Below are 63751 nucleotides of genomic sequence, written 5' to 3'. Positions count from 1 at the left end.
TGACTCGAGAACCTTTGAGGCACTTATTTGTACTCCAAATTGGTAAAGACATCCATCAACACTAATTGATATTCGAGAGTATAGATAATGTGGAGAGCTTCATGGTAGAATCGGGTAATGTTTTGATCATTAAATATTCATTTGCTTTTATAATTTAATTTTAGTATTTTTCATCATCCAAATTCGTTAATAATTGGTATTTTATTCTTATTAATGTTTCTATATAGAGTTGGGCACACAATCAAACATCACAAGTATTGAAGATTGAAGGTTGAAGTAACAAGCTTAAAGATTACAAATGACAAGAATTGCTGCCATTTATTTATCTTATGTTTTTTAGTTACATTGTTATTTAGGATAATTTATTTTTATTTGTAATGTGTATAAAACATCTAGAAGAGTTGTTTTTATTTATTTATAGTTATCTAGTAATTAGTGTAGTAGTATATATTTACACCATCGCTATTTTACTATTGCTAATATAATTTTTTCAAACTTAACATTACAAATGACATTAAAATTAAACTTGAATATTTAAAATGAGGTTTAAAAACTCACTACAACAAATTAAGATTTTAAAGCAACCCCAAAAGTCCAAAATGATATGAAAATAAGGTAAAAAAAACTCCAAAACAAGGCTCAAAAGGGCCCAAACCGACCTTCAAACCGATGAACCGGCTCGAACCAGTCTGGCCAGTTTTCCTCTTCTCTTTCGGCCAGGTGAGTCGATTTTAGAGTATAAAACAGTCGATTGGTTTTGATTTAAGGCCGAAGCCACCCCAAATAATAAATTTGTATATTTTATTCATATATGATCATGATCATGGATGAGCTACCCTCAATTTATTCTTTCTTGGCCCATTTTCGTTTTTGCTCTTGGTGTTTGGTATTTTGTCAAAATCTACCCAATCTCCTCCTTGTCGTGTATAGATAGGTATTGATTATTCTGATATTAGTGGTGTACGTGTTCTTTGTTTAGCAATCTCAGCCTCAACGTCAGTCAGTGGCCTCAGTCACGTGTTGCTTACAATCCTTTTGATTTATTAAATGGTTAGCTTTTTATGTTGACTTATATCTTGTTTGGTTTTGTTGATAAAGTTTTGTAACTCTTTTTTCTAAAAAAGAAATTTAGATTATGAGACATATTTCTTAATGAGTAATATTATATGTAGTCGTAGAGTATATAAATATCATACAGTTATTTTAAAAAAGAATAAGATCTACTATTAAAAAATTATTATTTTTCATGTAGGTCCTATATATATTTATTTTTTTAAAAATAATTACGCGACATTTACGTATTCATAATTTACAGACTGTAACTATCATTTCTCTTTTTTAATAAATACTACAGTTGGAAGAAATAATTTTTTATACTATTACCTCTAAGAAGAGATAAAAAGTTCTATAATTTCTTAAATATCACCATTAAGAAAATATGAATAGTTGAGAGTCGAGCGAGAATGCCATCCAACTCAGGGAGAATGCTATCCAACTCAGCTTCGACTAGCCGACTAGGCTTAGAATGCTATTCTAATGCTTTTATAAATGATACACGTATTTATATTACATAATTTAATTTAAAAAATAAATTTTATAAATTAAATCTTATCATTTAATTTAAGTGAATGTAATGTAGATGTTGTGTAATATAGAGGCCTTAAAATAACATTATTTTTTTAATCTTTAAAAAAGGATCTTCTTTCCCCTCTAATAAAGGTGTAATACTTCCACGGCAGCTTTTAAATAGGTTATTTATTTATTTATTTATTTTATTCTTGAGTCCATAATGTTTTTTTTTTATTTTTATTTTTTTTAATAGAACCACCAGAAGTAGGTGATGATATACAAATATATAAAAGAGGCCCTCGACAGTGGATGATGGCATTATAAGTGTGGCCTTCCACTTATAAGAATGCCAAGGGTGGGTATATAAGGCATACAAAATTTGTAACGAGTTCTCTCGACTTCATTTGTTTTCAGAAAATTTTTCAATTCATTTAATTATTACAATTTTTTTAATTTTTTTAAAAATAATATTAAAAAAATATATTCTAATAATATTTTATTCAATTTTTAACTTTTATCTCAATTCATCTTATCTCATCTGTGAAAACAAGCGAGGCAATATAGCAAGTAAATTCAGTGTATGGTGCTGTTGTTTGGCTTTTTGTTTTTATTTTTTATTTTTATTTATTTTTATAGTTGTTGGTTCTTCCATGATCTACTCTGAATTTGTATGTAGCATTACTATTAATGAAATATGACTTTGTTTTTCATTTTGTATAATATCCTACAATGAGCAAAATCTCAAAACTTGGAATCAAGTAAGTTTTTTTAAAAAATAAGTTTTAAAAATTGGATGATTCAAAAAACTTAATATTGAGCAATTCAAAATGTCTAAGTTTAAAAGTAAAAGAGAAATGATTTGTATAAGTTCTAAATAGACAAGTCTCATATAAAATTTTGTAAAAAAGTAGATCCCGTCTAAAAAAGTGTAAAAAAACTATTATTTATTACTGAAACCTATTTTTTTTACAAAAAACTTATATATAACATGTCTATTTGAAGTTTGTACCAATCATTATTTTACACTTTTTCTACCCTAAATATCGTCAGTTATAGAAAAAAGATAAATGTTCTTCAGTTTTAATTTCATGATGGCGGTACATATAGTCATAAATGTAATACAAAGATACATATTTTACTTCTAATTTTTCCCTTCAACCAAAAAAAAAAAAAATATGTTAAGATATGTACATCGCTCTAATATTTTCGCACAAGGAAAAAAAGTGAAAAATACCACATCAAAACACATAATGTGAGAAAGAAATAAGTTTTTATGAGGAAATTTTGATGAGCCACCTATTGCAAGTCTGTGCGTAGCATATGTCATCCACATTATTGAAATAGTAAAATTTGATTTATAAAACTCAAAATTTAAAATTTATCTTTCCATTAAATTGAGGGTTGCTAGAGACACAAAGAGATTCTATACATTGATGTCGCAGTATGCCACCATGTCTACTTTCTTTTGTTTTCTCTCTCTTTCTCCCCCTCTCCCCTTACCTTCTCTCCTCCCCCTTTCCCTCCTCGCCGACGTTGTCTGCCCTCCTGGGGTTGTTCTCGACCACCAAATACGGTTAAAGGACAAGTCATCAGCTCAGATCCTGCCACTCCAGCCACCTAGGGACAAGCGGTCGACCACGCACACAGTGTGAGAAATGTGGTCCCCGACCACCAATGTGCATAACGAGCTGCCGTGAGCTCCATGCTGGCGGTGTCGCTTAGATAGTTGGTGTCTTCTGCCCACCCTGAGGTGGTCCCTGACCACCATGGCCAACACACAGAGAGGGCACGGGGAGAGGGCAGGGGTGGCGACACAAGGGAGGGGAGAAAGAAAGAGAAAAAAGATGAGACGTGACGCACTAACAATATGCCACATCTGTGTGTGAGATCTCTTTGAAAGATTTCTTTGTGTCTCCATGTTTTCCAATTAAATTATGTGGGTAAAAGCTTTAATAACAATAGTGTTTTAATAATAGCCTTGTTATTGAAAACAGGACCAGGACCCTTCCCTATTTTCTGTCTATACACGTGAAGAGAAACCACGTGGGCCAATTAGAGACAACAATGTGGCAAATTAATTTATTTAAAAGCAAAATTAATTAAATAATGAAGAACTGACTTTTAAAATAATTAAAAAATTAATTAAAACCACTCCAGCCAGAAGTGAATAAAATCATTTTCCAAATCTAATATCCAGAGTGGAATCCTCAATCAAACTCTTGCACTGTTTTGCACTCTCACTGTCACATGTGCGCTCAGCAATCTGTGTATGCGTGTCTATATTATATATACATATATATAATGCGCCACATTCCCATGCACAGAATGTTGGGTGCAATATCGACACGGCCGCAGGCCATATACAAAAGAGAGATGTTATGGCCTTATGGAGGCTGACACACAAAGCCACCATCATTTTTCTATTAGACATATTCTGCATTTCTCTTTCTCAAGTAGATCAAACCAAAAATCATTGAATATGTTCTGTTAAACGAATAGACAATATCGATTAAAAAAAAAGCACAAGACGTTCGAATTCATACCACCCGAGAAAGTTTGCAAATTCTCTCTGCCCATATTCATCTTATATTAATCCACCTCTAGTCTCTCTCTCTCTCTCTCTCTCTCTAAGGGTGAGCAAAGGGTCACTTTCCTAACCAGAAAGACCCCTGCTTTCTCTGGAACACTTCTTATATGTGGAATAGTAGCCGTGCTTCGCACTTTCTCTCATCAATGTTCACATTGTAGAGAAACGTATCTGGTTTGGTGGGTTTTGTTTACTCTACTATACTTACTACTGACATGAAGAGAGAGCCGGAGCTTGGGTCCTTGGGAATGGACAATATGGGTTGAATTCAGCAGTTTGAAGAAGGGGAGTGGAGAGGTTGCTTGTTTCCTGGGAATTTAATTTCCCTCTGACTACAGTTTCTTTGGATATGGAGAGAATTTATTGGGCGCATTTAGTGGTGGTGCTTTGCTTGGGGATGTTTGTGAGCAGTTTGTGTCAGGATGATTCAGATGCAGATTTCTCAGCCGTGTATATTGTCACTTTGAGGCAAGCTCCTGCTGCTCATCACTTTGGTGAGTTGACTACGGACAGGGCTGGTTTCAAACATCGTTCTCCTGGAAGGTTTAATTTCCACAAACCGAGATACTCATTTTTTTGTTATTATTAGTTTTTTATGTAGACATGTGGGTAATTATTTGTAGTATTCAGCAGACGGTGTTAAAATTACTTCCGTCTTCATATATCCCAATCCATTTCTTTTTTAGAATTTTCTACCTTAGAATGGTTGCTAAGAAGTGGGCTCTTTAAAACTGGTTGTTTGTATTAGGTTGTTCAATGATTGGGTCTAATATTTTTGTCTTTTTTTTCGGCAGAAATATGAAATCTGATGTAAGCATTTGGCTAGTTTTGACTGGTAATGTCAGGGGTATCGATGGAGTCCTCTCATAGCGCACCCAACCCCCCCCCCCTCCCACTTCGTGGTGTTTGGGAATTGTCTTTTATGAATGTGTGGAATCTTGTATACATCATATATTTCTGTCCTCGTCTTCATCTGCTTATTTATTTTTCTCCCCAAACATGGTGTCGCAATTACCAAGCTATAGTTGTTTTACCACAATTCATAACATGGATGACCAAGTTTATACCACACGCAAGCTTTACTTTTCTGTATTTCTGTGTCTTTCTGTATGTACTTCTTATTCTATTGCATTTTTGAAGCAGTCGTTAAATTGAGATCCTTGAGTTGACTAATGATGCTTTTAATTGTATTCTTTCCCAATTTAGAAATATTTCAAGAAAAAATCGAAGGTATAGATCCAATATTGCTCGAGCTCAAGATTCATTATTGAGGCGGGCACTAAGGGGGGAGCAATATCTCAAGCTGTACAGCTACCACTACTTGATTAATGGATTCGCTGTATTTATTACCCCACTGCAGGTATTGTATAAGTTAAATATCTTCATCATTGTTGTGCCATAATCATACTTGAAGGTCATAATAATGCCATGGTGAGATATGGTTACTTTAGTTGTTTTTGAGTTTGTGAATGATGTTTTGGGGATTTGCATGTTAGAAGAAACTTTTTATATTTTGTGACAATAATGTGTTAATCTGTTCTTTAAATGATGATATTGGTGAATGTTGAAGGCGGAGAAGCTTTCAAAGAGAAGAGAAGTGGCGAATGTGGTTTTGGATTTCTCTGTCAGAACTGCAACCAGTCATACTCCACAGTTCTTGGGCCTACCAGATGGGGCATGGATTGAAGTTGGTGGTTTTGAATCTGCTGGAGAAGGAATCATAATAGGGTTTGTCGATACCGGCATTGATCCAAAACACCCCAGTTTTGCTGATGACATTTCTAAATATCCGTTTCCAGTTCCAGCTCACTTTTCTGGCATCTGCGAGGTTACTCTGGACTTTCCATCTGGTTCATGCAATAGGAAGCTTATTGGGGCCCGCCATTTTGCAGCATCAGCCATTACCAGAGGACTTTTTAATGCAACTCAACACTATGCCTCACCATCTGATGATGATGGCCATGGCACGTGAGTTTTTCTCTTATTCCCTGTTTGAATTCACCTAGCTTATATGTTAGGTCTTGATATTGGAATCCAGATCTGAGTACTCATCTTAGATATGTTCAAGTGCAGTCAGATGAACTGGCATTGCATTATTGCAGTCATGTACCACTTGAGGTCCTCTCATCATGTGATTCCTGATAAAATAAGTGAAGGTAGCAGAAAAAAGAGTTCTGTTATATACCCGGTTATTGTTCTTTTACTTATTTTGGCTCCACCATGTCTATTATATGGGATATGCATCATGCCAATTATCATAACGTACAAACTATATGCCTCTCTATTGTCAGTCGCTATAAATGTACAAGCTTGTTTTTGCTACCCTCCTCCCTGTGAGTTCCAGACATTTACATGGGCTAGAGTATACGCCACACATGGATTTCCTCTTCTGCTCTTTCTCTATTATTTTGCCTGGTTTCAGCAAACTGAATGGCTGTTATCCGTAAGAAAGAATGTGTTATTTGTTTTTAATTTCCAAAGACTTCAGATGCACCAGTCCATCAACATTGCAATGATCTAGATGTTTCTTTGTATGTAATAATCCTTACAAATGACCTCAATTTTGCTGGTGAGAAAACTAACATCTTTGTTTCAACATAATTGAAAAAGGTGTATAATCCTTTCAAATGCAATGGGATTATAAGGTTGTCTATTTCCACTTCTATGTTTATCACAGATCCATACTAAAATCTCCAAAGAGGTAATGAGTCTAATCTTGATATACAGGCACACAGCTTCTGTTGCTGCAGGAAACCATGAGATTCCTGTTGTAGTTGCTGGGCATCACTTTGGAAATGCGAGTGGGATGGCTCCTCATTCACAGTAATTAGTCCATATCTGACTTTTTTTGTTGTTGTTGTTAATATGAAAATACTCCACATTCTGAAATCAGCTTTTCATTGCAAATGCATTAAATGTAGTACACATATCCTGTATATAAAAAATTCTAATTAGCTTAAGTAGCAAATGCATTAAATGCAGCTCTGCATTCTCTGTATTTTCCCCATTCCATTACTTGTGAGATGCCACCAAAATCAACCCGAATTGTTGCATAACACATATACTGCTCTTTCCAATTAATATATGTTTTTAATGCTTAACAAGCAAAAGGCAAAAAAAGAAAAAACTGTAGTTGAAAGCTTATCCTGAACACAGCAGAACTTGTGATTAGCAGTCTTGTTTCAGCTATAGTTATTGAAAACTCTTGAAACCTGCTTATTAAAGATCACATTCATGTGGGACATGTTTTGTAGGTCTTTAGGGAGGGAGCAAGGTGACACCTTTTTGTTAATGTATTTCAAACTCTTTGTAAAACTGTCTGACTTTTCAGATAAGCTGCCTAGTAAAGATAATTAAGAACACCTTTGAAGTGTTTTCTCTCAATTTTTTCTCCCCATTATGCCTTTTCTGGTGGAACAGGTTTCTATATTTCCTCCCCGGTATCTCCTGTTCAATTGGTTTCTTATTGTTTCTCTTCCTAGGACTACGAAACTATTCACTTTATCATTCTCCATTTTCTGGATGTATTTCATTTCCTATGTTCCCATGTCATATTCAGTTCTAATTTCCATCACTAAAACAATTGTGGTATCAGCTGTCCAGTTGGTTAGGTCTTCAATCTATGTTCTATTGATGAAGTGACTACAACAATTAAGACATTTAGTGGTGCAAATTCATCAATTCCTATGCCATATATTAATGTTTTTATTAACTAAATCCTTTAAGATAAAAAGAGCTGGTGAATATCCATTGTTTACTGGGGTGAGGAATATCCGAGTTTAAAATTTGAGTAATGTTGACTATATTGCTGGCAATGTTGGTAAAAGTGTAGAGAGCCAAGGTTGAAGTGCTTTGTTTATGACAAGTGGTGCATTTACAAAAGAGCTCATTTTTGGTGCTTTTTTATGAGCAAAAGCGCAAAAAGCGAGCTGTTGTAGTTTTTTAAAAACAATATAATATATGAATTTTAACTATCACTGTTTGTCCTGACCATTTTATTATAAGTAAGAAATTTTTATTAAAAAGAGCAAAAGATCAACCGAAATACATAGGAGGTATACATGAGAGATGCCTACCTAGAAGGAGAAAAAGATAATAATCTATAGTTTTTCTGAACCATTAATTTAGATTAAATACATGAGGAATATACAAGGATTGCAAATCTTTTGAGGAAGATAGTGATGGTCTTACGCTTAATGATGAGGATGATTGTATACTTCAGATTGCATTATATTGCTTATGTTAGCATAGAAGTCGATGCCTACAATTCTTCTGTTTTTTGGTCCTCGCCTTTAGATATATTTTGATTCAACTGTGTACTTTATTGTGATTATGGTTGTGTATATTTTGTCGAGCACAAGTGTATATAAAATGCTATGGTAACTTTTATGAAACTAATTGATCTCTTGATTGTCATGGTTCATAATACTTTGACAAATTGAGTTAATAGGCTAAATATATTACTATCTTTCCCTTTTAAACTTGTTTTATTATGTAATCTATGCATATTTTGTTACTATAAATTATTTATAAAATGAGTGCTTTACTTTAAGCGCATTGTGCCTAGGCTCTATAGACAGCGCATGAGCCAAGTGTGCCTGACACTTTCACCAACATTGATTGGCCAGATTGAAGCAATAGTTTGTCTCTAAGTAGCAAATCTTTATTAAAGAGCGCAAAAGGCGCAACGCAAGTACAGAGGAGAACCAAAGTAAGGTGGTATACATGAATGATAACAGGATAGGCTACTTATTAACTTTAAAAAATTACTTATCAAAAAAATAACTTTAGATGATTAGGAGGAGATGAGTGGGTTACATTACTCTACCTTTGATTGCTATCCGGAGTTGTTGAATGGGCTAAAAATGTTGGTTTCATCATGTAGGATGAAGAAAGTGCAAGAAAATTAGATGGTTCTTTACCTTGAAAGCCTGTAGATGTATGATCATAGGATTCAGATTTCGTGAACAAAGGTGGCAACTTTTTAAATTTTAAAAACTATGGTTTTGAGCAAAATCCAGTTCCATCAGCCAATTCGTCGAAGTCAGACCACGGAATGGGAGATTTATAAGCAAACCCTGCTCTATACTCCTTTTGTAATTCCAGAGCTAAAGGATATGTGAACGGAATTATTCAAGCCACTGATGTGGTGGATTACCAAATGCTAACCTCAGACCACGTAATTCAAGCTTCTATTGAGTTGTGGAGTCTTTTAAGTTTTAACAGTAAATCTCAACTTAGTAGAAGTACATGTATATACTCCACCAGGAAATTAAGAAGGCATGAATGCGTTGATGCTTAGGCTTTTTGAAAGATATGGATGTTATTTGGAATGAAGAGGAAAGGAATGCAAGAAATAATTTTGGGCAGAGGATACAACAGCCTGTGAGCTTCTGTTTCAGGGCAGCCAGGACTCCTTCCTGTACCTCTTATAAAGAACTTCTTAGACCGTCTTGTTTCAAAGTGATAATGCAATTTTCTTTTTGGCCCTTTGACTTTATTTGACTACTTGACAGTCTTGACTCGGCGGTTAGCATTCCTGCTTTGTTGTGGTCCAAGACACTCTCTATGTATCACCAACTCTAAGTAGGAATATGTGTTTTTTTTTTCCATTTCTTTTGATTCTGGCATGTGTTACTCATTGCATAATTTTCACATACCCCTGGAGAAATGCTCGAGGCTGCCTTGTTCAAAACATCTGATCCTATGACTTGTGATTCTCCTTCATTCAAGCCTTGGGTAAGAGCTTCACCCTAGTGCTCCATCTAATGCAGTGACTTGTGATGGAAAAGAAAACAATGTAAAGGGCAGGAAGGAAATGATATATGTATGGAATGAATTGTGACTCCCATTTCCTCTTAGATGTGATAAAACCGCTCAGGGTAATATTGAGAGGAAATGGGATGTAAAGAAATGATCCTGAGATAGAGGTAGTTATCATTTTAGTCTTACCTACTCTTTGCCTTCCATGGACAACCAATTTCATGGAGGTAAATGTAGTTTCCATTGCTCTCTTCCCTTTTTCTCCTATTACCTCTTTCTCCCTCTCCTTCTATTCCTCTCATTTTGTGCAGGCTGGTCATCCTCAAAAGATACAATCGGAAATAACTTCTCACTTGGACTGAAACAAGCAATTTAATAAACTTTCTTCATATGTAATTTTTTTGGATCAGTAAGTAAGAGCAAAAGGCATATGTAATTGAACCCCCCCCCCCCCCCCCAAAAAAAAAAAAAAAAAAAAAACAAGGTAATGATTTTACATTCATCAGAAAAATAAACATTAACTCTTCTGTACTGATTCAACTTATTTTTTTCAAGAAAAAGGTATTCTGCACTGATTCCGAATAATATATATAAATTTCCCATTTTTATAGTTTATAGACATTTATGTTTTTTATGTATTAACTAGATGCCAATCTTTCCAGCATTGCTGTTTACAAGGCATTGTACAAGAGCTTTGGAGGCTTTGCTGCAGATGTAGTCGCTGCCATAGACCAGGTATATTCCTGGTCTTTCATTGCAAATGGGCTTCTTTTGTCACTCATGATGTACCTACAAGGAGCTTTTGAATCAAGATTAGTTTCTTTTTCTCTTTTGTCCTGATTTAGTAGTGAATTAACTCAAATTTGGAGAAATTCTGGATTTGTTTTATATTTTTCGCTCCATATAGCCACTGTTGGTTGCATAGTGTTATCTGTAGCCATTTGCATTTCATTATCAGCTTTTTTCAGTCCATAAGATCTTCAATAGAATACTTGTTGGACAGTGGTGTCAACCAACCCATTTATGTTGCCTAGAAGCGTTTTCATACATGAATACACATTCATCCTATTTATGAATTTATTTTATGTCACTAAACCTATTTGTGAATTTTTTTAACCTTCTATGTAAAATATATTCATAGATGAATACACATTCAACCATGTATGTAACTAAACTTAAAAATATTCATTTGCAGGCAGCTCAGGATGGGGTTGGCATAATCAACTTAGCAATCACCCCCAATCGGCGTCCTCCTGGTATTGCAACTTTTTTTAACCCCATAGACATGGCTTTGCTGTCTGCTGTGAAGGCTGGTATTTTTGTAGTGCACGCAGCAGGCAATACTGGACCGTCACCTAAGAGCATGTCTTCCTTCAGTCCATGGATATTTACTGTTGGTGCTGCATCACATGACAGAACCTATAGTAACTCCATAATCCTTGGCAACAATTTAACCATTCCTGGAGTTGGGCTTGCACGTACGTTTATCTTCCAATTAACTAGTTCATCTATTTTCCCCTTGGTATTAAAAAGCTCAAGAGGCAAGTACTGGAAAAGAGCCATTTTCAGAATTTTTATTTGCTTAATATTGAAATGAGAAATCACAATAAAGGTTAGGAATAAATGGCTTCTGCTTCCCTACACCAGTATTCAGTTCCCACCTTCAATCCTCTTACATAGCTCACACTTAAGGCCTCGTTTGTTTTCAGGAAATTTCTCAACTCATCTCATCTAATTATTACAACTTTTCTAAATTCCCATACAAAATAAAATAAACAATTCAACTTTTTCAAATTCCAAAACAAAAATAATATTAAAAAAATATATTATAATAATATTTTATTCAATTTTTAACTTTAATCTCAACTCATCTCATCTCATCTGCCAAAACAAACGAGGCAGTGTTTATGCCAGATGGGATCTTCATTTCATTGTGTGGGATGCCAAATATGACATTATTCTATGGGTTTGAGTCTTGACCTAAAATTCTATTCCACCTGAACACATGATAGAGCTGAAGGAGGGCAGTAAACCTGGGTTGTAGCCCATTTTTGTTTGAAAATCAAGGATTTACAGGGGTAATCTATTCTAAAGGAAGGCAGGGTTTGAAAACTGTGATATGAGTAGTTTTAAAATGCACTGTATATATACAATCCCATTGTTATCATTTCTTAACTTTGGAATGATCAGTTCAATTATATGGGTATGAGGTCATATAAGATTTTCTACTTTCATTTGTTAAGTGGCAATTTATGTTTAAGTTTGATTTTATATTTAAATACTATGAAGTTGCTGCCTCTTTTTTTTTTTTTATAAGTAAGACAAACATTTTATTAATAGAAGTAAATAGGCATAGCCCAAGTGCACAGGAGGTATACAAACAGCATACACCTAGTTACATAAAATGGAGCTGGAAAGGGATACAAGAAAGTCATTGAAGCAAGCTCCATTAAGTACACATGAAGATGCCCAAAGAAATAATGTATGGAAGAAGTAACTTCCTAGCTTATCCGGAGAACGCTCTTTGTTTTCAAAACTTTGACCATTCCTTTCAATCCATAAGCACCACATGATACATAGAGGAATCATCCTCCATACTTCCTCAATGTGTGAATTGGCGCTGCATCTTTGCCAAAATGCAAATAAATCAGCCACCCTCTTGGGCATTTCCCAAGCAATGCCAGCTCTATAAAATATCTCTGCCCATAACATTCTTACCATCTCACTATGAAGTAAAAGATGATTTGCCGATTCTCCATTTTTCTTACACATATAGCACCATTTGACTACGACAAGACCCCTTTTACTCAAATTATCCAATGCCAAAACTTTCCCAAGAGCTGCTGTCCACCTAAAGAAGGCAATCTTAGGTGGCACCTTACTTTTCCAAATAGGCTTCCAAGGGAACGAAATGTGATTTTGGCTTGACAAAGCCTTGTACAATGACCGGCAGAAAATTTCCGATTCCTAGTCTTCATCCACAACAGTATTCTGTCCACCTCATAATTACCTACAAGATGAAGTAATTTGATCTATAATTCCACAACATTTTTTGGATTAGAATCACACGAGTGTTCTTCTATAGAGTAAAGTGGTAAGATGTAAATGCTCAAGAAAAAAGTGCTCAAGAGATTTATATGCGAAATTTCAACTTTTTTGCTCGATTTGACCACGGTAGATGGTAGTACCTGTACAATATGCCGTCCATAATCTGAATAGTACCATCAAAATTAGTTTTAGATTAGAGGATCATGAGCAGATATCGGAATAGCTCAAAACTTTATCTTTTGTTACTCTCTTCCTTTGGACATCCTTTATGGTCCTTAAATGGGGTATCTTTTCATGATTTTTTTGTTTCAACTTAATATTCTCATCCCTTGGACTGCCTCTATAGACTGTGTACCAGGATGCGCCTTTTGCATTGTTTATTGAAGTTTGTTACTTGTAAAAAAAAAAGAGTATTTGGAGTCCAACCTGTTCTCATTTCTGTTTTATTGACACATTGCTTTCCTCATTATAAGTTATTTCAATATTTGGCTGAAGCTGATCCTTGCATAATGGACATTATGGATATTTCTTGATGCATGTGGTTGCGACTGTTATACAATGTAAACACACCTGATTGAACTTGAAAGATAAGCTGAATAGTTTCTTGTTTGTTCAGCGGGGACAGATACAATGTATGCACTGATATCTGCAATTCATGCTTTAAACAATGAGACAACGGTTGCCAATGATATGTACGTGGGTGAATGCCAAGACTCAAGTAGCTTCAATCTCAATCTTGTCCAAGGGAACCTCTTGATCTGTAGCTATTCAATACGATTTGTGCTTGGGCTCTCAACCATTGAACAGGCCTTACAAACAGCCAAAAACCTCAGTGCAGCTGGTGTTGTGTTCTATATGGATCCTTTAGTACAAGGTTTTCAGCTTAATCCATTTCCATTGGGAATGCCTAGCATCATAATCCCTTCCACAGATGATTCCAAGGTGCGGGGTCTCTTTTGTAGTGTGTGTGGGTGCGTATTCTGTTAGTCCTCAAAACTTACATGAATTTAGATAGAATCCAATGTAATCACCTCTCTCTCTCTCTCTCTCTCTCTCTTTCTTCTCTCTCCCCCTCCGGTGCTCAGTTACATTTTCATGATCTGTCTAGCAGATTTTACTCCAGTACTATAATTCTTCTTTGGAGAGAGATGAGCTTACAAAAGAAATTATTAAATATGGGGCAGTTGCAACCATCTGTGGTGGACTACAAGCAAACTACAGTAATTCTGCTCCAAAGGTTATGTATTACTCTGCGAGAGGACCAGATCCCGAAGACAATGTTCTTGATGATGCTGACATAATGAAACCCAACTTGGTAGCTCCTGGAAATTTTATATGGGCTGCTTGGAGTTCTCTTGGAACTGACTCAGTTGAATTTCAAGGTATAAATATGCATGCCATACACATGGCTATTATGATTGTATTGACAATAACTTATCAATTAACTTCTTTTTTATGGGATATCAATTAAATGAAATTCTGTATTTACAATGTAGGCGAGAACTTTGCAATGATGTCTGGAACAAGCATGGCTGCTCCACATGTTGCTGGTCTAGCAGCACTTATTAAGCAGAAGTTCCCTAGTTTCAGTCCTTCAGCCATTGCATCTGTCCTTTCCACCACTGCTTCCCTATATGACAAGACTGGTAGACCAATAATGGCTCAACGTGCCTATGCCAACCCAGATCTGAACCAGTCTCCGGCAACACCCTTTGACATGGGAAGTGGTTTTGTGAATGCAACTGCGGCAATGGATCCTGGCTTAATTCTTTATTCCAGTAAGTATAATTACATTTGGTGTGTATTCTCTATTGCTCGAGGAGTTTCAGGCTTTGTGAAGTATACATTTTTCCTTGGATTTAAGTTTGATGCAAATTTTCAGTGCTCATTTCTTTTTCTATTTTATTTCATTTGAAAAAATCATTAAAAAATACCATTTAAAATATGAGAAATAATTTTTTTAATGAGTTTCATTTTTATGTTAGAGAAATTATGTAAGTTTGGTGTGGATGGTCTATTAGGAGTCTAGGAATATGATATTATTATGGTTTAATTACTATTTTAGACCGTGTCTTGTGGTTTGCCTTTTGGATGAAGTGCTCCTTAGGGTTGTTTCAATTTAGACTGTTTAATACTTGAACTCTCACTTTTAATCAAATCACTCCCTCTATCAGTTTTCTGTTAGCAAACTGTTAGTTAGCCATGTCAAGCACCAATAATATTTTGGCATATAATTTGATCAGTGTCACATGTGGCCTGACAAATTACGTGTGTCGAAATTGGTGCTGATGTGACATAATTAACAGTTTGCTAACAGAAAACTGATAGAGGGCGTGATTTGATCAAAAGTAAAGTTCAAGGATTAAAATGTCCAAATTGAAATCCCATGGAGCATTCCGTACAAAGACGGGGGGGACTAAACCAGTAATTAAACCTAATCTCAGTACAGTTGTCCAGATATCCCCATACAACCAAATAGGCAAATGAGCATTTGAATGGCTTACGTGTTCTAAAGTTACTTTTACTTATAACATATGTTTTGATTCTCCTGTCTAAAAGGATCATTAGCCCAAATTCCTGGGGCTTGCTAGCCAAGTCCTTTTTCACCTTTGATTTCTTTCTTGTTGGTATCTTAAACAGAATATAATCCCTACTTATTTGTGTACTTTGTATCTGTAGCACATAAACAAGCCTGTTTTGGCTGATTTTGGTGTGTTTCTTGTAAAACTTACTTTGTTGAGCTCTGACGGAGATTTAAGGCTTATGTTGAACTTCATATCAGGTCGGTAGGAAAGGAGGGAGAGAAAAGTACATATAACCTTGCTAATATCAGGGAAAGGAAAATTAGAGACTTGAATTGTTGCCAGTGTACTAAGACTGAGCATAAAAGAGTCTTAGTAACAGAAGAAGAGACTAAGAAAGATGGAGTATATATAGTGAAAGAATTTCTTTTAGGATCATGTAGGGAATTAGAGAGCACTTAGGAGCAATATTGAGAATGGAAAGTGTAGCTTCATTCGAATAATCAGGCTGGCCAAAATAAAGAATGTACTGATGAAGATTGAAATGGGAAAAGTTTGCAGTCTCCATCCTGAATTTATCAGGTTAGCTCCTGGGTCTACTGATATGAAATAAGCATACAGTAGTATTATCTTGATTTTTCTTTTTCTCAGTCGGTATTCTTCCTCTGTCTGAGTTCATTGCGTGAAAATGCACTCACGAACATATATGAAACTCTATACATCTGGATTCAGATTGAATAAATTGCTAGTTTGCATATTGCAGATGGAAAAAACACAGCTGCAATAAATGAACAATTGTATCTCTATTCTATTCGTCCCCTCATTCTGAATGTCAATTGAAGTTCTTGAACTAGTCGCAAGCGTTTGTGTTTACGTGGTGCAGGTTATGATGACTATGTGCTGTTTCTTTGTGGTATTAATGGATCTGCTCCTGTGGTTTTGAGTTACACTGGTCAGAACTGTTGGGATTATAACTCTACCATCAGTGGTTCTGACCTGAACTTGCCCTCAATTGTGATAGCAAAACTAAACCAGTCTAAAACAATACAAAGATCAGTGATCAATATCGCTGGCAATGAGACATACAGTGTTGGTTGGAGTTCTCCTTTTGGGGTGTCTGTAAAGGTGGTTCCAACCCACTTCTCTATCGCAAGTGGGGAGACACAGGTCTTGACTGTATACTTCAATGCAACTATGAACAGTTCTGTTGCCAGCTTTGGGAGAATCGGACTTTTTGGAAATCATGGTCATATTGTCAACATTCCTTTATCAGTAATCGTTAAAATCTCATATAACATTACTAATAGCTGAGGACTGTCAAGTGTGAAGTGTTCTCTCTTTTAGCTTGCTTTGTTCCTCTTCTTGTGTTCTATAATTCCTTTTTCTATTATTATTTTTCTTTACTTTCCTATTTAGCAAGATGTGTTAACCAATTTATACGTGTTTATAGCATGTTTGAAACAAACCTTTTACAAGTTATAGCAAGAGGGAGGTCTAAAGGATGGTCTTACTCTACATGAATATTAAACTTACCATTAAATGATTTCCAAAATTTAATTAGTAGATTTTTCTTCGTCAAAACTATAAACCATACAAAAATAAAATTGGCCATTAAACAACCCAAACGCAGAAGCTCTATCTATTTGGAGATCCTAAGGTGCAGCTCATAATAAAATAAAAAAAGGTGAAGTTGCTATGTTTAAAGATCTAATAGCCTATAATCACAATGGACACTTCTAACTAACTATAATCACTGCACAGCTATCCTAATCAAGTACCAAATAAGAAACATACAAATTAGATATATTAAAAAAAGAAGAAAAGAAAACATAGTTAAAACCACCAACATAAACAACATTTGTAGTTACAAATTAAAATCCACCACCACCACCAAAATTACAATGTTTAACCATAAACATAACATATGTTAAACTAAATTTCAATGTTTAATTAAAAGAATAAGACATTTAATTAACTATCAAAATTACACCACAAGTAGGATTGTAAAAGTATAATTCGTATGGCAAATTACACCATAACAATAGGATATATTAATCAACTATCAAAATTACATCACATTTGGGGTATCAATTTGCTTCGTGGGTTGTATTCATGTCATGTCATGTCAAGTCATGAGTGGAGGGAATATTTGGATCCCCTTAGTTGTCCAAGCCCACGACTGAAGAGCCCATAAGCATAACCGCATGGTAGATAGCTACCCTGAGATCGGAATATTAATCCACAGGTGAAGGCTATTATCCTAAGGAAGATAACCCCTATAAAACAAGAGTCATCTTCCCTCCTGATTAGTAAGGGATCATGAAGGATATATACATGAGAATGGTGGTTAGAGTCAATTACCATCACGACACGTCCATGTCCTTCTATAAATAACCTACAAGAGGTAACAAACATTCTCATCTTCATTTTTACATACACTTATTCTCATATTGTTATTGACTTAAGCATCAGAGTCTACCTAAGGCAACCGGTGCTACCCGATCTGTTGACAGACATTAAATGTGATTTTTACATTCTAATCGTAACGCGATCATACGTACACTGGGACCTAGAAACAAGCATGACGGAAGTGGATGTGAGATTAGCGGAAATAGAAGAAAGGTTGAAGCAAGTGATGGCGATTGTTGAGCAACTGCAAAAGGAGAACAAGGAGTTAAAACGGCATAAGGATAGCCCCCCAGCCCAAAATGGGCAAGCTGAAGGAGACGCACATAGTGCGGAGGGGGTAAATAGCGAAGAGATGGAAAATAAAAAGATGCACGACAAGCTGCGTAGTCTGGTTAACAAATACGAAGAGGATGGGTGGTTCCTCTTTCGTGGAACAACTTCTCACACATACAGACTTCCCTTACAATGAGGAGGTCGTGGTGGTTCCACTTCTGCCCAAATTTAAGGTACCCTATATTGACTTATACGACGGATCCAAGGATTTTGTTGATCACCTCGAAAACTTAAAAGCACACATGACTCTCCACGGCTTTCCCAAGGAGGTGGCTTGTCGCGCCTTCTCGTTAACGTTAAAGGGAATAGCATATGGTTGGTTTGGAGTTCTACTCCCGGGATCCATTGGCAGTTTTGAGGAACTAGCAAAACAATTCCTTACCTAGTTCATGGCCAGTAAAAGGCGTCGTAAGCCAACCTCCTATCTACTGACCATAAAACAAAAGGAAGGAAAGAACCTGTAAAACCTACGTAACCCGCTTCAACAAAGAGAGGCTCACCACAGACGACCAAGATGAAAAGATCACCTTGGCCGCCCTCTTGGGAGGAATCTAGTCCCGAAGCCCGTTCATGGCCGAACTGGCCAGAAGGACTCTGTCCACCCTAAGGGAGTTTATGGACCGAGCGGACTAATTCGTTAATGTGGAGGACACATTATAGGCCCTCTCGGAGCCTCGAAAGCAGGAAATGAAACCGAAAAACAAGAACAAAAAAAATTCCTAAGATAAAGATAAAAAGGCCAACAGTCGGGGATACCAAGATGATAAACGTGACCGATACACTAGTCAACAAGACTAGGGGTGCCGCCTAATTCACAACAATCACAACGTGCAAGAGAAAAATAGGGCTGCAAGAAAGGAAGAGCATTAGCCATGCAGGGGCCAGTGCCATTGCAAGCATTCCCAAACCAATTTCCATTGGATTGAAGATTGCATCACCCTGAAAAAGAGGGTTGATGAGCTGTCTGGGAGTGGGGAGTTGGAAAGGATGCTGGCTGATTACAACTGGCCGTGGAGGGAGGAGAATCGCCAACGAGAGTAAAGGTGAAGTGGAAGCCCTAAGCGCCAGAGGCAGGAAAGACCAGGAAGGAATAACTCTCCTAGGCCAAGAAGGGACAAAAAATAGGCCCCCTTGGAGAAATCTGCACAATAGTAGGCGGATTCGCTGGGGGCAGCGCCACAACATTAAGAAGGAAAGTCCACACCTGTAGGGCAAAGTATCACAAAGTTTACATGGTGGACAGACCATGTAAGTACCCCAGGAAGGGGACAACCCCGACCATCTTGTTTGGGATGAGGATTACGAGGGGGTTATGCACCCCCATGATGACTGCTTGGTAGTTACACTACTGATAGCCAACTACACGACCAGACAAGTCTTGGTAAACAATGGGAGCTTAGCCAACATCCTGTTTTGGGATGTGTTCACTAGAATGGGTATCAGCCTCGACAGGCTGCGACCATCACCTTCTCCACTCAAGGGGTTTTCATTAGAAGCTATGCAACCTATCGGCGCCATCATACTTTTGGTTACGGTGGGGCAAGGGGTCCACACGGTCACCAGCATGACGGACTTCCTAATGGTCAAGGCTCCATTATCCTATAATGCCATATTGGGACGCTCGACCCTCAATAACTTAAAGGTGGTAACCTCTACTTACCACTTTAAAATGAAGTTCCTAACAAAAGTGGGATTTAGCAAAGTCCAAGGTGAGCAGATATTGGTCAGAGAGTTACGTCCAGGAGTTAAAGACGGGAGCGTCGGCAGTATGCTCGGTAGATAGCTAGGGGGCACCCGCCACCACCGCCTCAGGTAGAAGAGGCACAAGAGGTGGAAGCCAGGGATGAAAGCAATCTGCTCCAAGCCGAGGTCAGCGAGCCCTTAGAGATAATACAGCTACACCCAAAACACCCAGCCGCCACCACAAGGGTTGCTATGAAGCTCCCACCAGAGTACTGAGAGGCCCTAAAGCAATTGCTGATCGAACACAAATATGTGTTCGCCTGGAGCCATGAAGACATGCCGGGGATCGATAATTCAGTCATAAAGCATAGCCTCTGCGTCAACCCAGAAGCCAAGAAAGTGCAGTAGAAGAGGAGGTTGTTAGGCACAAATAAATGCATGGCCATAGCTGAGGAGATAGATAGGCTTTTAGTGGTGGGTGTCATACGGGAGGCACACTACCCTGAATGGCTTTCCAAAGGTAAATGGAGGATGTGCGTGGACTTCACTGACCTTAACAAAGATTTTCCCAAAGATAGTTTCCCACTCCCCCGAATTGATGTCATTGTGGATGCCACAGTTGGGCACAAATTTTTAAGTTTTATGGATGCCTACTCTAGGTACAATTAAATCAGGATGAATAAGGCTGATGAGGAGAAGACAATGTTTATAACTGACATAAGGCTCTACTACTACCGAGTAATGCCTTACGGGTTGAAGAACACTAGGGTGACATACCAAAGACTGGTCAATCGAATGTTCAAGCACTAAATTGGGAAGATCATGGAGGAGTACGTGGACAACCTACTGGTAAAGAGCAAAGAAGCGGCCCAACCTCAGAGAATCCTTTGCAGTATTACGCAAATACAAGATGAAGCTGAATCCAGCCAAATGCACGTTCGAAGTGAATTCGGGCAAATTCCCGGGGTTCATAGTCTAGGAGAGAGGAATCGAAATCAACACAAAGAAGATAGAAGCAATTTTAAATTTGGCATCACCGCGAATCATCAACGACGCCCAATGACTAGTAGGGAAGGTGGCCACCTTAAACAGGTTTGTGTCAAGGTCCACGGAGAAATGCCTCCCATTTTTTCGAGTTCTAAAGAAAGTTCACCCTTGGAATGAAGAGTGTGACCAAGCCTTCCAAGAATTGAAGTGGTACCTGACCAATCCGCCCCTATTGAGGTAGCCTAATCAAGGGGACATCCTGTATGTTTACTTGGCAGTATCCCCTCAAGCTGTCTCTGGCATCTTAGTAAAGGAGGAGGAAGGAAACCAGGCACCAGTCTACTACACAAGCCGTGCCCTAAGGGGTGCCGAAGTCAGATACCCAAGGATGGGTGGAGATGTTGGTGTTTGCACTAGTGGTAGTTGCGAGGAGGCTGCGACCGTACTTCTAAGCTCACATTATAAAGGTATTAACAAAATATCCTCTTGGGAGAGTGCTACAAAAACTAGACTCCTTAGGGTGGCTGGTCGAGTGGTCAATAGAGTTAAGTGAGTTTGAAATCAACTATGCACCCAGAAACACAATTAAGGGCCAAGCCTTCGTAGAGTTTGTAGCCGAGTTCAATGGTTTCTCAGCAGAGATCGCGATGCCACCCCTCGATTGACCCTGGACAGTTTTTGTCGATGGGTCCGCCTGTCGAGTAGGAGCGGCATAGGGATCCATATTTTCACAGAGTAGGTCAGGAGCACTACTATATGGCAACGCTCACCTTCAGATTATGAGCATTACTATATGGCAACACTCACTTTCTGGATCGCCGCCTAGGAGCTAGGCGTCAAGCAACTCGAGGTAAAAGCTGATTCCCAGATAGTGGTGAACCAGGTAACAGGGGCCTACGCCACCAAAGGCAAGAAACTAAAAAAGTATCTTGAGCAAGTACTTGAGCTTTGCGACCAGTTCAAGTATTTTTCTATGGCACAAATTCCAAGGGCGGATAGCTCAGTGGAGGATAGGTTGGCAAGGGTGGCATCAGTGAAGGATGACATAGAATTACCATGGGAGGTATAGAGGAGGCTGATCGAGGTCCTAGCCTTCGGGACCCCAGTAACACAATGGGGCCCAGGACCCTAGAATGGGCCAAGGAAATAGCAGACTACTTAGAGACAGGGAAGCTACCTGAAGGAAATGAGGTGGCGATAAAGACTGGGAGGAAGGCGGCGTGATTTTTCAAAATCGACGGCGTCTTGTACAAAAAGGGTTTCACAACCCCTTTACTAAGGTGCATCTCACCTAGAGAAGCGCAGTATGTCCTCTTACAGATACATGAGGGCGTTTATGGCAACCACTTGGGCGAGAAAGCTTTAGCAATGAAAGCTTTAAGGATGGAGTACTATTGGCCAAACACCCTCAGAGATGCCAAACAATTCGCCAGAAGATGCACTCAGTGCCAGGCAAACACCCCAGTTCCCTACTGCCCACCAGAAAGCTATCCACCATCACCTTGCCATGGCCCTTTGCCTAGTGGGGGGTCAACTTGGTTTGACCATTCCCACTAGGAAAGGGTGGGGTGAAACACACGATTGTGGTAGTAGACTACTTTACAAAATGGGCAGAAGCAGAAGCCCTCTCCACTATAATAGCCAAAGTCATCACTAGGTTCCTATGGAAAAGTGTCGTGTGCATATTTGGGATCCCCAACACTATAATCTCTGACAATGAAAGGCAGTTCAATTCAGAGCATTACAGGGCATGGTGCCAGGAACTCGGAATAAAGGTGAGGTACTCATCACCCGGGCACCTTTACGCAAATGGGCAAGTAGAATAGACAAATAAGTCCTTACTTGGGATCTTGAAAAAGAAATTGGGTGAGCAAAGAGGCAAGTGGGTTGAAAAGCTTCCAGGAGTCTTGTGGGCTTATAGAACTTCAGTGGAGACCTCAATAGGGGAGATGCCATTCACTTGGGCATTCGAGTGTGAAGCAGTCGCCCCCATGGAAGTTGGCCGGCCCACATACTGGACCAACCACTTTAACTAGGTGGAGAATGACCAGGCTCTTAGTGAGCAACTGGACCTGCTCAAAGAGATAAGAGAGGAGGTGAAAGTCCAGAACATCCTTAGCAAGAGAAAAGCCGAGCAATACTTCAAGAAGTGGGTTGAACCTAGATCATTCAAGGTCGATGACCTGGTTCTTAGGGAAATAGGTGTCACGACCAGAGACAAAGGGAAGCTTGGCCCACGGTGGAAATGGCCTTACATAGTAGCTGCTAGCAACCGACCAGGGTCATACTGGCTCAAAGATAGCGAAGGAAAGGAGCTACAACACCCATGGAATGCTAAACACCTAAAAATGTTTTACCCTTAAATAGTTTACTTTCTTATGCATTTATTTTAGGAACAATTTTGGTTTTTGAAATGTATCTTTTGATGAAACCTAAGGCAATGAAAGAGGGTGAACATTCAGTCCATTGCAAATCAAAACGGGCATGGAGGTCAAAAGAACCCTCGACCCTCTCAAAGTTAGCCACTAAAGGCAGAGTTACGCACTCACGGTGCAATCAAAATGAGCATGGAGGTTAGAAGACCTCACGATCCTCTCAAAAGTTAGCCACCAAAGGTTGAGTTATATATACTTGTGGTGCAATTAAAACGGACGTGGAGGTCAGAAGACCTTATGACTCCCTCTCCAAGTTAGTCACTAAAGGTCGAGTTACACACTTGCGGTGCAATTAGGATAGGTGTAGAGGTCAGAAGACCCCACGACACCCTCTCTAAGTTAGCCACCAAAAGCTGAGTTGTGTGAGCGTAGTGCAATCAAAATGGACGTGGAAGTCAGAAGGCCCCACGACCCTCTCAGCGGACCAGTGGAGGGAACGCCTAAAGACTAAGTACTCAGGGACTGAAAGAACAAAGGAATACAGATCAGCAAAATGGAACACTATCCAAGACACAAAATCTCATACAAAGGGAAGAGGCTAATTTGAGGTCTAAAATGTTGTCCAAAAACAGCAAAATACTATGCACAAAAAACAGAAGGTCAATTCAAGGGCCCAAAATTGTTCAAAGACAACACGTAAAAATGCAAAAAACCCCAAAAGAGGGCGGGAACTAGAAAAAGCCCAAAACAAGGGCCCATCAATCATCACAAACAAAAATCAAATTCACTCTGGTGGCGGGAGATGTGGGAAGGCATCAGGCATTACGTCTCGACCCATAGCATCTGCATACTGGACTGCAACAACATCTAGCTTGAAATCTTTCAAATTTAGATTCCTTAAAATAGTTTGAGGGTTGGCCAGCAAATGTGCTTGCAGAAGCGCCAATCACTCCTCGTACCCAAATCTGAAGGCCCTATCTCGAATGGCCTTGGCGGCGGATAACTGAGGGTGCAATCGAAAAACTCATTGTTTGCAACAACCAACTGGGATTCCAACCTCCCCCACACCTCCTGCAGCTCTTTCACCTACACGACCAGCTTGGTCACACTCCCCAGTGTCTGGTCTTGAAGGGCGTCTACCGCCTCATGTCTTTTTTATACTTATCATATGTAGCCTGCGTGTGATCCAGGTCTCCTTGCAGCTCAGATATCTTCGTGTCCTTCTCATGACGCTCCTTTCAGAAAGCCTCTTTTCTCTTGGCCAACTCCTTGGCCACTTTCTCACACTTCTCTTTGGAGGAAGCCATGGCTACAACTACCTCCTTACATTTTTTGTCAGCATTGGCTCAAAATCACTCGGAGGAGTCCAATGCCCCCTTCAGGCGCAACACTTATGCCTTGATTGTAGCTTTCTCCATCTCTGCCATATGCAAGGAAAAATTGTTGCTGGCATGGAGGCTCCAATGAGGAGGAGCTCGGAGCATAAGTTACACGACTCCTCATGAAAAGAGTCAAGACTTGTCTCCAGGGAATGAACATAGCCGTCTGATTGCTTCAGACAGCATTGCATATAGTCCCTCTTAGCCTTAAGGTGGTCGTTCTCTTGCTTAGTGAAATAAGAGAACTTCCATCGCTCGCGAACTTCCTCTTGTAGGTAGGCCCTTTCATCCATGATCTAAGATGCCAAAGCCTCCACATTCTACAGAAGCACAAAGGGCTAGCTAAACTCTGTACAAGCACAGAGGAAATAGGCGCCTTAGATGCCAAAAAAGAAATGGAAAATAGCCTTACTAGAGATAACATTCTCTTTAGGTGCTTGGCCACCTTCACAACTGCCTCTGATGGGGGCAAAGAGCAATGAGGTCCAACATCCTCCACCCAACTAGCGTCTCCCATTACATTAGCTTCAGCCCACACTGGCTGCCCCAAACTCAGGTCTGAGGCCATTGCTGCCCCAAGCTCGGGACCAGATGCTCCTCTAGAGTGGCCACCTTCATGTTGGGTGCGAACCTACTCACCCACTGGTGCATCTTGCTGAGTGCCAACCTGCTCGCCCACTGGCTCATCGCGTTGGGCGCCTATCTCCACACCCATTAGTTCTTCAGGGTCACTGCCACCAAGAGTGTCTCAATCGCCTAACAAGATCTCGCCCTTGTGAGGGATGGTGCTCCCATCCTTGCCAAATGAAGAAGGACTTTGTGAGGGGATGGACACCTTGTCTTGGTTCGTAGGCAAAGGGTCTCACGACTCAAAGTAGTAGTAGGAAGAGAGTGCAAGGAAGAGTTCTGCCCCCATGAGGGATAGCTTCGGTGCCTTCAGTTTCCATCGCGACACCATAAGCAGTAGGGGTAGAAACATATGGCACCCCTCCCCTGGATACACCCAAAGGCAAAAGTAGCATATATGTTGCTCAAATCACTCCTGCCGCAGGGTGTGGGAACAATGACAGGAACAATAGGAAATTCGAAAAAGGGGTGTCCATAGAGAGTCACCCCCCCAAGGAAGTCCAAAGTTGTAAGCTAACGAAAGGACTTCGATAGCCTGCTTCATCAAGGTACCCAGGTCATCAAGACTTGGGCTTACCATTGGGGAAACCCTAATAGGGGAAGCAACCGGTGTGGCCTCCCCAAGAACAGCTGCATCTGTAGTTGCCCTCTGTGCCACCTCCATAGGGGAATCAAGAATCCCACAAGACTCTGCACCCTTGCCATGGGAACGCTTCACTTTTGGCCCCTCAGTTTGGTGGGCACTCCTTTTCGTTGGGGGCGGTACCACTTTGAGTTTGGCCCCCCTAACATGGGTGTGGCTAGGCAGCATAAAAAACCTATCTATACTAGAGGGAGAAATGAGATCATCCAACCATAGACCATCGTGGTCATGATCCTTAGCCCATTCATGGACAAGATCAACATGAGAACGCTGACTATCAGTCAGCTCCAGCAATAAACTTTTATCATCGAGGACATGATCCCAATTGGCAAAAATAGGGTAAACTCTTATATGCATTTCATCGACGAGAAATTTCCATCCTGTACCAAAGATGAAGAAAAACTTATTAGTCCATTGTTTGGTGTTGGAATAACACTCTTCAAAAGCCACGAGGCTTTCCCCATGGAAGTGAAAACTGCAAATATTTCCTGGCGGAGATGACACGCTATAAAAGGAAAGAAATTCCTTCGCCATTAAGTCTGGATAGTTCTCCCTGAGGGGCTCCAACACTCGACGGAAGACTACACTAGCACACATCAACACACGCCATGCCTTACTGTGAAGTTGGGTAGGAGCAGTCTTCAAAAAGTGTAAAACATCGCTTACTGGGCGAATGAAAGGTAGGCACAACCCATTGGTTAGGGTACAAACCGTCAGAGCCACGTCTCCGGCATAACCCTCTCTGTCAACGCACCCCCCTTCGGGAACGGTCATGTCCACTGATTCAGAGATGCAGAAGGACTCCCTCAAGTCAACAAGGTCCACCATGTTTAAGATCGAACACCACTAATCTCGTCGAAAGAAGTGGGGTTCCGGGTAAGGGAGGATTCACCCTTTGATTTGGGGGAAACTTTTGTAGAACCGCGAGTGGCCATTGCAGGAAAGAAGATTTCTTGAAGGTGATGTGAAAGAAAAATGGAGAATGGGACATGATTAGAAAAATGCAAGGAAGACAGAGATAGGAAATATGAGCGAAGAAGAAGGAAAGGCAAAAAGAGGAAGCATGGATAGAAGTGAACGTATTAGGCAAAACCTAGGAAAGTAATCATGAGAGTTCTTGGGAATCTGAAAGGTTGGCTATATTGACGGTTACAATTATGGCTGACGTAAGCCATGTCCTTCCCAAAAGAAAGGTTATGGGCTAGAGCACACCAACTAGCATAGGCCTTAGCTAGGAGAGGGAAAAGTATATATGTATGCCCACAGATTAGCGGGGTAAGCAACGGGTATAAAAAGAAATTTAATTTCCCATGTGCCAACACAAAGAAAATTAGCGGATAACTGGAGGGAATATCTGGATCACCCTAGCCATCCAAGCCCATGACTGAAGAGCCCATAAGCATAACCATGTGACAAATAACTATCTTGAGATCGGAATATTGATCCATAGGTGAAGGCTATTATCCTAAGGAAGATAACCCCTATAAAACAGGAGTCATCTTCCCTCCTGATTAGTAAGGGATCATGAAGGATATATACATGGGAATGGTGGTTGAGTCAATTACCATCATGACATGTCCACGTCCTTCTATAAATAACCTATGAGAGGTAACAAATATTTTCGTCTTCATTTTTACATACACTTATCCTCATATTGTTATTGACTTAAGCATTAGAGTCTACCCAGGGCAACCAGTGCTGCCCCTTTGTTGCTGCAGATCATCTGTATGGTTGGTGGTGTGAAACACATCCTTTAAAATGAGTATTACACTTTATGAGTCATCCGAACAAGACATGTTTACTTAAATGGGTGTTAGATCCTTAAATCCTACCATGATCCATATAAATAACAGGTGACACGACGTGGCCCATGTAACCCATTTAATTGTTAACTTGTATCGGGTTAACCTATGACCCGTCTAACTCATTGCATATAAATGCGTTGAACTGACTTGTATAATTATTTTGACCCAATTTATATAATTTCATATATAATATATGAATAACTATATAAGTCGTTCACAATTACCACTGAATTAATGATAAAATATTTTATAATAAATATCTAAACTAATACCATATAAAAAAAATATTTCTATAAAATAATTAAGTACTTAGATAATGACATTAATATTAGATCTCAGACAATAATAAATACATATAGAACTAAACAATTACAAAATTTAAAAATAGATTCATTAATAGTGTTAATAGGATCATTCCGTTTTGACCCAAATCCATTAACACCAAACTCAAACCCGCTTATTTAACAGGTCAAGTCATACGTTGCCACCTCTAATTATATTACCAAGCAATGCATCACTAAAATTAAGCAAATCTTCTATTTCTTGTTCAGCATCGAGGGATTAGTAAACTCTATAATAAAAAGTACATATATATGTTAATACTAACTACAAAATACATGGAAAAGAATGAGATACTATCTTACTACAACCTATAGCTCTTTGTGCTCATATTAGAGCCTCCATCCTTTTCAAAGCTAATTTACTCCAATAGGCATCCAACATGTGACCCATAGTCTTAAAAGTTAAATTAGATGCAAAAGTGGTGATAAGAATTTTTAGCACATCGCACAATACTAAAGCAAGGATGGAAAATGTTGTGAAGTTGGCCATTTTAAGATGTCAAGATCCTTGTTTAGCGTCTCAACATCCCTCATAAATATTGCTCGACCTTTGATTTGTAATCCAATATATTTCTCAATGCTCATATACGATGATATTGTTGATACCCAATGAAGCCAGTTGCCAAGTAGGCATGTCCTCTGATTATGTTGAATTTTATTAACACTTGATGGGATTATAACTCTACTTGAAGACCATTTAAGATTGTTCTAAAGTCCATAAAGGTATTGACAACTCTTCTAGGGGATGCAATGAAGTCGGTGGCTTCTTGATACCAAGAACTCCTCTTAACTATAGTTCTATAATCACCAACTTTCAAAGAGGATCAAACATTATAGTAAGAAACAATAGCCTATTAATCTTCTCAACATCCCTTCAAACTTCTCATACTTATCATAGTCTAACTTCATTCTTTGTCATACTCTCCACCAATCTATCATTACTCATACAACATTATTGAAAATATTTATAAACCCTAGATAGTTCCTCAAAATAGAGAGAGAGGGAGAGAGATGGAGAGAGATTATTCGAGTTCGGTGGACCATTCATATGTGAGTGGTGGTCACTTAATGTGACAGAGGTCAAGAGCAAAGAGTTGAAGTCCTTAGACTCCTTATATAGAAAAAGATGTAAAGAGAGATTGCAGGTTGCCAAAGAGATAGATAATGGTAAAGAGTAGAGAGATATGCGATACCAAATGAAGGAATGGTGAGGGGCAACAATTGTAGTTTATGGCTAAGGCTAAATCCCTTTAAGGAGAAGTGAGAGAGAGAGAGAGAGAGAGAGAGAGAGAGAGAGATTGGGATGATTGAATTTGAATGAACTGCTCTGGTGATTTAATGGGTCACAAAATGATGTTGCTTGGTTGACATATAGAAACTCTAAAATGTACTGTTTTGTGATAATTTATTATTATTTTATAATTATTGTCGAGGGTCAAAATTTTAGAGTGCTTATGGACTCCAAACTTTGACTCTGACTTTCAAATTTGAAATTTTAACTTTAATTGGAACAAAGATAAACTAGAGACCAAAAATATGTTGGAGTTTAAAGTTTCGCACAATCCTAAGAAAGAACATGTACATTGACCAAGTTGTCAAGTAATGTTTATAGGGTGAATGGTAGAATGCTAAAATTTGAAAAGAAAACAACACCTAAGTTAATATAAATTGAAAAAATATGTCTTAACCAATCCTTGAATTCGATACTATTTAATACAAATAAGATTAAAAACATATTTACATAATTATGTTTATAATATACATTTAGATGCTATGAAAGTTATCCATGGATCTTCTGGGACACTGAAGAGGCCATGTAGCTTTGAAGCTAGATGAGCTTCCTATGAGGATTACAATGTAGCTATCAAAACTACTTGGTTATAGGCTGGTGGAGTATCTGCTAATCTGTCCTCTTTGAACAATAAACTTGCTTGTTGCATGAAATCTATTAGAAGATGGGCTAGCTCCAAAGATCCAGTTTCTGATAAGCATCGTAGGGAGAAAATGTGCCAACTTGAAAGGGTTCAGTCCAATCTTACAGTAGTCTTAGTCTTAGAAGTCAGCAATTTGTAAAAGGAAATCTACATAATTCAAGAGAATTTACACATAAAAGGGAAACAAAGGCCAAAGTTCACTAGTTACAGAATGGTAATAGAAATACAAACTTTTTTCACTTGAGTCCTACCCATAGACAAAAAAAAAAAAAAAAAAAAAAAAAATTGTGCAAGAGGAAGATGAGAATGGAATCCAGTGCAGTATTGATGCAGAGATTGGTCTTGCTTTTACTCATTTATATTAGAATTTGTTCACTTCTTCTAACCCTTCTCAAATTGATGTTTGTCTTCATGATCTTTCACCTAAAGTTATTGCTGTTATGAATGAAGAGTTACTTCAAGCCTTCATAGAGGATGTTAAGACTTCCAAATGGGACCATTTAAAGCCCCTGGGCCAGATGGTTATATCGCCTGTTTCTATCAAGACAATTGGGATGTGGTGGGTAATAAGGTTTGTTATACTATCCCGTCTTTTCTCAATTCTCATGCAAATATTGAAGCTATCAATTATACTTACTTGGTTTTAATTCCCAAGTCCAGAAATCCAAAGAGTGTCTTTGAATTTCGACCAAAAAGTTTATATAATGTCCTTTATAAAATCATTACAAAGATGCTTACAAACAAATTGAAATCCATAATGCCTCTTCTCATTCTACCAAACCAGTGTGCTTTTGTGCTAGGTAGACAGATCACTGATAACATCATGGTAGCTTATGAAACTCTTCATACCATGAATACACAACTCCTTGGGTAGCAAGGATTTATGGCCTTAAAATTAGACATGAGTAAGACTTACAACAAGGTGGAATGGGGGCTCATTCAAGCTGTTTTGGTGAAACTGGGGTTTAATTCCAAATGGGTTGAGCTGATTATGTCTTGTATTTCTACCTCATCCTTTTCTGTTTTGGTACATAGAGTTCCTCAATATTGTTTCAAACCCGAGAAGGGCCTTAGACAAGGTTGTCCTTTATCCCCATATCTGTTTATTCTATGTGCTGAGGCTTTGAGTGCTGAATTGTATGCTGCAGAACAACTTCAAGTTTTGATTGGTGTACTAATTGCTAGAGGCCAAATTAGATTGTATCATCTATTTTTTTTTTCTGACTATAGCCTCTTATTTTGTAAGGCAAATATGCAGGAGTGGATCCAGCTGAATCACATTCTTAGTGTCTATGAAACTGCTTCCAGCCAGAAGCTTAACAAAGGCAAAACATCCCCCTTTTTAGCAGAAACACCAAGGCTACAACTAAGAGACGCATCATGGAGGTGGCTGGTTTATAGGCTTCTACTAATCTGGACAGATACTTAGGCCTTCCATCTATTGTTGGGAAATCCAAAACAAGGGTCTTTAGTGGTATAGTTGAAAGGGTGATAAAGAGGCTGGATAATTGGAAAAACAAGTTCATTTCTAAGGCAGGGAAAAAGATTCTCATCAAGGCAGTATTGCAGGCACCGCCAACCTATAGCATGAGTGTTTTTTTACTCCCAAAAACACTATGCTATAAACTGCATTCATGTTTTGCAAAATTCTGGTGGGGTCATCAAGAAAATCAGTTTGACATCCATTGTTCTAGATGGGAAACCTTATGTGCAGGGAAATCTTGTGGGGGCTTGGGATTTAAAGACTTACACAGTTTTAATATAGCCCTTTTAGCAAAGCAGATATCGAAGTTGAGACTGATTCATTGCCTAGTAGAATACTTAAAGTTAAATATTTTCCACACACTTCTATCTCACATGCTAGGCTAGGTCCAAGGCCTTCATACTTATGGAGAAGTCTTTTTCAATCTATTCCTCTGGATGAGGAAGGCCTTATGTGGAAAATTGGTGATGGTACCAAGGTTAGAATTTGGAAGGACAAATGGTTGCATAGAGCCTCTACATGCAAATTTCAATCTTCTGTATCGACTCTTCATGAGAATGAAGTGGTTGCTGATCTTATTGATGCTCATTCAAGATGGTGGAATATGGATCTTCTCCATACAGTTTTTCATGAGGAAGATATTAAGGAAATACTAAAGTTGCCTATCAGTATCCTGCCTACAGCTGATACACAGATATGGAATGGGACTGTTTCTGGGCATTTCTTAGTGAGAAGTGCTTATCACTTGCATAAACAACTCAAAGTAAGAAAACATGGTGAATCTTCAACTAATGGAGCATAAGGGTTGCTTGATTTGGTCCTTACATACAACAAATGTTGTTAAATTGTTTATTTGGAGTGCTTGCACAAATTCACTACCCACTCAATTAATTTATGCAAGAGGAAGGTGATTACTTATTCTTGTTGTCCTATTTGCATGCTTGAAGATGCAACACCAGCTCATATTTTATGGTCATGTTCCTCTGCCAAGGATGTATGGCTTTTGTGTTCCAAGTCTATTCAAAAGGCAAATATTCAAGCACCCAGTTTCTTATTTGTTCTTGAGTATCTGGTTGACAGATTACCAAGTCAGGAACTGGTGTTTTTTTGTCACCCTAGCTCGACTACTCTAGTTTAGTAGAAACACTCTTATTCATGATGACCCTTTTCAATCCCCTAAGGTGCTCTTTGGTATTGTTGTAAAGGCTGTAGAGGAGTATTGTAATGCAAGAGCAAAATTAGTAGGGTTAGGAATTTAGAATCTACAGCCTGCTACTCGATGGGAAACAGCTCCTTCATCTTGGGTGAAAGTGAATTGGGACGTGGCAGTAAGATCTGGTCTCAACAAGATTGGTGTTGGGGTGGTGATAAGAGAGGCTGATGGTTCTGTTTTGGCAAGTTTGATGCAACCAAGATTCTATTGCACTAATCCTGTGTTGGCTGAAGCAAGAGGTTTACTCTCTGCTATTTTGTTTTGCAAAAGAGTTGGGTCTCGGCTCTTTAATTTTTGAAGGTGACTCTAGCCTAGTTGTCCATGCAGTCAAGAGTTTTGCTTCTTCTGCTGGGAAATTGCAGTGCACTATCTCAAACATTGTTACCCTTTTGTGTGGTGCTCAATGGAAAATACAGCATGCCAAAAGAGAACTGAATGGTGTTGCTCATTGTCTTGCTCAAATGGTAGTGAATGTAGAACATGAGTTAATTGATATTGATTGTGTTGCTGAATGTACTAAACCTCTTGTAATGGCTGAATGTCATATTTCAGATTAATAAAATTGTGTTGTATCAGAGTCAACTCTTTGGTTGTTGGTAGATGATTTATATCTATTCATTCTAATTCATTGAGTAATCTCCTAATCCTCTATTGTCACTTGTCTAATTGTGTTTTATTCTTGTCCTTATTGGAGCCACCTTAGTCGTAAAGTGAATCTCGAGAACCAGTCTGCAAGGCCTGTTTTGCTAGAAAGAGCGTTATGACTTGAGTGGATAGACGATTGGCTAGGGTATGTGTTATGAAATGCAATAGGAACAAGAGCAAAACATGATTAGTAGATGTTAATCCTAGGTTTAAGGTGATTTCAAGATGAATAAGTGTTCAGATTTAAATCATCTATTAGTTCTAGATCTAGTATACCTCCTGATATTATCAATGAGGAAGACTTTTTAGTTGAAGAAACTAATAACACTGATTTCAACAAATGGAGTATTCCAAAGATTGATTCTAAATCTATTTACAAAACCAGTTGGACTCAATCTGTCTTTAAGATTGAGTTCAATGTTAAAATTGTTGAGCAAACCTATGCTATTTCAAAAACTCATGAAATTTTTTTCCCAATTAATAGAAAATCTATTTAAGATTTCCTGGTAAAAGGTTATAAATTTCTACATATTGGTTCTGTTCAAGTTGTTGTTAAACGTCTCACGAGGAAAGACATCAATACTTATATACTTCTTTGTTTAAGAGATGCTACATTCAAAAAATAGAGACTAGCATACTCAGAATGATTCAGTCATCCTTGTTTGGTGATCTTATTCATTATTTTCCTAATTTGACTGCTTTGGATGATCCTAATGTGACGCCCACAGATTCTGTTTGGGATCGGACGGACATCCGAGGCTTCGGGACATGCAATACAAGGTTACCTGCCCCCGTTCATGACATATAAGATGCAATGTTCCTAACATATATTTAACATTATGCAATATTCGCAGCGGATAATTTTTTTTGAGTAATACTATGCACCAAACTTATAATATCCCAAATACTTAAAACATACTTCATACATAAGGACATACTAAATAACTGAGATCACAACACTAGTCCAAAATGGTTGTGAACAAAAGAGTGCTGGAGATTGAACTCCACAAAATACAAGTAGTAATCTAGGGCAACTACATCTATGTCGCATCGTCGCTTAGTCGACCATTTTCAGTTGGTCGATTCCCGGTTCTCCTTCAGATCCTGTAACAAGATCTACCGTTCGTGGGGAATGGTTGTTGGGACTACCACAGTGAGATTTGATTACAAATCTCAACAAGTTAACAAAAAACCTTCCCACAGGTTAATGATGTATGCATGGCAATAAAGGCATGAATGCACAATCAAGTCAATAGTAAACATAACATAACCTGACATAACATGACATTAAATAATAAGCATAGCGTGACTTGACATAACATGAACTGGAATTGAAACTTAGCTTGACGTGACATAAACTTGTAACTTGACATGAACGTTAGCTTGAACATAACATAATGTGAAATATGACTTGAACGTGAAATACTTGAACTTGAAATCTTGCTCCGTAGACTTAATTAATAAAGTGACCATACGGGTGCTACACGGGTCCCCTTGAGCCGTGTCCCTGTTGATTACTGCACCACAACACATGTGTCTATACCAGTTATGAGTCCGTTAATACGTACTCCACAATTGTTATGGCCCCACGTATTCTACGTATCACAATTATTGTGTCTCATGTAGTGTATGCTCCACAGTTGTTGTGGCCCCATACTTCATGCTCCATAGTTGTTGTCGCCCCATGATTTGTTTGTACTACACTTGCTGTGGATACATGTAAAATAAAGTGGCTCCATCGGCGTTAGTGCCTGGCACGCTCTGGTGACCAGCTAGTTAGGCCTCATTCGCAACTTGTTAACTGTACTTCATTAACCCAGGAAATTTCACACCTATTTAGACACTCCAGCGTGAACAAAGAAGTTCTACTAGGATATTACTCTATCCTAGCGCTTAGGGTCGTGATTGACATGAATAACTTAACAAGATTGTTCTTGAGATACACAACCTGTATTCGAGACAGGATGACATGAATACGAAAAGACAGAAGTCCTGACGTAGCGTAACGTGACATGAACGTAAGACGACAAATATGACCGATGTCGAGATATAAATAAAACAAACAACATTTTATAACATGACATGCATGTAATAGAAAAAATTTCGTAACATGGAATAACATGTAACAGACAACATTTCATAACATGGCATAGCATGTGACAATGAATATTACGTGACATGAAATACATGTAATAGATGGCATACTTAATGTGACATACGTGAAACAGATAGTAACACGAGACAGAATATATTGTGTAATAGATAAGTATTTTGTGACAGAATAATTCGTGTAAAAGATAAACATGAGATGACATAGCATGGCATGGCATATAAAACAACATACAAACATAAAAAGTAGTTCCCCTACCCATCACACATACACAGTAACCTGATAGTAAGTTAAAGAGCTAACTTACCTCGATAGTCGTGTTCTACGAGAAAAAGTGTAAAATACGAGAAACTAAAAGAGGATATTCTAAAAGTTAGAAATTAATTACTAACGATTAGAAATGTGAAAAGAGATAACTTAGAGTAAAATTACCATTTTACCCTTTACATGTGGGAAAATGACCATTTTACCCCTAACTTAAGGATTTCACATCCTAACTCCAAAAATTACCAAAATTTACATTCCTCATGTAAATTTTATCTTAAAATCAAATATCAACTCAGAAAAATTTAAAACCATTCACAACTATGAAAAACTCACTATGGCCGAAACCTACATAGGCAATTTCTCTTGATTTTGGTTGCAATACTTTCGAATTTCAAAACTCATGATTAAACCAAAATTTTGTAACAAAGATCTTCTTATCCTAAATTTAAAAATACACTTAAAATATCCATTAAGAAAAGCTAATCATCAACACCAAACTTTTTGTAAAAAGACCAAAACTTTTTAACAAAAAGTAAACCCTTAAAAACACAAGTTTTGGCCTTAATAAAAACATCTCCAAGAATTCCAAAAAAATCAAATCTTATTTCTAAAATATTCATAACATCATCCTAAGATCAACCATGTTTCATTAAACAAAAGTCACCAAAAATCACAAAATGATACTTGGAGTTTTTGGTTTTAAACTTAGTCCAAAACAAAAACTTTTCTCTCTACTAACTTTGATTAATCTTTTGATCCATGGCTTAAAGACATGAGATCTTCAAACTAAAACATCTCATGGGTTAAAAATGTGTCCTAAAGAAGATCCAACCATCAAACTTAAAATCACATGGCTAAAATTCAACAAAGCATGGATCTAACCCCAAAAAATCAAATCTTAGGCCAAACCAGAATCCTCTTGCTTAGAAAATTATATCTTTAAAACTAATACTAAATATTTTTGAAATAACATCCTAACATGTATATAAGAGGCTTAGGATCATCATATAAAAATATCAAAACCTTTGGAATAAGATTAAACCACGAAATATTCAAATTTTCACAAAACAAAAACTGTTTTTCCACTTCCAGTTTTCAAGTTTCAAAACTAAGGAAATCTATCATCAAAAGCTTTATTCATGCAACAAAACCTCAATAAAAATTCATAAACACATGCTAGCAACACTCCATAAAATTTTAGGACCAAGATATGTCCATTAGCTTGGTCAAAAATTTCAAAACATATTGTACTCTCCAGTTTCATGCCCAGGATGACCTTTCCATAGTTAACACTTTTGACCGACCAATGAGCATGGATTGAGACTAATAAGATATCTACCGAAACTAGACTCAAAGATAAACAACTTTAATGAGGAGTAATCTTGAGAAAATACTTACAAAGGGTGAGAAAATACTTACAAAGGGTAACAAATGGCCATGCAAAAATACCCAGAAATTTGTCCAAGAGAGCTCTTTTGAGTTTTTTTCCAAGAATGGGGGAAAGAAGTGATAAAATAGAGAGAAGTGTGTTTTGCATGACTTTAGACTCCTAGAGGGGGAAGTTATGGGCTTGAAATCAAGTGGAGAGTAATGAGGGCAAAGGACTGCTTGCAGCAGCTGTAAGAGATGGAGGTTGATGGAGTGGATTTCTCCTTCACATCAAGGCACTATTGGGTGCGGCTCATGGCAGTGCTTGGTCTACCATGTGGGGAGGACACTTCTTCAAAAAGCTTTGCCAAGGTGGCCAATTTCATGGGCCTTGGTGGGCCCCAACCAAGCGGGCTTCAATTTGGGGCTTAAATGGGGTTTGGTTAGGGTTTGAGATGCTATCAAGCCCAAAACTAGTTTTTCTTGGCCCAATCAAATTTCCAAGGTTTAAAAGGTTGGATAATGATGTCATAACAAGGATTTGATTAATTAATAGCATGTGGAAGTGATTTAATCAAGTTATTAAACACAATGCTAGAAATCGGGTTAGAAAGGGTTTGGAGGCCAACTTTAGGGTTTGGGAAACTGTTTAGGGTTTTGGTTTCAACCAAGCTTTTGGGATTTCAATTGGATTCCGACCATTTAGGCTTTGCTAGGATTGAAATCTTTTTTGGTCTGTCACAATTTGGTTGAACAGATGAAACAAAGTTTTGCTTAGGTGGCATAATCTCACACCTTGATTTCCTTCACAAATCTATCTAATGGTTTCTCTTTATGCCAAGTGTCTAATACTATTCACTATGTGAGGCTAAGATCTTGTCAAGTGTCTAAATAAAACTTTTTTAACCTAATTTGGACATTCCACACTGTGATTTTGAAAATACTGCACTGGGTATGCTTATCGAGGTCACTATTCACTTCAAAAAAATGCATAAAAACTTAGTATTGAAAAATTCTAAATATTCATATTAACCTATAGTGAAAAATCATTTACCGAAATTCAACCCTGAAGTGCCCTGAAAAAAATAATTTCACAATTTCGAACAACCGTTTCGTCCGAAATTATGAAAATGAGTTATTGCGCCATAAAATCCTAAATAATCAACTGAGTCTAATGGCGTAGATCATAAAGTATTCTGACACTTGTAACTACCTTAAATAATAAACTCATATTCCTAGCACCATTGTGAGCGATAACACTAATCATGTTGACATATTAAAACCTGAGCAATTGGTCGATTCGTAAAAACTTATGGGATTTTCACGAGATTCCTAAAGTCAATAGAAATTCCACTAGTGAATTTCTAGTGGGTTGTTACACCTAATGTTCTTCAAGTTTTAACTTTAAATATTCTAACATCTGGTTATCATATGGAAGAAAGTAGTAAGCTTCTTGCCCTTGTTTATCATATTTATTATTGTGTGCTAAAAATTAATTTGAACCATAAAGCTATTTTAAAAGCCTTAGGAAAAAAAAATTTGTTAATCCAAAATTCTACTCCATATGCTAATATTCAAGTTCCAAAAATGATTTATTAGAAGGATATTACTCTTCCCAATGAATGGACTTTGGAATATGAAGTTCCACTTGCTAAGGTTATTTATGATGAACTTAATGTTGATTATATTCAATAATACTTGAATGATACTGTTAAAATTAGTTTTGATCAACCTCTGGTAAATAACGAAAGAAAAAATTCTTTTGCTGGAATTATTGCTGACAATTTAGAAAGAAGAGACCAAAATCTCATAAAATTTCTAGAAGACTCAGTCAAAACTGTTAGGCTTGATTTGAAATTAAAAGGTGGTTTTACTTCTTCTCAAGTTACTTCAGCTTATTACACTACCAAAGATATGGAAGTATCTAAAAGTAAAGCCATAGAGGAAGAAATTGATAAAGAAGAAGAATATACTTCCTCTTTATCCCCAACAACTTCAGCTATGGTTGCTCCTATTAGTCACAGTCAATTATCTGTGATCAATAGAGTTTTTGAAATTGTTTTGATTGCTTTATATAATGGATATAGTTCTGTAAAAAATCGTGATAAGAGAAAATCTTATCATGCTACTTTTTTTTATTTAGAAAAGTTACGTTTTAAGATAACATGGAAAGAAAAAATGTATGCCTTACAAAAGCATATATTATTCTTTGACTTCATTGAAAATTATTATGTTCTTAAAAATAGTTTAAATGTTAGTTAAAACAAATTTTGTCAAGGAAGAAGAGAAAACCGTGGTCAGATCTAACCATCCTCCTCTGGAGACAATTATTATTTCTCATAAAGGAGAAGAAACAAGAGCATCCTCTTTTAAGAGACCTAATGCTAAATCTGATGCCACTACTTTTACTGAAATGAAGAAAATTGTTGAACAAAACCATTTTGTTAATAAGTCTTTTCATTTCATTGGGCAACAAGTAGATCGCATTGAAGATAAAATTGAAAGCCCAGTCTCTGCCTTTGACACAACCAAAATTTTTTTTGATTATTTTACCAGAGAGAAGGCAAGGTTTAGGGTTGAGTTCCAAAATTAAATAAACCAACACTATTTACAAAATTAATCAAATTCTTTCTGATTTGAAAAAAAGAACCTTCTACCAATGCTTTGAATAGCAAAGGTAAAGAGGTTATTTCTGAACCTTCTTGAGAAGAATCATTTGATTCTGATTCTTCTATCCAAGAAGATATTATTTTACTTGAAAAGAATTTTAAAAAAATTGATTTAGAAAAACATGGGATTAAACGATTTACTTCAAAAAATCCTAATCCTATGAGTCTTACAATAAATTGGTATTCTGGACCAATTCCTCGTGATTTATAGTTTGAAGAAATATTTTTTCAAACTCAGTTTTCTGTTCCTGCTAACAAATTGTATGAATGGAATATTGATAGATTATCAGAGCCAAAAATCCTCAATAAAATCAATCAAATGTCTATGGTTGTAAATGCAAATGTTAATACCAATGGTCTTAGCCAAACCGAGATAGTTGATTTATTAACTACTGGATTCTCTGGTATACTTCGTCATTGGTAGGATAAACAACTCTATGAAGAAGCATGATAAATCATTAGAAATGCTGTTAAACATGATGATGATGGTATGCCTATTTTTTATCAGACCATGGGAAAGAGGTATCCCTGATGGTGTTAATACTTTGATCTATCCTATTGTTAAATATTTTATTGAAACTCCCTCCAATATTACTAATCATATTATTGACTATTTGAATAATTTAAGATGTGGACAGATGTCTGATTATAGATGGTATCAAAATATTTTTCTTTCTAGAGTTATGCTTAGGGAAGATAGTTAGAAACCCTACTGAAAAGAGAAATTCATTGATGAATTGCGTCATTTATTTGCTCCTAAAGTTAAGAACGGACTTATTGATAGCTCGGAACATCTTAATTATGATAATTATACCTATGGTGATATCATAAGTACAATTAAGAAACTTGGTATTAGTATGTGCAATAATCAGAAAATATTTCATCAACAGTTGAAAAATAGTAAGAAAACCAAATATGAAATTGAAAATTTTGTGAACAATTTGATCTTCCTCCTATTGCTTCTTCTACACGAAAGCATATTGATAAATCTACTAAATATAAAACTCACACTAAGAGGTCATATAGTAGGCATGATGAATTTGACAAAAAAGCCACTAATTCTTATAAGAAAAAGCCGTCTTATAAGAAAAACACATTTCAAAATTCTTCAAAATGAAAATGTTTTAATTGCAGCAGGTATGATCATTTTTCTAAAGAATGCACTGAAAAGCCCAGTAGATTTCAAAACAAACATAGGTAGTTAAACATTGGTACCAACAACCGTGAGGAATTGATTCGGATATTAGAATCAAAAACCTCTGAATCATCCAATATCAATGAATTCAGTTCAAGTGATTCTATTTATCACTCAGAAATTGAATTATCTCATTCTCCCTATATTAAGTTTGGTTGTAATGATTCTTGTTGCAAACTTTTGGGTAAAACAATCAATATTTTAACTAAAGCTTCTTTTGTTAATTTTGATTAGCCAAATTACTAATTTTGAGCTGAAAGAAGAATATTTTCAGAAGTTCAAAAAAACCATGGTTCATCAGGAATATGAGATTTCTAAATCAAAAATCAGTTTTCAAGAAACTTTGGTAAGATTTGAAAAGAAAAAATCCTAAGACATTTCTTCTAATGATTTACAACGTGAAATTACTTTTATTAAAAAAGAAATTGCTGGTCTCAAAACTGAGATAAATAATATTAAATCTAAAAATGATTATTTTAAACAATAATTATTATGTTTAAAAATTGATAAACAATTTGATCAAAATATTCCTTCCAGCAATGATGAGCAGCAAAATGATGATTCAAATTCAAGTCAAATGGAAGTTCCTCCTTCTGACAATAATCAAATTTGTTTGATACATCATACTATTCCTCGAAATGGTTTTCTAAAGTTACTATTATTATTTTCCATGAGTTTGAATTCACTGTTATTGCCATGATTAATTATAGATTGGATATAAATTGTATCCAAGAAGGAATAATTCCTAGTAAGTATTATGAAAAATCTGTCAAAAAATTATTTTATGCTAATAAATCTCAGATGAAGATCAAGTATGAGTTTAATAATGCACATGTTTGCCAAGATAATGTCTACTTTAAGACTCCTTTTGTGCTTGTTAAGAATATGACTGATAAAGTCATATTAGGTATTCCTTTTATTTCCTCCTTATATCCATTATTTCTGAAAAGGATGACATTACTACTGACTCTTTAGGTCAGAAAGTAAAGTTTAAATTTGCTTCAAAATTTGATATTGACATGAATGACTGTTTGAAGTATTTGGTTTCAGCTAAAACAAAACATTTGAATTTCCTACAACAAGAAATCAAATATAAAAATATTGCTGAGCAATTATCTAGTAAATCGTTACAGTAAAATATCAGTGATATTAATAAATGATTGGTTGATGATATTTGTTCTGATCTTCCAAATGTCTTTTGACATAGAAAGAAGCATGTTGTTACTTTACCTTATATTAAAGATTTTTTAGAAAAGAATATTTCCACTAAAGCCCGACCTATTAAAATGAATAGGGAGACATTAGAATTTTGCAAGACGAAAATTTAAGACTTGCTTGCCAAGAACATTATTAAGCATAGTAAGTCTCTTTGGTGTTACACCGCTTTTTATGTTCAGAAAAATGCTGAGATTGAGAGAGAGACACCTCACATAGTTATTAATTACAAAACTTTGAACAAAGTCTTAGAGTGGATTAAGTACCCTATTCCCAATAAAAATGATTTGATTCATAGGTTAAGTGATGCAGTGGTGTTCTCCAAGTTTGATATGAAATCAAGATTTTGGCAAATCCAGATTAGTGAGTCAGATAGCTAGGTATAAGACTGTTTTTACTACTCATTTTGAACATTATGAGTGGAATGTGATGCATTTTGGACTAAAAAATGCCCCTAACGAGTTCTAGAACATCATGAATGATATATTCAATTCATTCATCCATTTCACTATTGTTTATATTGATGATGCCCTTATTTACACAAAATCCATTGATAAACATTGGAAACATTTGCATTCGTTTCTTGACATCATTAGACGAAATGGTCTTGTTGTTTCTATTAAGAAAGTCAAATTATTTCAAACCAAAGTTTTCTTATTTGGTTATGATATTTCTGAAGGAAAAATCAGACCCATTAATCATGCTATTGAATTTGCTGATAAATTCCCTAATATCATCCCTGATAAAACCCAGTTGCAAAGGTTCCTTGATTCTCTTAATTATGTTACTAAATTCTATAAGGATATATGGAAACAATGTTGCCCACTCATTGAGCGACTGCGTTCCAACCCTTCTCCTTGGAGTGATATTCATACTTCTATTATTAAGCAAATCAAGACAGATGCCTATAACATTGGTTATGGTGGCATTCTGAAACAAATTGTTTCTCTAGGCTCATTTGAACAAATTGGTCGTTTCCATTCTGGAGCTTGGTATATTGCACATATTAATTATAGTACTATTAATAAATAAATTTTATCTATATTACTACGCATTTCAAAGTTCTAAAGTGATTTATTAAATCAGACATTTTTATTACGTATTGATTGTAAAAGTGTTGAATATCTTTTAGAAAAAGATGTTGAAAGCATTGCATCTAAACATATTTTTGCCAGATGGCAAGCTATCTTAAATGTATTTGATTTCGATATTGAATATATTAAAGGATCTCAAAATTCCATTCCTGATTCTCTCGTGAATTTTTGCAGAAATCATGAGTAAGAGAAAAGACAAAGGTAAAGCTACTACTCCCCTCCAATTCCTGATAGCAGGCTTGTTAAACACGAACCTAGTACTCTTGATATTACTAACATGTTTACTACTCTTGGAAGTATTTCTATTATTAAACCTGCTTCATTTTCTTATGCTCTTTGTACTCCCTATGTTCTTTACGCTAAGCCCATTACCATTACTTCCTATTATCCTACTTCAAAAATTGAGTATGCTAAAAAACTCTATTCCCAAAATCTGTTCTACATTGAACCTAATAGGTCCATGTACATAGACTCTTTCAAAACTGCCCCTAGCCATTTTCCCCATAGTTTTCATTGGATTCTTGAAAATCTTGCTAAAAACCTTCAATATTACTCTGATATCTTATTACAAATAGAATCCCTGGTTATTAAGCGTATTTTAGATAAAACTGATAAAACCAAATTGATTTGTCATAATGCTTACATATTAAACATTGTTACTAAAGAAAAATTGGGAACTCATCCCTATGCTTCGAAGAAACTTCCCCATTCTGATATTGTCTACTGCTACTTTGATTACATTGATTCTTGGTTCAAATTAATTTTATTTCAGACCCCAGAGATGACACACTCTTGGTTTTTTAATTTTGATAAGTAATTCAAGACCGATTTTCCTCTTTGGTTCCTACGATGGTGGCACTAGTTTGGCACTTTTTGGAAAGTTTTTTCTTGATAAACTTCAAGTTGTCATTAAGTGTTTTTCCATCGTTTTCAAAATGGATTGACATAGTTAGAAGTTCCCATACTTTCTCCATTTTTGCAAGAAATACGAAGTTTCTTGAATACTAAAATCGAGTTATGATAGGAACTGGAGGGGACATTCAGACCCCCCGGGCTTCAAGCCCATCTCTAAGAATAAGCCCATTACTAAAGACAAGAAGGCTAACACGATGCTTAGGGTTAGGGGTCCCACAGACAGGGGGCTCATAACTGCAACCATAAGATAAGATAACTCCACATAACTGGAGATAAAGCTCACGGTTGGATACAATCATCTTGAGTGAGATAACTCCTACAAAACAAGAGGGATCTTCATTAGATAATAAGGGACCATGAAGGATAAGCACACATGACTAGTAATCAGAGCTAGTCGCTATCATGCCGCATCCTTTTATAAATAACTAGCTAGAGGTAACAAACATTTTCATTTTCATTTTTCCATACACTTATCCTTATATTGTTACCAACTTAAGCATCGGAGTTTACATAGGGTGACAAGCGCCGTCTCTTCATTATTGTAAAGTTATCTATATGGTTGGTGGTGTGAATCCACACAATAGCAGGCGGATTTGCAGGGGGCGACACCACAACATCTGGCAGGAAGTCCCACACCCGTTGGGTGAGATATCATGAGGTATACATGACAGATAGGCCATATAAATACCCTAGGGTAGAAGCAACCCCGACCATCTCAATCGAGGACGAGGACTGTGAGGGGTTATGTACCCCCACGATGATGGCTTGGTTGTTACGTTGATGGTAGCCAACTAACGACCAGACACATTTTAATCGACAATGGGAGCTTTGTGGACATCCTATTTTGAGACGCGTTCACTAGAATGGGGATTAGTATTGACAGACTACTACCATCATCGTCTCCACTGAAAGGATTTTTAGGAGAAGCTATCCAACCTATCGGTGCCATCGCACTCCTAGTAACAGCAGGGCAAGGCTCCCACAGAGTCACTAGCATGATAAACTTCTTAGTAGTTAAAGCCTCGTCGTCCTACAATGCCATATTGGGACACTCGACCCTCAACAACTTAAAGGTGGTTACCTCCACATACCACCTTAAAATGAAATTCCCAATAGAAGTGGGAGATGGGGAAGTCTAAGGTGAGCAGATCTTGGCTCGGGAGTGTTATGTCTAGGAATTGAAGATGGGAGCACTGGCAGTACGTTCGGTAGACAACTCAGGCAAAAAGCTGCTACCACCGCCTTAGTTAAAGGAATGACAAGACATATAAACCAGGAATGAAAACAAGCTGAAGCCAACAAGCCTTTACATATAGTAAACATATAGTAAGGCTGCATCCAGAACGCCTAACTACCACCATAAGGGTTGGTTCCAAACTCCCACCAGAGTACCAGGAAGCTCTAGAATAGCTGATCAAACACAGAGACGCATTTGCCTGGAACCACGAAGACATGCCAGGGATAGATAATTTGGTCATAGAGCACGGTTGCTGCGTCAAACCATAAGCTAGGAAAGTGCGGCAGAAAAGGAGGTAATTCAGCACGGAGAAATGCGCAACAATAGCCAAGGAGATAGATAGGCTCTTAGCGGTTGGTTTCATACAAGAGGTCCACTACCCCGAATGGCTCTCCAATGTAGTACTTGTAAAAAAAAATAAATGGCAAATTGAGGATGTGCTTGGACTTTACCAACCTCAACAAAGCTTGTCCCAAGGACAATTTCTCACTTCCCCGGATTGATATCATTGTGGACGCCACAACTGGGCATAAAGTTTTGAGTTTCATGGACACTTACTCAGAGTACAATCAAATCAGGATGAATAATGTGGATGAGGAGAAGACGTCATTCATATCTAACAGAGGACTCAACTGTTACCGAGTAATGCCTTTCGGGTTGAAGAAAGTTGGGGCAACATATCAAATACTAGCTAATCAATTGTTCAAACATCAGATCATGAAGACTATAGAGGTGTACGTAGACAATCTGTTGGAAAGGAGTAAAGAAGCTATGCAACACTTGATAGATCTCAAGGAGTCCTTCGCAATATTGCGAAAATACAAAATGAAGCTGAACCCAGCCAAATGCGCGTTCAGAGTGAACTCGGGCAAATTCTTGGGATTCATAGACTAACAAAGAGGAATTAGAAGCCAACATTGAGAAGATAGAGGCAATCTTGAAAATGACACTCAGAGTTTAGCAGGAAAAATAACAGCCTTGAACAAGTTCGAATCGAGGTTCACAAACAACTGCCTTCTCTTCTTTTGAGTTTTAAGGTAGGTACACCCTTAGAATGAAGAGTGCAAGCCTTTGAAGAATTGAAGAAGTATTTAGCTAACCCACCCCTATTGAAGCAGCCTAACCAAGGGGATAATTTGTACGTATATTTGGTAGTATCCCCCCAGGTCGTATCTGTTGTTCTAATAAAGGAAGAAGAAGGAAATCAAGCGCTTATATACTATACAAGCTGCGCTCTATGAGGCACCGAAGTTAGGTACCCACGAATTGAGATGCTGGCATTCGTGCTAGTAGTAACCCCTAGAAGACTACGATCTTATTTTCAAGCCCATCAAGGTATTGACAAAGAATCCTCTCGGGAGGGTACTACAAAAGCCAAACTCCTTCGGGTGTTTGGTCACATGGTCAATAGAGCTTAGCAAGTTTGAGATCAGCTATGCGCCCAAAAACGCGGTTAAAGGTTGTAACGCCCCCTTAATTAACCATTAGATTAAACCCTAAGCACTCTAGATTAGGCTTTTAATTTTGAGTTATTACTTACATTAAGTTTGACAGCGAGGTTAGCCTTAATCTTGACACCTAGTACCATGAAGCTAAGGATTAGAGAAGCAAGCCCATTAGTGAATTTGGTGAGACTTTTAGGACCTTAGAGCATTCATGTGCCTAGCCCAAGAAGCCTTGAAAGCAAACCTATAGGGAATTCAAGACTTGGTAGCTAGCCTTGGCCCAAGTTTAAGGAAGGCATAAGGCCTTTGGGCCAAACTTGGTGTAGAATGGACCCATAGCCCAATTAGGCCCACTCAAATCTTTTCATGCTCATTTTAGTGGATCTTGAGATTTATTTTCAACCCTTAACATCTAGAATTGAGGCCCCTTTCATTTAAGCCCGAGAGCCCATAAGCCATGAACTCACACACTTGGCCCTTTTAAAGCCCTCAAGGCCCAAAGCCATGTTTGGGTTATTTCACCATTCAAGACTAAAAACCCAATACACCATACCATTGGTTTCCTTAAACCCAAATCATACCCTATGTGCCCAAATTAAGTTTTGAAAATTGGCTGAGACCATTAACCATCATATATGAGGTTAGTGAACTTTATGCCATGCTTTGAAACTTAATTTTGTTTAATATTTTGTTAAACCTTTTAATTCAAATTTTCTTGAATTATTACTTCATTACATCATAATTAGACCTTGATAATACCCTAGCTAAACCTCCCCACATGTCATTAAGGAAAATGACATATCAAACTCAAACCCTGCATCAATTGGCTTTGTGTATTGTCCTTGCATGCTTGGACTATTTTGCCCTTAGACCCAACATTTTTGTGGTTTGTCCTCAAGCGTAATATGTTATGAATTTTATGACTTTATGTTATAGTACCAATGCATTGAGAATGAATCTATAGACAACGTAGTTTCAACGTGAGTTATACTACAGTCATCGGCAGGTACTCACAATGCATGTGGGGAATTGTAACATTACTACACATTATAATTATGAATTGCTAATAATGATGAAGGTTAATTATGAAAGTTATAATGAAGTTATGTTTTCAAAAATGATGGCAAAAATATTTATTGAAGGAAAACCCGTGTCTCCATTTTTCTGAAATGTTGAGGAATCTAGATGGGAGACATGCATATTGATTTTCTTTCTGCATTTCATGCATTACATGTTTATCATTCTTCATACTTAATTTATCTTTGGCACGTTGGTTGTTTACCTTGCTGAGATTTCGAGTAAACCTCACCCCTTGTGGGACCACTATCATTCCACTTGGAATGATAGAAGTTGTGCCAAGTGTTGAAGAGATCGAGCTAGATGGAGCGTTGGTTCCAACTAATTGAGGAGGAGTCGAACCTTGAGAGGAGATTGGATTTAATCATGATGTTTATAGCCCAAGTTTGTTATGCTTTAGATAGTATGAGGACAATGGTTTGACTTTAACTCTTAGCTATACTAAGTCTATGCTACATTGGTATTTTGAACTTAATGATTTTCTAATGAAGTTGAGATGTTTTTAATTATTCTGGCGTATCTTATACTTACACCTTTTATTTTCGTTGCGATTATTACTTACTGCTATTTGCATACTAGGATTGCATTATATATTAATTGTCATGTACGGGAGTATGTAATCTTATGTTGCATGTTCCAACACTCTAAGTTTCTGTTCTATCCCAAGCAAAGGTTGGGGGCTCACAAGGGCCAGGCTCTAGCAGATTTTGTAGCTAGATTCAATGGGTTCCCAGCAGAGATCATTGGGCCCCCTCCAAGTAGGGGGCATCATAGGAGTACATATTATCACAGAGGCAGGTCAAGAACATCACTACATGGCGATGCTTACCTTCAAGACCACCAACAATGAGGCAAAGTATGAGGCTTTAATAGCTGGGTTGTCAGCAGCCAAGGCGCTAGGTGCCAAACAGATAGAAGTAAGAGTTGATTCCCAAACAATGGTGAACTAGATAATAGGGGCGGACAACTCAGTGGCGGGTAGGTTAGTAAAGGCTGCCAGCCAGGGACGACACAACGTTGCCATGGGAAGTACAGAGGAAGTTGATCGAGGTGCCAGTCATTGGGATCTCGATAGCGCAGGTGGGACCAGGGATGTCGAAATGCACCATCAAAATAGAAGACTATCTGGAGACAGGAAAACTCCCTGAAGGGAAGGAGGCAGTAAGGAAGATTAAGAGGAAAGCGGCGTGGTTCGTCAAAATTAGTGGCGTCTTATACAAAAAGGGCTTCGCGATGTCTTACTAAGATGCATCTCACCTGAGGAAGCACAGTATGTTCTCGCAGAGATACATGAGGGTGTTTGCGGTAACCATTCGGGTGGGAAAGCATTTGCAAGGAAAGCCCTAAGGATAGAATACTATTGGCCCAATGCCTTTAGGGATGTCAAACAGTTTGCCAAGAGATGCACTCAGTGCAAGACGTACACCCCCATTCCACACTGCCCACCAGAAAAATTGTCCTCTATTACCTCCCCATTGCCCTTCGCCCAGTGGGGGATTGACTTGGTCGAACCATTCCCACTTGGAAAAGGCAGAGTATAACACATGATAGTAGCAGTAGACTACTTCACAAAGTGGGCAGAAGTAGAAGCCCTAGAGACCGTAATGACTAAAAATGTAACTAGATTTTTGTGGAAGTATATCATGCGCATGTTTGGGATCCCCAATGCTATAATATTAGACAAAGGGAAGCAGTTTGGTTCTGAGCATTATAGTGCATGGTGCTAGGAATTTGGAATAATGGTAAAATACTCATCACCAGGACACCCTCAGGAAAACGGACAAGTCGAGTCAACAAATAAACCCCTACTTGAGATTCTGGAGAAGAAATTAGGTGACTGGAAGGGTGAGTGGGCAGAAGAGCTGCCAGACATCTTGTGGGCTCACAGGACCACGGTGAAGACCCCAACAGGGGAGACACCTTTCACTTTAGAATTTGGAAGTGAAGCGGTGACCCCTACAAAAGTCGGTTTACCAACATACCAACCACTTTGATCAGGTGGAGAATGACCAAGCCCTTGGTGAACAACTAGACCTCCTTGAAGAGATAAGAGGGGAAGCAGAGGTCCAGAACATCCTCAGCAAGAGAAAAGCTGAGCAATATTTCAACAAATGGGTTAGACCAAGGTCATTTAAGGTCGGCAACCTGGTCCTAAGAGAAGTAGGAGTCACCACCCAAGATGAAGGGAAGCTTGGCCCTCGTTGGGAAAGGCCCTACGTAGTGACCGCTACCAACGGCCCAGGATCATATTGGCTTAAAGACAATGAGGGGAGAGAGTTACAACATCCATGGAATGCCGATCACCTAAAAAGGTCCTATCCTTAGAAAGTTTATCTCCTTATGCATTTATATTTATTTCAGAGACAATTTTTTACTTTTGGGAATGTATATTTTTTCAAAACTCGAGGCAATAAAATGAGTAAGTATTTAATCCATTACTATGCAAATGAAACAGGCATAGAGGTCAGAAGACCCACAATCCTCTCTCCAAATTTAGCCACTGAAAATTGAGTTACACTCTTGTGGTGTAATTGAAAGGGCGTGAAGTTAGAAGATCCCACGACCCTTTCTAAAGTTAGCCACTGAAAGTCAGGTTACACAGTCGTTGTGCAATCGAACGGGCGTGGAGGTTAGAAGACCCCACGACCCTCTCCAAAGTTAGCCACCGAAAGTCGAGTTACACACTCGCAGTACAATCGCACGGTTGTGGAGGTCAGAAGACCCCATGACCCTCTCCAAAGTTAGCCCCCAAAAATTGAGTTACACACTCGTGGTGCAATCGAACAGGCGTGGAGGTCAGAAGACCCCACGACCCTCTCCAAAGTTAGCCACCGAAAGTCGAGTTACACACTCGCAGTGCAATCGAACGGGCATGGAGGTCAGAAGGCCCCACGACCCTCTCCATAGTTAGCCACTGAAAGTTGAGTTACACACTTGTGGTGAAATTGAACGGGTGTGGAGGTTAGAATATCCCACGACTCTCTCGAAAGTTAGGCATTGAAAGTCGAGTTACACACTCGTGGTGCAAATGAATTGGTGTGGAGGTCAGAAGACCCCATGACCCTCTCCAAAGTTAGCCACTAAAAGTCAAGTTACACACTCGCAGTGCAATCGAACGGGAGTGGAGGTCAGAAGACCTCATGACCCTATCCAAAATTAGCCAGTGAAAGTTGAGTTACATACTCGTGGTGCAACCAACATAGGCGTGGAGGTTAGAAGACCCCACGACTCGCTCTACAAAGCTAACTGAAAACAGGCGTAGAGGCCAAAAGACCCCACAACCCGCTCTCCAAGGTTAGCAACTGAAAGGCAAGTTGAATACCCGCAAGACAGCGAAAGTAGGCGTGAAGGTTAGAAAGACCTTGGTAGCGCACTCCTGATGCTATCAATGAAGGCGCGGAGGTCAGAAGACCCCACGACCCCTAAGCTACAAACAACCATCCACTGAATTCAAGTACAAAGGAAAGCCCGAGGGCGTGGAGGCTTAAATAGTGAATCATACCACCAAGGGAGAAGAGCAAAATCACAAGACGAAATAACGCAGTATAAATAAACTACATACCAAGCCAAAATCCAAAACTAAATACCAAGCAGTAAACCAAAATGTTCACAAACATACAAGATTTACAAAAGCCTAAAACAGGGCCCCAAGAATCATTACAAATAAAAGGAAATTCTTCACTCTTGAGGCAGGGGGCGGGGAAAGGCATCTGGCATCACGTCCCGACCCATAGAATCTGCATATTGACAGGTAGGGACATCCGGCTTGAAGTCTTCCAAGTTTAGACTCCTCAAGATGGTTTGTAGTTTCGCCAACAGACGCATCTTCAGGCATGCAAACCCCGTGCCATACCCATATCCAAAGGCCCTGTCCCGGATAGCTCCGACGGCTAATAGTTGGGGATGCAGTCGAACAATGTCATTATTCGGAGCAATTAGTTGAGACTCTGACCTTCCTTGCACCTCATTCAAGTCGTTCACCGCTCGTGCCAATCTGGCCAGACTATCTAGCATCTCATCTTGGCAAGCGTCAATTCCTGCATGATCTTTTTTATACTTATCAAATTTGGCCTCCGCCTAAGCCAACTCCCTTGTAGTTTGGTGATCCTACTATCCTTCTCATGACGCTCCTTCTAGAAGGCCTCTTTCCTTTGAGCCTGCTCCTTGGCCACCTTTTCAAGTCTCTCTTCAGAGGAAGCCAAAGTAGCAGCTGCCTCTTTGTACTTCTTCTCATCGTCAATCCGGGATCGCTCAAAGGAGTCCAGCACCCCCTTAAGGCGTAGTACCTCCGGGTGGTGGCCCTCTCCATCTCAGCCACATGCAAGGCAAAGCTGTTGCGGGTGTGGAGACTCTCAACGTGAAGCACGAAGGAGCTCAGAGTGCAGGCTGGAAGACTCCTCACAAAGAGAGTCAAGGTCAGCCTCCAAGGACTGAACATAATCATTAGACTGCTCCAGACAGTCTAGCAAGTAGTTTCTCAGCCTTAAGTTGGTCATTCTCTTGCTTGGCAAAGTAAGAGAACTTCCACCTCTCACGAACCTCCTCCTCCAAAATAGCCCTTTCCTCCATGATCCAAGATGCCAAAGTCTCTACATTTTGCACAAGCACAAAAAAGTTCGAATCCCATACAAGCACCAAAGAAGCATGCGCCTACATATAAAAATAAATGAAAAATAAAAGAATAAGCCTTACTGGAGCCAACATTCTCCTCAGGCATCTGGTCATCAACATGAATTCCTCTGATGGAGGCACAGAAGTATGGGGCCGGCATCCTCCACCCAACTGGCGTCCCCCATCATACTGGCTTCAGCTCACCTAGCAACCCCATACTAAGGTCTGGGGCCGCAGTAACCTTAGGAGTGGATGCAGACAGGCCACCTTCAACATGGGCCCCAACTTGCTCCCTCATAGACTCATCTTGGCAGACGCCAACTTGCCCACCAACCTGATCTTCACATTGGGCGCCTACTTTCGCGCCCACCTGATCTTCAAGGACACATGCTGTCCTCACAAGGGGTGGTGTCCCCATCCCCGCCAAATGACGACTGAGTAGGTGAAGGGATGGACACCCTATCTTGATCTATGGGCAGAGTCTCGCTGCTTGAAATAGTTGTAGGCAAGGAGTGCGGAGAAAAATCTAGCCCCCCACAGGAGACCACATTGCCACCTTTAGCTTTAATCAAGATATCACAAACTACAGGGACAGGGACGTCAAGCACCCTTTCCCTAGATACACCTAAGGCAAAGGCGACATATATGTCTTTCAAATCACTCCCGCCACCAGACGCTGGTGGGATCCACAGTAGGGATTGAGGGGAATTTGAAAAAGGTGTCCATAGAGTCATCCCCCAAAGGGAATCCAAAATCATAGGCTAATGAGAGGTCCTCGATAGCATGCTTCATCAAAGCACCCAGGTAGTCAAGACCTGGGCTTGCTGACGGTGAGGCTTTACCAGGGGACGCCGCCGGAGTAGCCTCCCCAGGAACGACCACATCCACGTCCGCCCCCTACGCTAATCCCTCAGGGAAACCAGCGACACTACCAGGCATCACACCCTCGCTACGAAGGCACTTCATTTTAGGCCCCCTAGTTTGGGGAACACTTCTTTTCATTGGAAGGGGAACTGATTTGAGCTTTTTCCCCTTGACATGGGCGTGACTGGGCACCGTCAAGAATCTATCAATACGAGAAGCAAAAAGAAGGTCCTCTGACCGTAGACCATTGTAGTCGTGGTCCTTCGCCCATTCACAGACAAGGTTCACACTATTATGTTGACTGTCAGTCAACTCCAACAGCAGGTGTTTATCATCAGGAACACAACTCCAGTTGGTAGAAACTGCGTAATCCCTTATAAACATCTCATCGGTAAGATACTCCTAGCCACTACCAAAAATTAGAAAAAACTTACTAGTCCACTGCTTGGCATTGGAATAACGCCCTTTAACGGCTGCCAGACGCTGCCCATGCATGCGGAGGCCACAAGTGTTCCTCGGCAGGGACACCACTCCATAAAAAGAAAGGAATTCCTTCACCGTAAGGTCTGGGTACCTCTCCCCGAGGGGCTCCAAAATGCGACGGAGGACCACATAGGCGAACATAAGCACGCACCATGCCTTATTGTGAAGCTGGGTAGGAGTGAGTTTCAAGAAGTGTAGAACATTCCGCACTGGGCAGTGAAAGGGAGACGCAACTCTTGGGTTAAGGCACAAACCGTTTGGGCTACGTTCTCATCGTAGCCCTCTTTATCATCACATCCCCTTTCTGGAACATTCATATCCATTGACTCAGGAATGCGGAATGACTCTCTCAGTTCAACGAGGTCTTCCACATCAAGAACAGAACGTCACGAGTACCCGTCGAAAGAAGTGGGCTGATGGGCAAGGGAAGATTCAGCCTTTGGTTTAGGGGGAATCTAGGAAGAACTGCGACCGGCCATTGCAAGAAATGCGAGGAAGACAGAGAGAAGAAAGAAGAAATGCGAGGAAGACAAAGAGAGAAGAATGAATAAACGCGAGGGAGACAAAAGAACAAAGAAGTGTGAAGAGAGGGGTCTTGGGAGTAAATGGCATGTGAACGAATCCAGAAAAGGTAATCATGAGGGTCTGAGGAATCTGAAAGGTTGGCTACACCAACGGTTACTATTTTTTTTCATAAACCATTAAATGAGCTGGAACAATTATGGCTAATGTAAGTCACGTCTTTCCCAAAGAAGAAAGGGTGAAGGCCCGTGCATACCACCTAGCATGGAATATAGCCAAAAAAAAAAAAATAATAAAAAAGACGTACAAATGCCTACAGACTAGTGGGGTAGGCTAAGGGCAAAGGAAAAGTTTAATTTCCCTTGTGCCAACCCAAAGGAAATCAGTGGGGTAACTGAAGGGGACATTCGGACCCCCCGTGCTTCGAGCCCATCTCTAAGAATAAGCCCATTACTAAAGACAAGAAGGCTAAATGGATGCTTAGGGTTAGGGCCCCACGGACAGGGGGCTATTAACTGCAACCATAAGATAAGATAACTCCACAAGCTGCAGATAAGGCCCACAGTTGGATACAATTATCTTGAGTAAGATAACTCCTACAAAATAGGAGGTATCTTTTCAAGATAATAAGGGATCATGAATGATAAACACAAAATAGGGATCATGAATGATAAACACAAAATAAGAGGTATTTTTTCCATCTCTTTTCTCCCCCTCTCCCGACGGTTTCTTCTCCCTCTATTTTCCCCCAACACTTTCTCCCATTCTCACGCCATTTTAGATCTGTACCCCCAAGAGTTCCTCAACACTTTTTCCCTTTCGTTACCCACATCCTCATTTCTCTCAACAAATGCTCTCCCTCATTTTTAACTTTCTCTGTGTTCTCTAATTAGTCTTGTTGCCCCTTAAGTTTCCATAGCCAACCTCTAGCCACGATTTTGCAAGCCCAGTAGCAAACCGAGTGCCATTACCCATCGCTCCCCTAGCCATGACCAGATAGATGTCTCAAGCCATGGCATGGTGAAGCTTAGCAAAGTCTCCAGCCACGGCAGCAAGGCTAGCAACCTTTCTTGTCATGACCCAAGTCACCCACAGCCTCGATGCGAGCCACCATACGTGCACCACATGCACGACGTCAACTGCCAGAACGGACCACTTGAGACACTGTCCTGTTTGGTCTCTATTGCACTGTGAACCACCAAGAAAATAGCCTAGGCGCATGGCCAGCTCCACCAACTAATACCGTGGCCCAGACCCAAAGAAGAGCACCACAATGCCATAACACATGCTCTACTGCGTCCTTTATTTTAGAAAGTGAAAACAGAGCAAGCTGTTTTCTTACTCCTTGGCCCAGCTCCACCCTTGCACCACCTACCATGGTTGCACCGATGCTCAGCCATACTCAGCTGTAAACCACCCATTGTCCAACGCTGGTCTGCAAACCTCCACACAAACACAACAACCATGGCTCCTCCATGCACATCAGAAACAACCCTTGCCAACCTTGAGCAACCACCCAGCCACCGTAAGCCCCACCTCGAACCACCAATCATTGCTCCAAGGGTCCCCATGCATGGCGTCGTTCCTCTCTCGGTAAACCTCTGTAGCCAACTTTTTTTTTTCTTTTCCCTCTCAATTTGTACTCCTCTCAAATAAAAAGGGAGCACGCGTGCTCGCACACACACACACACACACATATATGTGAAAAATACTAGTTAAATTGATAAAAGTGACAGATTGAATTTTTAATTTTTAATTTTTTTACTTAATGATTAAGGGAGTGAATATTAGTGAAATGATATTTTTTTTAGGGTAGTGATAGGCTTACTACTCTATTACTACATATCTACTACCCAGGTGTATTTCAAGTTTTTTTTTTTTATTTTTTTATCATTTTATTTTAAGTATTTTTTTAACATTCTCAATCATTAAGAAAAAATTAAAAAAATATATAATTTTACTAATATTCACTTCCTTAATCATTAAGTAAAATAAAAAACTAAATACAAAAAGAGTAGTAGATGGGTAGTAGTAAGGTAGTAACTCTATCATTATTTTTTTTTTTATCTTCTAAAAATATTTAAAACTAAATAAAAATAATTTAAATAAAAAAATGTATTTTATCTTTTTAGATGGGTAGTAGTAAGGTAGTAACCCTATCATTATCTGTGTGTGTATTATTTTATTCCGTATCCTTATCTTTTTACAAAGGGTAAGCCTTAAAGTTTTAATTACCTTACTCACTTTAGTGTGTTAGCATTTTTTTTTTTCTGGGTTGTTCACATGGGTTTTTCGTTTTGGCCTTGATGTATTTTGGCCTTGTGTTTGAGTTAAGTTTTATGTTAAGAGATTATTAAGCTAGGCATGTATTTTTAATTGGGCTAGGTTTTATATTATTCTAATATATATATATATATATATATATATCTTAAGTGGCTGATTTTTTATAAGTTAGATTTTTAAGATAGACTCATTTTACTTGTAGTATAACACCACTATAATATTTGGTAGTGGGTTAGGCTGAAAAGATAATTTAAGTGAGAATGCCTCAAATAGGTGATGTTTGGAAAGTCACTTTGTAGTTTAGTAGTAACTGGGTTAGAAGAATTAGAAATATGGAAATATTGTCGTAGAGTAGTTTAGTTGTGACGTTTATTTTGGATGCGTCAATTTATCTTGTATTAATTTATAGTATGTATGAATTATGTTTAGGTGACGAACAATTTTGATTGACGCTATTGTGAAGATTTTTTGAAAAGCTGAAGAGTCAGGTATGCAGGGTTCCTATACTAGACTTTGCGTAAAAGAAATGAACTGATGTTGATTTTTGAAAAATATGCATGCCATGTTATGAAAAGAAATTTGAAACAACCTCATCTATTTGTTATGCATTACTTATGAAATTTGTATAAAAGATAAAAGTATTTTTTTCATAAATGGTGTAGACATGATCAAATTTTTGGCATTTTGTTTCTGAACTGTGTAAAAGAACGAATAATAAATCTTAAAATTTGTGCATGTTATGTAGAGATGTCTTGAATCTGTTTTAATTATGTGAAGATGATATGATTCTGTTCAGTACTCTGTTTTGATTTGATTTGGCTTTTGAAAACCTTTGACATGACTTTCTGATTATTTAATTGGTTTTGTTTTTGCTTTGATCTTACCACGAGTGTAAAACTGTAGTATCTGTTATATGGTTGGTATCAACTTCTCTATCTTTGAGTACACCCACTTTGAAAATAAAGTGATTTTCGTCATTGTCTGTCCTGTGTGTATACTTGGAACTCTGAGAATGATAAGAGAAATATTCACTTCTGTCTCTGCCCAGTTTGGCCACCAAGGATAGCACAACCCTACCACAAGAGTTAAATATGGTCTCTATTCTAATATGATGCTCTAATATGAAGTGATATGATAAGATGATGATCTTCAGTTATTTTCTGCCAAAGGGGTTTTGAATATGAACATTTTGAACTATCAATCTGATATTCTGATAACATGTTTTGGATATGCATTCTGAAACTAAAATGTTTTGTTCTGCATTCTGAACTCTGTGAAAACACATATGTTTACATACTAGTATATGTTCTCTACTTACTGAGTTGTTGATAACTCACCCTTATCTCCACAATATTTTCAGATGTTTCAGCTAAGAATAAAAAACATGAAGCATGGGCAAGCCTGTGTGAGCAGAGTGGATTAAGTACAAATAGGGTATTTTGATTATTGGAGAGTTTATTCAATAGTTTTGTTTTGCTTTGTTGTCTTGGTCTTTTGAAAGGTTGACGTTTATTTTGAGATTTTCGTGTGTTTCTAATTAATTATTTTGGAATAGTTGGTTTAAAACAATTAGATCTATGGGTAATCGAGAAATAAGAGTTTATATCCGTATTGTGAGATATGATTTTTGGTGATAGTTAGTAATTATCCGACCCATCCAAGACAGGGGTGTTACACTCCAGCTTCTTTGACTTCCATGTTTTGGACTTCTCTATCTTTCCCCATCGTTACCATATGGATGGAATATGTATATATTTATAATCGCAGTACTTTTCAATGAACTAATACCAATTAGCTAGCTAGCTATCCTGTTAATTAATTATAGAGCTTATTTTAGGTTAGATAGATATAACTTCAATGCATGTATACGTTTTTCTCAGCATTAATGGGCGTACACACAAATGCATAAGAGAAATGATATATACAGTTATAGGTTGCACAAGCGTCACACATTCATTTTGAAAAAATGAGTAAATATGAGACTTAAATGAAACAATTATTTTTTTAATGGTGAATGCGGTTGCACAACTTATGACTATATCTAGTATTACTCGATAAAATAAAGTGTGTAGAGTTATACGCTATTCTATATTATAGGAAGCACCCTATATTATAATATTAAAGTAGATTAATGTATTCAAAGCAAATCCCAGTCAATGGGCGACTCAATCATTGATTGCATAAGGCAAAGATTAAAGTTGTGTTTGGGTAGTGAGGTATTCAGTGAATAGTAATGAAAATGTAATGATAGAATATTGAATTGTGATACCCCGTATTTATGTGTAATTTAATTAAGATTATGGGCTTTCTTGTTTTAAATTTTAGATGATTTACATGGTATTATCTTAAGATTTTTAATTGTTAATTCAATGTATTTTCTTGTTATTAATTATTGTTCATTATTTAAATTGCTCTTTATTTTAAATTAGTTTATTGTTGGATTTTATTATTTTATTTTTATTTAGTCACTACGTTTAAATTATTTGATTTAACTCACCGTTTTGAACTTATTTTTGTTGGATCAATTTCGTGACCCAAGTTGTGAAGACTGGACCTCATTTCTTTTCCTCACTTTTTCTTTTCTTTTTTTTTTCCTTCTCTTTTTCTTTTTCCTTCTTTCTTTTTCTCGTTTCCTTCCTCTGTTTCCATCCTCCCGCGCGCGAGCCATCCCCTCCCCTCTTCCTGTCCGTTTCTTCCTCCGCCCAGTGCACCGTAGTGCGCCATTCGTGGCCTCCACTGCCCCTCCCATTCTCTTCCCCTCCGGCTGATGTCCCTCCCCTTCCAATCTCAGCCCCTCTCATGTCGCCATTAGGCGCCACAAGAGAATCCAAACCGCAACCCTTTTTCACTCTAGCGCTGCTGTGTCACCACCATTTGCCACCATCTCTTCACCACACCACTATCGGCCCTCCAGCCACCTAAACCACCCAACCTTAGCTCCTACCACCGTTGAAGCCCATCTAGCTCATTTTTTTATTTTGGTATTTTTGGCCTCGAACCGCTGCCACCCACAGCCAATCACTATTACCAGTAGTTTCACCAACACCTCTAAGCCTTTCCCTAACCCTCTTGAGTCTTCGTTTGTCCCCATTCAAAAATTGGATTTTTGAGATCCATGACCGTAGTCCAAAATACACTGTTACATTGTTGTGCCGCCACCTCATGCACCTCCTTGATCCTTCGAAAATTATAATTTAGCAATGTAAGTAATTTTCCAAAGAATTTCTTGAGATTTAAATATATATTTTTTGCATTAACAAATCTTCTGCAGTCTAGTTGGTTGTGCTGGACATTGAGTCCAAGGAGTATGGGGGTCAGTTCGATGTGAGGATGGGTTGTGTTTGGCATCATGACATTTATTGCATCATTTCATGCATGCTCATGTGTTATGAATGAAAATTGGGTTTTCATGTAAGAGATGATTTTGGGTATGTTTGAAATGAATGGATTGAGAGAGAGGAAAAAAGGGATTGTAGGGATGGTGGTAAGCAGGGACGGTGATAGAGTCCCGCCTGTGATTCCTGCCTACAGTGCTTTAATAGGTACCCCTTGTGTGGAAAGAAACTGTAGGGATGGTGGTTGAGTCCCGTCTATGGTGCACGCGCTAGGGATGGTGGTAGTCCCGCCTACGATTCTCGCCTACAGTGTGAGCTGTAGGATTGGTGGTAGTTCTGCCTGTAATTCCCGCCTATGGTGCACGCGGTAAGGATGGTGGTAGAGTCTCGCCTGTGATTCTTGCCTACAATGTCCGATAAATGATTATGTTGGGTCATTTTTCAAAAAATGGCAGTTTATGATTTAATGGTTACGAGCACTATTTTCTAGCAAAATGGTTGATTTATGTTTGGGCCATTTTCTGAAAAAATGACAGATATTATTCATGGCGTATTTTGGGTGAAATGAAATTTTTGGCCTGCATTGGAAAAATGGTCATTTTTGGGGTAAATGATAGTTTTAGCCTCATGCATGTTTCATCATGTGCATGCATACAAGTTAGTTGGATTAATGTGTTTTTATCTTGTGGGTTGTTTGGTTGATTACTTACTAAGATTCGTATCCCATGTGGTATTCGACACCCTGCGGTTCCATTTTGTGGAACCGTAAATTTTGATGCAGATGAAGACATTGAGCTTGAGGGATTGGCTCAGCGGAAGGAGTGACATGTGGTCACTTTTTGGATTATAGGATTTGTTTCCCTTATATCTATGTATTTGGCTTTTTACTTTATTTTCACAGATGACTGTATAATTTTCGGTAATACTTTTATTTTGGTAGTCTTGTATTTAAAATTCTGGTACTTAGTTGACTTATTTAATTGATGCATCGCATTTTTGTTGTACACTTTCAGCATGTACACACACTTAGTACTTATCGTTGGGATGAGTGACCCGTGTTGTCATCATCCTGACATCACGAGTCCCACATTTCTGTACGTGGGAGTCAGGGCATCACAGGTTGGTACGACATCCTATATATATCATGAATCAAGTCATGAGCTAGCCTTACTTGTGAAGCTCAATAACATGAACCGACCCATGAGGCATTGGGAAGACCTTCATTTTAGTAAACCCTACAGCATTTGCTAGATGATCAAATTCAGAGAGTGTTCGCTCCTTGGCCTCCACCCATTAGGAGCATCATGTACAAGCCTTCTTTTAGAACATTCATTGTCTCAGGATTGTTTTCTAGTTCTTGTGGGATTGCCATTTCAACAACTATCACCTTTCCATCGGCTGGTAATGCTTCCCAGCAATTCCTCACCAACCTCTTGCATCGCTCATCATCCCAGTTATGGAGTTTTCGCTGTTTACATATTAAATATATATATATATATATATATATATAAGTCATAAGACATAATTTTTGCATTGCATTATTTATTGTTAACACTACAACACAATTTGTCTTTTGTGACAGAGGAAACCGTCACAAAAAATTACCAAAATGTCACTAAAGATATTTGGTGACGGTTTGAAACCGTCACTTAATGTGCGTCATAGAAAACAATTGGTGATGATTTACTGTTGAACCATCACTAAAAATATTTTTAGTAACGGTTGGAGGTATTTCATTTGTGTAACGTTTGAACATTCCTTTTTTTGTGATGGTTGAGATCTGTCACAGAAAGTAATGTTCGGATGTCCAATTGAATGTTCGACCGGCAACCCAATCGATTGGCATTCAGATGACAGAAGTTGATGCTCGTTGATTCAAGTTCGAACGCATCATATTTAAGTTCAAACGTTTATGCATCCGAACGTTAATTGCAATAAACGTTCGAACGTTATTGGACCAATGTTCAAACGTAACTGGTTCATTGTTCGGACGTTATTTCGAATGTTAACGAAGAAGCGTTCAAACGTAAGTGGTACGTTCGGAGGTTTGTTTGAACATTAATCATTTAATCATTCGAACATTTTGTTCGTTTGAGGGTGAGTATGTTCGAACGGTTAGGCCTACGTTCGAATGTTACTATATAATTTTGTGTATTCACGTTCGATCGTTGATTTGAATGTGAACCAATGTTAGAACATTTTTAATTTACATTCAAACGTACAGATCAGAAATACTAATTTCATAAAATTTAAAAGTATACCCATTGTATCATATTACACACCATCAATTAACAACTAACAATGTCTTATAAAATTTTAAAATTAGATATTAAAATTAGTTATATACCCTGATAAAATTGATAAAATTCATTTCTTTTTCTTTCCTCGCCCATTGCGATTTTGTTACAATGACATGACACACTCCATTTGCACCATCATCTCTCGTTACACTTGCTCTTGGACTTCACTACGTATTCTTTCCTCTTAGTCTCTCTATTGGTTTTGCAAAAGCGTCTCTAAATTAGATTGTCACTCTAAGAGAGACTCTAACTCTTGTTGTTTTGACCTCATATACTTATTCCCACGCTTTGCAGCTTCTAAATCTTTGGTAAGATTATTAATTTGTGAATTCGATGAGGTTGAGGAGGATGAACATCTATGCTTGAAAGATTGTCCCAAAACTCTTGTCGTACTATACTGCAGTTTGAGCACTTGAGTGAATATGTTTATGTCACTAGGAAAGGATTCCCTAGAAGCTGACTGCATCTCTATCATTTTTTCGTACAATTTGAAATAAAAAATAAATTATTCACATGTTACATAATTTATTTAAAAAATTAACACTGCTTACATAATTATCTGTAGCGATAGGATCCATCTACTCATTACGCTCATTAGTGTGAGCAGCAGCATACACATGAATGAGGAAAAGTTTTCAGAATTGTCATGTTTCTAACAAAGCAACATTAAAAATTTTAAAAAGATAATGTTAGTACTTAAATAAAAGAATATAAAAAAAATAAAAGAATTCTATAATTTTTTAATTACCATTTTTTCAGCAATGGTGGAATGACCTTGAACCGGCACGATGGTGGATAGTCAGAGCGGATCTATTCTGTGCATTTGTAGAACTCAAGTGCTACAAAATTAAATAAGAATCTTCATTATAATATATATACATATAATATATAGAACGAATATGAATGTAAATAATTAAAGGATATAAATGTAAAATACCTGATAATCTGGAGGTGCGAAAAGATCACAACACTTTCCCCAATCATCTAACTTCATCTATTGGAAAGGGGATTGCGCAGCCTCTTCCAATGTCTCAAACTTCTTGAAGTGGTCATGAAATCATCCCTTGTGACGTTGGAATAGTATAGCCATCAACTCAATCACGGTTCTCAAATCCTCGCTACGGCCAAGGTCGAGGTCGAATTCATCCCAATATGTGAACCAGGTAAAAAATATAATATACTAATCTAGGTGAAAAAAATGTACTCTCAAAGTGAACTCACCAGCATACGACTTTGAATGTGTTCCTTAATCTCATTCAGAACATCTCGTCATGAGCGCACGTAAAATGGAGCATAAGCTCGAACTATTGTGCCCATATAGGTGATCTTGAGTTTTCCGTGTCTTCTATTTTTCTCAAGAGAGATGCCACATGTATAGGCATGGCCATGATGTGCAGATGCATCAACTATATGAT

General features: G+C 38.2%; 2 protein-coding genes across 2 annotated transcripts; both read left to right on the top strand.

Moving 5' to 3' along the window:
* Nucleotides 1-3918: 3918 nt before the first annotated feature.
* Nucleotides 3919-16832, top strand: LOC121268535 (subtilisin-like protease SBT2.2). Its single transcript, XM_041172848.1, has 10 exons — nt 3919-4720; nt 5357-5516; nt 5727-6124; nt 6884-6979; nt 10582-10654; nt 11115-11397; nt 13584-13909; nt 14079-14349; nt 14464-14745; nt 16373-16832. Exons 1-10 carry the CDS (start codon nt 4506-4508, stop codon nt 16798-16800), a joined length of 2532 nt encoding a protein of 843 aa, XP_041028782.1. The 5' UTR covers nt 3919-4505; the 3' UTR covers nt 16801-16832.
* A 2831-nt stretch (nt 16833-19663) lies between these two features.
* Nucleotides 19664-20014, top strand: LOC121267139. The gene has a single exon (XM_041171007.1). It carries the CDS (start codon nt 19664-19666, stop codon nt 20012-20014), a length of 351 nt encoding a protein of 116 aa, XP_041026941.1.
* Nucleotides 20015-63751: the final 43737 nt, after the last annotated feature.

This window comes from Juglans microcarpa x Juglans regia, chromosome 5S (genome assembly GCF_004785595.1).
Source record: "Juglans microcarpa x Juglans regia isolate MS1-56 chromosome 5S, Jm3101_v1.0, whole genome shotgun sequence".
NCBI classification, from domain to species: Eukaryota; Viridiplantae; Streptophyta; class Magnoliopsida; order Fagales; family Juglandaceae; genus Juglans; species Juglans microcarpa x Juglans regia.
The sequence above is the reverse complement of the archived record's forward strand: the minus strand, read 5'-3'. Positions and strand labels throughout refer to the sequence as shown.

Excerpts from the sequence above, each read along its gene's own strand:
- LOC121268535 (XM_041172848.1), top strand. The coding sequence starts at position 4,506 with ATGGAGAGAATTTATTGGGCGCATTTAGTGGTGGTGCTTTGCTTGGGG. Across the intron at positions 4,721-5,356 it reads TTTAATTTCCACAAACCGAG|ATTTAGAAATATTTCAAGAA; the intron begins ATACTCATTTTT and ends TATTCTTTCCCA. Across the intron at positions 5,517-5,726 it reads TATTTATTACCCCACTGCAG|GCGGAGAAGCTTTCAAAGAG; the intron begins GTATTGTATAAG and ends TGAATGTTGAAG.
- LOC121267139 (XM_041171007.1), top strand. The coding sequence starts at position 19,664 with ATGGGTATCAGCCTCGACAGGCTGCGACCATCACCTTCTCCACTCAAG.